The sequence below is a fragment of the Hemicordylus capensis genome, chromosome 4 (genome assembly GCF_027244095.1).
Source record: "Hemicordylus capensis ecotype Gifberg chromosome 4, rHemCap1.1.pri, whole genome shotgun sequence".
In the NCBI taxonomy this organism is placed as follows: domain Eukaryota; kingdom Metazoa; phylum Chordata; class Lepidosauria; order Squamata; family Cordylidae; genus Hemicordylus; species Hemicordylus capensis.
In genome coordinates this window covers 317,029,867-317,101,955 of record NC_069660.1, presented here as the reverse complement: position 1 = coordinate 317,101,955, position 72,089 = coordinate 317,029,867, and the positions used below count along the sequence as shown (strand labels likewise).

Below are 72,089 nucleotides of genomic sequence, written 5' to 3'. Positions count from 1 at the left end.
ACTCTGCTGCCTGTGTGTCCAGACAACACACATGGCAGTGAGCTCCAGAGTCCAGATGGGAGGGATCCTCTAGGATCCACAATGCTCTCAGCACTGCAGCAGCTTCGCTCTGCCTGGACCATCTCTCCCCCCAACTTGGTGATTAAAGTGGCCCCTGGCTGCCTGGGAACAGCTTTGCAAATGGTGAAGATGACCAAAAGGTGAGGTAGAATGGGCTTTGATTTCCTCCTACCTCACTTTTTACCCAGGTAGTGGATCTGGGCTACTGAGGTCTGGAGCAACAGGGTGGGGAGGCCTCCTGGTGGCTCAGATGACATGAGTTACCTGGGTTAACTCTCTCCTATCTTGGTAGCTCATGTTGTGAGAATGGACTTTCTATATCAAGTTGCAATCTAGAATCAAGTAACAGAGTCCCTTTAATACTTCATATTGTAACACAATATGAAAAATAACCATTTTTAAAAATTCCATTAATAGGCAGGATCCTGTTCCTGAGATACAAAATAAATAAAGAAATAGATACAAATTCAGATAATATTTATATAATACTTTAACACATTTTCCAAAGTGGTTTACATAGATATCAATCAATAAATAAAGACAGATCCCGGTCCCCAAAGGTCTCACAATCTAAAAAAGGAAACATAAGATAGACACCAGCAACAGCCACTAGAGGGATGCTGTGCTGGGGTTGGATAAGGCCAGTTGCTCTCCCCTGCTCAATAATGAGAATCACCATTTTTGAAAGGTTCCTCTTTGCTCAGTTAGCAGGGGACCTTTAGTACTGTAAGAGTACTAAACTTGATGACATAATAAAGATAGATTTCAAACCTTCAGGTCTTGAGTATGAGCCCTTTTGGGAGTCTACTGAATTAAGAAAGGGAAGCCATGTATCCTTTGCACATGGGAGAATGAAATCTAACACCCAGTGGGAAGCCAACATCATTTCCTGTAGGTGCTACTCCTATGGTGTTACCAGCATCCTGATATGGAGAAATCCCCCCAAAGTAAACACCCCACAAAGGATGCCTTCCCTCCCATTGCTCTAATTCTCCCTCAAGAGTTGGAAGACTACTCTGTGAATTGCAGACACATCTTGGGGAGGTGAGCAAGCTTTTCTAAGCATCTAGCCCTTCTCCCCTTCAAACCAACTAACACGAGGAGGGGAGATTTTCAGGGGCTGGTTTCTCTTTAAGGGATAAGTCCTAGTCTCTCTCTGTGTGTGTTTGTAATTGCAAGGGTTAGAATTTGCAAGGGTTAGCTAACTCCAGTGTTTGTTTGGCCCTGCAAGGGTTAGAATTTGCGAGGGTTAGCTAACTCCAGTGTTTGTTGATTGTCCCTGCCTGGAGGACGTGGAGCCAGCTAGGGCTGGGGGAAGCCCCTCATTCCTTTGACTCACATCCTGTGTCAGTTGGAAGACTACTCTCTACATAAGAGGTTTAGGGCTGAGAGCAGAGTGAACAGGAATAGCAAACAGGACATAGGAGTTTTGCAGGAGCTTAGCGGGAAGTGTACGGGGGAGCCTGGAACAAGCCCTGATTATCACAAGGAGACTGGTGGAGAAGAGAACATAAGTATAAATCCCTTCCTCATATTCTTGGGAAAGGCTGCTTGGACAGTAAATACCTGACCATTACAGCTGAGACCTATCCTTCTAATAAGCTATCTCTACATACTGTAAACAGCCAACAAAAATAGTATGAAGATAGAAGGCCAGCAGGGGAGGGGGCACTTCCCAGTGTATTGCACAGAGTGCCACATGTATGACTATTTGCCCCATGGGCAGAAGTCATGGGGGTGTGCTCGGTGCAAGGAGTTTCTGGCTCTTAGGAAGCAAGTTCGTTCCCTTGAGACCAAGGTGGCAGATCTGAAGAAGCTCAGAGAGGCATGTGGATGAGACATTCAGGGATGTGCTAGAGACATCCCACTCCAGGGCTGATAGCTCCTCTGCTGTCAGGGAGAATGAGGGTCTCGGGCAAGGAGGACATTGGTCTGAGGAAGAGGGAAAGGCTCCTTTAGAAGGGACCCCTTCCATTGTGATGATCCCATATCCTCTTGCACAGGGGACACTCCTCTGGGGGGTGGGGGCCTCCTTGTAGTGGGTGATTGGATCATTAGAGGTATAGAGAAATAGGTTTGTGACCCGCGTGTTGACCGCACGGTGACTTGCCTGCCTGGTGCGAAGGTTGCGGACATCACACAGTGCCTAGATAGGCTCCTAGGCAGTGTTGGGGAGGAGACAGCTGTCGTGTTGCATCTCGGCAGCAATGATGTGGGGAAATGTAGTTGGGAGGTCCTGGAAGCCAAATTTAGGCTGATAGGTAGCATATTGAAGTTCAGGACCCACAAGGTAGCTTTCTCAGAAATGCTACCTGTTCCACGCACTGGTACAGTGAGACAGGCAGAGCTGAGGGGTTTCAATGCGTGGATGAGATGTTGGTGCTGGTAGAGGAGGGGTTTAGATTTGTTAGGCACTGGTATACATTTTGGGGCAAGCAAGGCCTGTACAAAAGGGATGTGCTGCACTTGAACCAAGATGGAACCAGACTGCTGGCGCTTAAAATCAAAAAGGTTGCAGAGCAGCTTTTAAAATGACGCCTGGGGGACAGCTGACGGGAGCTGGGCAGTATTCCATGTGGCAAAAGCCATGCTTTAAAGTGCGAGGGTGCAAAGGATTCAGATAAAACAGAAGGGAACAGAGCAGTACTGCATAAAGAGCAGACAGGAGACTGTGCCAGCTGGTCCAAGAGTCAAAAGAAAGATAGCACACATCAGGTATGAGATTCAGCATATAGGTGCTTATATGCCAATGCCAGAAGCCTCCAAGCCAAAATGAGTCAGCTGGAGTGCTTGGTGGCTAATGCAGAAATAGATATAATGGGCATAACAGAAACGTGGTGGAACAGTGAGAACCAGTGGGACACTGTTATCCCTGGATATAAACTCTATAGAAAGGACAGGGAGGGGCGCCTTGGAGGTGGAGAAGCACTGTATGTTAAAGAAGATATAGAATCTAACAAGCTAGAAAACCTGGGCGGACTGGAGTCCTCCACAGAAACCCTGTGTGTGACAATACAAGGCCGGAAAGGGAACGTGCTACTGGGGACGTGCTAACGCCCTCCTGATCAAAACTCTGACAGTGACTGGGAGTTGCAGCAGGAAATCAGGGAGGCGTCAAGGAGAGGCAGGGCTGTAATCATGGGTGACTTCAATTACCCACACATAGACTGGGTAAATTCACAGTCAGGTCATGACAAAGAGGTCAAATTTCTAGATACGCTAAATGACTGTGCCTTAGAACAGTTGGACCAGAGAGAAGGCAACCTTGGACTTAATTCTGAGTGGCACCCAGGTCCTGGTGCGGGATGTCAGTGTTATTGACCCTTTAGGGAACAGTGGCCATAGTGCCATCAAATTCAGCATACATGTGGGGAGAGAATCACCAAGGACATCTAACACAGACATTTTGAATTTCAGAAGAGGAATCTTCTCTAAAATGGGAAGTAAGGTGAAAAGGAAGATGAAAGGGAAAATCAGGAGAGTCACTCGCTCCAGAGTGCATGGAGTTTACTCAAAACCACAATACTAGAAGTCCAGTTAGACTGCATACCCAAAAAGAGGAAAGGGACCACTAAGTCCAGGAAGATGCCAGCATGGCTAACAGGTACCTACCGTCAAGGAAGTAATAAAAGGGAAGAAGACTTCCTTCCAAAATTGGAAGGCCTGTCCAAATGTAGAGAACAGAAAGGAACACAAACTCTGGCAAAAGAAATGCAAGGCGACAATAAGGGAGGCGAAAAGAGAGTTTGAGGAACATTTAGCTAAAAGCATCAAGGGGAACAACAAAAACTTCTTTAAATACATCAGAAGCAGGAAACCTGCCAGGGAGGCAGTTGGACCATTAGACAATGAGGGAATGAAAGGGATTATTAAGGAGCATACGGAGGTTGCAGGGAAGCTAAATGAGTTCTTTGCATCTGTCTTCACGGCAGAGGATACTGAGCATATACCTGTTCCTGAACCAGGATTTTCAGGGATGGCGGCTAAAGAACTGAGCCAGATAGAAGTGATGAGATATGATGTTCTAAACTGTCTGGAAAAACTGAAAAATAAGAAACAACCAGGGCCGGATGGCATCCATCCAAGAGTCCTCAAAGAACTCAAATGTGAAATTGCTACCTCCTTGCTAAAATATATAACTTATCCCTGCAATTGGGTTCTGTACCAGAGGACTGGAGAGTAGCAAATGTAACACTGATTTTCAAGACAGGATCCAGGGGTGATCCGGGAAATTACAGGCTGGTTAGCTTAACATCTGTTCCAGGCAAACTGATGGAAAGCATCCTCAAGGATAAAATTGTAAAGCACATAGAACAGGGGTGGGGAACCTTGGCCCTCCAACTGTGTTTGAACTACAACTCCCACCATGTCCAGCCACAATAATTGTGGCTAGGGATGATGGGAGTTGTAATTCAAAAACAGCTGGAGGACCAATGTTCCTCATCCCTGACATAGAAGAACAGGCCCTGCTGGGAGTGAACCAGCATGTGTTCCGCAAAGATAAATCTTGCCTGACCAACCTTTTGGACTTCTTTGAGGGTGTCAATGAGTGTGTGGATCAAGGTGATACAGTTGACATAGTCTACCTGGACTTCCAAAAAGCTTTTGACAAACTTCCTCATCAACGACTCCTGAGGAAACTTAGTGGTCATGGGATAAGGGGACAGGTACATGTGTGGATTGCTAACTGGTTGAAAGACAGGAAACAGAGGGTAGGTATAACTGGAGAGTTTTCACAATGGAGGGAAGTAAGAAGTGGGGTCCCGCAGGGATCTGTACTGGGACCGGTGCTTTTTAATGTATTCATAAATGATCTAGAAGCAGGGGTAAGCAGCGATGTGGCCAAATTTGCAGATGATACCAAACTCTTCCGGGTAGTGAAATCCAAAATGGATTGTGAGCAGCTCCAAAAGGATCTCTCCAAACTGGTTGGGTGGGCGACAAAGTGGCAAATGCTGTTCAGTGTTCGCAAGTGTAAAGTGATGCACATTGGGATGAAGAACCCCAATTTCAAGTATATGCTGATGGGATCTGAGCTGTTGGTGACTGACCAGGAGAGGGATCTTGGGGTCATGGTGGACAGCTCGTTGAAAGTGTCAACTCAATGTGCAGCAGCTGTGAAGAAGGCCATTTCCATGCTAGGGATCATTAGGAAGGGGATTGAAAATAAAACTGCTAATATTAAAATACCCTTATACAAAGCTACGTTGTGGCCACACCTGGAGTGCTGCGTACAATTCTGGTCACCACATCTAAAAAAAGACATGGTAGAACTGGAAAAGGTGCAGAAGAGGGCGACCAAGATGATCAAGGGCCTAGAGCACCTTTCTTATGAGGCTAGGCTACAACACCTGGGGTTCTTTAGTTTAGAAAAAAGACAACTGTGGGGAGACATGATAGATGTCTTCTCCCTCTCCCATAACACTAGAACCAGGGGTCATCCCATGAATTTGATTGTCAGGAAATCTAGGACCAGCAAACGGAAGTACTTTTTCAAGCAACACATAATCAACTTGTGGAATTCTCTGCCACAAGATGGGGTGACAGCCAACAACCTGGATGGCTTTAAGAGGGGTTTGGATAACTTCACAGAGGAGAGATCTATTGACGGCTACTAGTTGGTGGGCTGTAGGCCACCTTCAGCCTCGGGGATGGGGTGCCTCTGGATACCAGTTGCGGGGGAGTAACAGCAGGAGAGGGGGCATGCCCTCAATTCTTGCCTGTGGGCTCCCCAGAGGCATCTGGTGGGCCACTGTGGGAAACAGGATGCTGGACTAGATGGGCCTTGGGCCTGATCCAGCAGGGCTGTTCTTATGTTCTTAAGTGCATCCTTTAGCATTCTAATGCCCCATCTTTCCCCATCCCCTCTCCCTTGCCTCCTTTTCAGTGGAACTGTCTCCTTGACTAGCCCATAACCTGTCCCAATCTCATGATCACAGAAGCATTGAGCCTTAGAGTTGGAAGGGACCTTCAGAGGCACTCTTAGTCTTACCCCTGGATTTCCAGGCTGAAGTCCAGGGCTTATCCCACACCCTGGTGGCAGTGTTCCCTCTAATAGGGATTCCCAGATGTTGTTGACTACAACTCCCATGATCCTCAAACAAAAGCCATTTCAGCTGAGGGTTCTGGGAGTTGTAGTCAACAACATCTGGGAATCCCTGTTAGAGGGAACACTGGCTGGGGGCTCCCAAATCCTCCTTTGTCCTAGGTGGTGCTGGCCAGCCACTGTGCCAGGCAACAGAATGTGACCTCTGCCTTAGAGACGGCGTGGGGAGTGGGGTAAGAAATATGTGGGATAGGAAAATGTTAAGTTGTGTGTCGAAATGTTGCTGCTAATGCAAAAGTGTACCTGTTTTATATACCTACACAGGCTCGGATTGGCCCACAGGGCAATAGGGCCTATTCCCGGTGTACCCCATGCAGCAGAGAATATTCCCACCCTTAATTGCCCATTTTGCTCAAAACCTGGAGCCCTCCCCACATACATTCCACTGCCCTCCCAGTGCCCCCAGTCTGGCCCTGTACCTACATTCTTGTGAGTTAAGTTGCTGTTTGTGCCTGCAAGAACAGAGTTAAAATAAAACTACTGTGTGTGTTATTGGGGTGTGTGTGTGTGTTGGGGAAAGGGACTCCAAAGGCCTTCAGGTCCAGGCTCCAAAATGACCCAGCTGCCCCTTGGGGGACCCTGCAGGTCTTCTAGGTCAGCCCCCTGCTCATTGCAGGAAACTAATGCAGCTGCATCCCCAAGAGATGATGACGTGTCACCAATGATCCCTTTCTCCTAATCCTTGACATCTCAGTCATTCCTCTGCGTTCTCTTCTGCCAGCCCCACTGGAAATGAGGAGAGTGTTTGTTCAATGCAATGGGGCTGGAGGATTGACCTCACTCTTTCTCAGATACAGAGGCTGACCTTTCAGGAATACACTGATTGAAAGATAACTTCCTTGTTTGATATCTCCCGTCTGTCTATTTAATTGTCTCCCTCACAATTGTACCAGGCAGGTATATAAACATGCATCATAATATCATTAATAGGAGTGTCCTAGCAAATGGAAAAACCCGTTTTCCTAGATGTTGTATTTGAGGATCTATTTTATTCTCTCATCCAGTGGCCAGAATGTTCCCAGGAAGAAATAAAAACCCACATAGGCAAGAACACAGGGGAATAGCACCTCTTTGTGTACACTGATTTTCTGCACAGACTGCTTTAAAGCTCTTCAAACACCAAGCAGGTCCTTATTTAAACTCAGGCTGCCATCAAAAATATGATGAAGATCCCAGCCTCCCATCAAACAGACCAGATAGTCGGGATTAAGGCTCAGCAGTGGTGATTGGGCTTTTGTCTTTCCTAAGCCTTTTAATGAAAGGGTATTTAGGTATGAGAAGCAACTCATCTGGGGAGCTTTGAGTGCATTTAGCTTCTTGCACAGCTGCAGTGAGTCAAATGTCTCTTTCACTGAACACAGCAGGCATTTCATGGACGAGAGGAGGATAAAGGTGTGGAAATGGCAGGTGCTGGCATCTTGTGCGTTTTGGCAAAATTCACCAGGGAGTTCCCCAGAGCAAGAAAATAGCTACATGTTCAGCCCAGGCACCTTCCTTCATACTTTTCAGTGAACATACAGCAGGGGGACCAAGGGGCAGACAAAGCTTTTTGCCACCCACAGGCAAAACGGCTTTTGCCTCCCTTTTACCTTAAACAAAAAAGCTTTGCCTTTAAAAAAAAAATAAGGGAAAAGAGAGGGACGTCATCCTCACCCACTCCACCCTTGCTGCAGCTGCCGCTGCCTACGGAGAGGGGTGGCAAAATTTGAGGAGGGGCAAAATTTGCTGCTCCTCAAACTTTGCCACCATAGACAAATGCCTACTCTGCTTCTCCATTAATCCACCACTTGGCGGGGGGAGGGGATCAGGATCACACGCTTGCATTCATGTCTTTAGCGGCAGCTGCCTTATTCTGAGTTAGACCATTGGCCCATCTAGGTCAACATTGCCCACACTGGCTGGCAGCAGTTCTCCAGGGTTTTTGATAGGTTTTCCCCAGCCTTACCTGGAGATGTGCCAGAGACAGAACCTGGGACGTTCTACTTGCAAAGCAGGTGCTTTCTCCACTGAGTTCCAGCCCCTCTCAAAGGTCTTCTGTGTATGTTGAGTCTCTATAGATTATTCAAGCAAGCACGGAGGTTCGAGGTCTAAACAGTTTGGGGCCAGGGTATTGGAATGGCTACCCCTGCTAACTGAGCAAAGAGGCACCTTTTTAAATGTGGTGATTCTCTTGATTGAGTAGGGGGAGGGCAACTGGCCCTATCCATTCCTAGCACAGCATCCCTCCAGTGGCTGTTGCTGGGGTCTATCTTATGTTTCTTCTTTTTTTATTGTGAGCCCTTTGGGGATAGGGAGCCATTTCATTCATTCTGCCACAAGGTGTGGTGACAGCCCACAACCTGGATGGCTTTAAGAGGGGTTTGGATAACTTCATGGAGGAGAGGTCTATCAATGGCTACTAGTCAGAGGGCTATAGGCTAGGGATGTGCAAAAAATTTCGGGCACAGAATGATCTGTGCCCGAAACGAACAATTTCGGGTGATTTGGGGCCGAACCGAATCACCCCCGATGTCCCCCGATATTTTTTGGGTACGAGCCGAATCACCCGAATTTCGGGCATGAAAAATTCGGGTGATTCGGTTCACGGTTGATTTTTGGTGAATTTTTAAAGTTTTAGTGACTTTGGGGCAGTTCGGGAGCATAGCACGGGATCTGGGCAAAAGGAGTGGGGTGGGGTGGTAGTGCCTAATGGGTGCAGGCTACCACCCCAATTTCAGGGGGATTGGGCAAAGGGCTGATTTTTGGTAAATTTCTGAAAATTTCATGTCTTTGGGGCAGATTGGGGCATATTGGGGCAGAAAGTGGGGCCTGGGGCAGAATAGTGGGGTGGGGTGGTAGTGCCTAATGGGTGGAGGCTACCACCCCAATTTCAGGGGGTTTGGACAAAGGGCTGATTTTTTGAGAATTTTTGAAGTTTTAGTGACTTTGGGGCAGTTTGGGGGCAGAAAGTGGAACTGCCCCAAAATAGTGGGGTGGAGTGGTAGTGCCTAATGGGTGGAGGCTACCACCCCCATTTCAGGGGGATTGGGCAGAGGGCTGATTTTTTGAGAATTTTTGAAGTTTGGGTGTCTTTGGGGCAGATTGGGGGCAGAAAGTGGATCTGCCCCAAAGGAGTGGGGTGGGCTGCTAGATAGTGCCTAATGGCTGGAGGCTACCACCCATCCCCAATTTAAGAGTGATTGGGCAGAGGGGTGAATTATGGTGAATTTATTTGTATGAGGTTTGTCTTCATAAGGTGAAGTGTACTAAACTGATTACTTCCTCATATTATTCATAGTAAAGGAAAGTGTGAAAAAGTGAAAGTGGGGTCATGAGAGTTGTTTAATTGAAAAATATCTCATTAGCTATGATAGAATGAGAATTCACACCTCAGAAGTTTTTTCTGAGGTGTGAATTCTCATTCTATCATAGCAAATGAGATATTTTTCAATTAAACAACTCTCATGACCCCACTTTCACTTTTTCACACTTTCCTTTACTATGAATAATATGAGGAAGTAATCAGTTTAGCACACTTCACCTTATGAAGACAAACCTCATACAAATAAATTCACCATAGTTCACCCCTCTGCCCAATCACTCTTAAATTGGGGATGGGTGGTAGCCTCCAGCCATTAGGCACTATCTACCAGCCCACCCCACTCCTTTGGGGCAGATCCACTTTCTGCCCCCAATCTGCCCCAAAGACACCCAAACTTCAAAAATTCTCAAAAAATCAGCCCTCTGCCCAATCCCCCTGAAATGGGGGTGGTAGCCTCCACCCATTAGGCACTACCACTCCACCCCACTATTTTGGGGCAGATCCACTTTCTGCCCCCAAACTGCCCCAAAGTCACTAAAACTTCAAAAATTCTCAAAAAATCAGCCCTTTGTCCAAACCCCCTGAAATTGGGGTGGTAGCCTGCACCCATTAGGCACTACCACCCCACCCCACTATTCTGCCCCAGGCCCCACTTTCTGCCCCAATATGCCCCAATCTGCCCCAAAGACATGAAATTTTCAGAAATTTACCAAAAATCAGCCCTTTGCCCAATCCCCCTGAAATTGGGGTGGTAGCCTGCACCCATTAGGCACTACCACCCCACCCCACTCCTTTTGCTCAGATCCCATTCTATGCCCCCGAACTGCCCCAAAGTCACTAAAACTTTAAAAATTCACCAAAAATCAGGATTTTGCCCAATCCCCCTGAAATTGGGGTGGTAGACTCTACCCATTGGGCACTACCACCCCACCCCAAAATTTTGCCCCTGGGCCCCTTTTTACCCCCCCGAATCGATTCGGATTCGGATTTGGATTAAATCCGAATCCGAACTGAATCAAGGGTGATTCGGGTGACCCAGATTCGGGCACAAAACAGAACAGGGGTGATTCGGTTCGGGTCCGAGCCGAATCACCTGAAATCCCGAATTGCACACCCCTACTATAGGCCACCTCCGGCCTCAAAGGCAGGATGCCTCTGAGTACCAGTTGCGGGGGAGTAACAGCAGGAGAGAAGGCATGCCCTCAACTCCTGTCTGTGGCTTCCAGTGGCATCTGGTGGGCCACTGTGTGAAACAGTATGCTGGACTAGATGGGCCTTGGGCCTGATCCAGCAGGGCTGTTCTTATGTTCTTACTTGTGATATCTTACCTGGACCTCCTTAGATAAGATGCTGGATAAATATGGGGTTTCCCTCCTGAATCTGGCTTTCAGATGGTACAAATACTAGCCAAGAGGTTCCCCTCACAGGGAGCCAGGGAATCATTACTTTGGTCCTTCCCATATGAAGCTCCCCTTCTCCATTTCTCTGTCACAATAGTAGTGCAGGAAGGAACCATGGGAGGGGGACTTGGAACACCCCCATGGCACTCCTGCAATGTAAACCTCATTGAGCCCAAGCAGTGTAGCAGCTGCCCCTGTTACCAAGCTGGAGGCCCCTTTCACTTTTCACGGGTGTTTAGGCTCTCTGGACTGAAACCTTGGATTTCAACTTCGTTTCCTCCTTCTCTGTTATTAGCAGAACTGTCGAATTTCTTCACCTAAATTCAGCTTTGCCCTGCTGCTTCACATAGGTCTTGGTGAAAGGTTATCAAGTGAGCTGGGAAGTCAACTCAGCCCTCAGGAGGCCTGAAAGCACAATTCTCCCACCTCTGTTCTTTTAAAAAATATTTATTTCATCCCATCCTTTCTCTCAACCGGGCTGCAAAAGAACTTGGATAAAAGCCTTGTGATTTTTCTTTTCTTTTTCTTTTAAGCACTGGCATGTCTCTCTAGGTGGGTGGATTCCTGCAGTTCACCACAAAGCTGTGTCTGTTTCTATTTATTTCAGCTCCACCAAGAAGTGGGACCGTCCCATTTTACCTACACAACACATTAGGGACGGGTTGTGCAGGCAGCGGCCACTAGGTGGCACAAGGCTAGGAGTTGGGACCGGGAGAGCCAGGCAGCCGGTCATGGATCATGGTTCAGGGATCAAAACTGATCCCTTCAGGACTCAGGAGACAAACCAGAAGCCAAAGGTCAGGAACAGACGAGAGGTCAAGCCAAGCAGACAGAGCAAGGAAGCACGCAAGCAAAAACAGAAACACCACTAGCGAGGAGACTTTGAAATGGAAGGAAGGTCTGCTTTGGATGGGAAGCCTCTTATTCTCTTCTTTGGTCTGCAGAGAAGCCAATAACAGGCTTTGTGGGATGGGGCCGGTATAGGACCCGGAGACTCAAAAACTGCTACAGTGCAGCAAATCACCACAAGAGGCCGCTGGTAAGCACAGAGCCTTGGGAACTTTGGTGCAACAACCCTCTAAGGGAAGTATGCCGTGTGAGACTAGAGTGGCTCCATGCCACTGAGTATTATTATTATTATTTCAATTTCTATACCGCGCTTCTAAACATGGCTCAGGGCTGTTTACACAGAGAAATAATGAGGAGGAGGCAAACATGGCAGAGTAGGGATCTGAACCGATGTCTCCCCACATCAAGCACAACACATTATCCATTACACAATGGTAGCCAGGACTGTTGCATAGTGTGTGGGGGCCCCAGGGCAAACGAGTGAGCCCTGGGCCCCCTGATGCTGGCCATACACTTCATGTGGACACCAGTATCAGGGGTGGGGCCAGCCCACCTCCTTCACAGTAGAACCTCTGAGCCCCCCCATCCCCACTTCCTTGGGCCCAGGCTCAGAAGACCGGAGCCCTTCTAAAGAGAGCATCATAAGAACATAAGAACAGCCCTGCTGGATCAGGCCCAAGGAGGCCCATCTAGTCCAGCATCCTGTTTTGCACAGTGGCCCACCAGATGCCACTGGAAGCCACAGATAGGAGTTGAGGGTGTGCCCTCTCTCCTGCCATTACTCCCCTGCAACTGGTACTCAGAGGCACCCTGCCCTTGAGGCTGGAGGTGGCACACAGCCCTCCAACTAGTAGCCATTGATAGACCTCTCCTCCATGAAGTCATCCAAACCCCTCTTAAAGCCATCCAGGTTGTTGGCTATCACCACATCCTGTGGCAGAGAGTTCCACAAGTGGATCACGCGTTGTGTGAAAAAGTACTTCCGTTTGTTGGTCCTAGACCTCCTGGCAATCAATTTCATGGAGTGACCCCTGGTTCTAGTGTTGTGTGAGAGGGAAAAGAATCTCTCTCTCTCCACTTTCTCCACACCATGCATGACGTTATAGACCTCTATCATGTCTCCCCACAGTCATCTTTTTTCTAAACTAAAAAGCCCCAGGTGTTGTAGTCTTGCCTCATAAGAAAGGTGCTCTAGGCCCCTGATCGTCTTGGTTGCCCTCTTCTGTACCTTCTCCAGTTCAACAATGTCCTTTTTTAGATGTGGTGACCATAATTGTACGCAGTACTCCAAGTGTGGTTGCACCATAGTTTTGTATAAGGGCATTATAATGTTAGCCGTTTTATTTTCAATCCCCTTTCTAATGATCCCTAGCATGGAATTGGCCTTTTTCACAGCTGCCGCACATTGAGTCGACGCTTTCAACGAGCTGTCCACCACGACCCCAAGTTCCCTCTCCTGGTCCGTCACCGACAGCTCGGATCCCATCAGCATATACTTGAAGTTGGGGTTCTCCGTCCCAATCTGCATCACTTTACACTTGCGAACATTGAACCTCATTTGCCACTTTGTCGCCCACTCCCCCAGTTTGGAGAGATCCTTTTGGAGCTACTCAAAATCCGTTTTGGATTTCACTACCCGGAAGAGTTTGGTATCATCTGCAAATTTCATCTGCATGCTGTCCTTGCTACTGGCAGTAACCCTCCATGTAGAGTAGCCCAAAATGGACCCCTGATGTTGTGGCCCCATTTACAGGCTGCAAAGTGTGGGGCTTGGGGGGATTTTCAGAAGGTGAGGTGAAATTGGGAGGTGGGGAGTGACACTCACCACTATGGCTATAGCTATAGTTCCCCCACTGGCAGCCCCCAACTCTCCAACAGAGCAACACTGCAACATAACCAGCTGGGGGCCGTCGGGAAGAGATCTGGCCAGTAGGGATGTGCGAAACATTTCGGATACAGAACGACCTGTACCTGAATCTGCTTGTTTCGGGTGATTTGTGCTCAAAACAAATCACCCATCTGCAAGTCCCGGAAGATTTGGCTCCATAACAAATCGCCTGAATTTCGAAGCTGAAGGTTTTGTTGTTTCGGACCTCCATTTTGTGGCAATCTCCATGTAGTCTCCATTTTGTGTTTGACGTCTATTTGAATCTCCCGACCTTCCAAGTTTTAGATCAGTGAACGAAAGCATGGGCTGATCTGCTGCCGATTCCCTCCTGGTCCCAGATTGGCTCTTTTGGCTCTTGCCACTCCTGACTGAGCCCACATTGGCCAAGGGAAGGGTCAAAGAAGGGGCAAGGGTGGGGGGGGAGTTCAAGGAGGGATTTTCAATTAGATTTAAAGAGGCAGGAGCCACCATTCTGCCTTTCTGCCTTGTGGGAGAAGAGAGAGCGAGCGAGCTTTGGTTTGCTTTGCCTTGCCTCTTGCCTTGCCAGCTTGAGCCCAGCCTCCCTGCCCTTGCTGCTGCATACCAGCCTGGGATTGGATTATATCTGCTGCATTGCTTGTTTTTTGTTCCTAAGAAGAAGAGAATTCTTTTTCCAGCCCCTTCCTGCTGCTGAGAGGATCACTGCCTGCCTGTGCCAGCCACCAGCCCCAGCCCCTGTGGCCACTGGCCACCTGGCCAGCAACATTTTCAAGGCTTTTGCCCCAGCCCCCTAACCCCAATCTGAAGACTGTAGGAGAAAAAGATTGAAGAAGAAAGAGTGGATTCATTTTCAGTGACAAACAATGAATACACTCACATTTGCTACCAGAGAATCTATACTCAGAACACCTCAGAAACAACAAAACCCAGTATCCCATGGGCTTGTGGGTATGGGCGTGGTTGGCACCCTATGTGCACTACATCACCACTTCCTCGGGGCCACCCCAGTGCCCCCCAAGTGCAGTTATGGGGCTGCTGAAACCCCCATTATTCCCTATGGGGGAAAAGCTTAAAGACATGCAAACTTCAGAAATTCTTTAAAAATCACCCCTTTGCCCAGTTTCTTTGGAATCTGAATGGTAGCAGGAACCCATTGGGGCACTACCGCCTGACCCACATCTTCTGCCCCTGAAACCCCCTTTCTGCCCCAAATATGCTCCAAAGACATGCCAACTTCAAAAATTCTTTAAAAATCAGCCCTTGGCCCAATTTCTTTGTAATCTGGGTGGTAGCTTCCTTGCACCCATTGGGCACTACCACCCACCCCAACCTGCCCTGGGCCACCCTGGTGCCACCCACCCACCCGGGGAGTTATAATTAAGGCTGCTGAAATCCCCATTATTCCCTATGGGGAAAAGCTTAAAAATGTGTAAACTTCAAAAATTATTTAAAAATTAGCCCTTTGGCCAATCTCTTTGAAATATGGGTGGTAGCTTCCTTGCACCCATTGGGCACTACCACCCACTACACCCCACTCTGCTCCACTCTGGTGCCCCCAACGTGGATCTATAAGGTTGCTGGAATCCTCATTATTCCCTATGGGAAAAAGCTTAAAGATGTGTAAACTTCAAAAATTCTTTAAAAATCACCCCTTTGCCCAATTTCTTTGAAATGTGGGTGGTAGCTTTCACCCATTGGGCACTACCCCACCCCCAATCTTTTGGCCTTGGACCTTTTTTAAAATCCAAATTGCTTCAGATTTGGATTGGGAAAATTTGGGTACAAATCAAATCTGGGGTGATTTGGGAGGGGGGGTTGGGGTGTCAGATTTGGACCAAAACAAACTGGGAGTGTTTCAATTCAGGTACAAATTGAAATGAAAAAATCAATTTGTGCATATCCCTAATGGCCAGAGCAATTATTTTCAGCCTGAATTTCAGCAACCTGAGTTGCCAAAAATTGCAGGGGGCCACCCCTTTCTCCTCCTGCACCCCCCCCCCCAATTCAAGCCAGAATTATCCATGGAGAACCTTCATCTCAGTTATAACTCCATGTGCATAAACATGACATTTTCTCAAAGAGTTCTCTTTTTAAAAGCAATAACTTACTCTGTTTCCATTATAGGCTTTTTTTTGTTGTTGGTTCCCAAGGGGGCAGATGTGCCTTTTCCCTTCTGATGTGTTTAGTCCTCCTTTCTATCTCCCCATTTATTTCCCAGTAGTTCTATCATCTGTTTAAAATAAAGAGGAGCAGTGCAGCAGCAGAGACTGCTAGCATACAGATGAGTCGGGAAAGCGACGGAATCTGTCTGCCTCTCTCACACACAGAAACACATCCTACGCTGTTTCTACCCATTTCCTTTCTCACTTCTTCTCCCCAGACTTAATGATACAGCTGCTTCCACCCTTTCCACTCTCCTGCACCCTTGTTTGCTTCAGACACACAAAGAGGAAGCTGAACCAGGGCGTTCTTGTGAAAATCAGAAATGCTGAAGCCAAAATCTGCCTGCAAGTCACACTATCTGGACAATAAGTCTTTTGTTCCCAATCCCAGCTCTACTTAAAAAAAAATCTCTGCATTCCTATTTCTCCCCAGACTTTGGCCTTCGGATCAGAAGTACCTGAAGTGGTAATGCAGAATGGCACCAATATTTCAGGGCTATCTATCATGCTTTCATTTTTGCAGAGATTGCTTCTGAAATTCTCTTTTAACCTCTCTCCACGTTAGAGTTTTGAATGACTTGGTCTTGTTTCAGCAGTGGAACCAACACACTGGGCATTCTCCAGTGTTCCATTTTTTATTTCCATAGCTGCCTTATACCGAGTCCATCCAGCTCAGTGTCCACACTGACTGGCAATTGACTGCCAAGGTTACAGGCAGGAGTCTCTCCCAGCTGGACCTAGAGAAGAAGTTGCCGGGAAGTATAGTGGGATCATCAGCATTCAAAGCAGATGCTCTACATCTAAGCTACAGCTCCATCAAATATTGTACAATAAACTGCATATACTACTTTCCCTCCCTTGAGGTCAACCATGACTCCCAGTCCCCTCCCCAGGTACATCACATCATATAGTGCATATATGCACTGACAAAATACTACCCCCTAAAACAGCATTCTTGATGTGCTTGTATACATAGTTGCATCAAGATACTTTTCTGTGCTGATTTGCTGATGCGCATGTGCACTTGCGTGCATTGATAAAACCCTGCAAAAAAGAGAGCTGATATGATTATACATATGGTTATACTGAGATCCTTTTGCATGGTGTTTTACTAATATGCAGGAATACGTCTGTCAAACACTGTACAGATAGGAGCTGGGTGCAGCATTTGTACAGCCACATCAAGATTTTTGTTTTACCAGCGTTTTAATGAATGTGCATATTTCCTCATGCAAGGGATAAGGGAAGTGCAAAGGGAGAGAAAAAATAAGTGAATTTTTAAAAGGGGGGGGGCAAACTGGTGGATCAGACAACTTTGAAAATGATACTAGAAATGTTCCATGTTAAATTGGAAAGCAGGCAGAGTTCAGTGTGGAGCACAGCAAACCTATAGGACAGGGGAAAGTGCTGCTCATCATCGGTCTGGTCATGGTTATTCATCAGTGAGTGGGTGTGTGGTGGGAAGATTATCTGAACATGCATTAGGACATTTATGGTAGTGAGCTGACATTTGTCATGAAGGGAAAAAATGTTTTCTAAGGATCTTACACACTAAGGCCATGGAATGACAAATACAGGTTCTTCTTTTAAGCATCTGAAAACCCATCTTCTTAGAGAGGTTTTTAAAATGTTTTATCTAGAGTTGGAAAAATAATGCTCTATAATTCAATTTTTAGAACATTTTTGAATTATAGAACATTTATAGAATGTTCTATAATTCAGTTTTTAAAAAAATATTCTGCACCTGCAGCAGGAAAGAACTTCTAAAAGAATAAAACTGCATCAGTAAATTTCAACCACAGGTATTCTGAAAGACAGCAAACATTCGAATTCATAAAATCCTATTGCTTCAGTGCACAAAAAATTGGTATGTGAAAGGTTAAATCTTTCTTCTTTTACATATAAATGGATGCTGATTATTTCCAGCAATTACCAGCTTAGCACCAGGAATTAGTGTCTGCATTCACACATTGTACCAGAGGTTTCATGCTGAAGGTGAGACGAACAAAACTAAGGTGGGGGCACATGGTGAAGTGAGGCAGGAGGCTGGAGGGGAGGCAAGGTGCAAGGCACGACACCCCTGTCCAAGGTGAGGCTGGAGTCTGGAGGAGAGGCTAGGTTGGAGGCTCAAGGAAAAGCAATATCAGAGGCTAGGCTGGAGCCAAAGTCAGGCTGGAGGTGAGGCCAGACAGGAGCCTTGAGGCAATGCAGGAGGCTGGAGGCAAGGCTGGAGGTGAGGCTAGAGGTTAGGTGAGATAGGAGCTGTGAGGCAAAGTGCAGCAGGAGGCTGTAGGCATGGCCAGTTTAGAGGCTTGAGAAAAGACTGGAGTCTAGGCTAGAGACACCTTACCTAGCCTCCAGCCTCACCTCGAGCCTTCTGCCTCAACTCTCGCCTCACCTCCGCTGAGGTGGGTGGAGAGATGAGGTGAGGCAGGAGTCTCTCCAGCTTGGGTCCCCAGCTGTGCCTCCCATCATGAAATGAGGAAAAACGAGAAGCACCCAGTCAAGATGCAAAAAAGGGGAGACCAAAGTCCCACAGTGGTGTGAAATCATTAATTGCAGCCCAACACATATTGGCCAAAGCCTTCTTCGGGAGGGGGGGATATTTTCCAATGAAATCCTGTCATACAAAACTAACTTCTCCACAAACAGGTAAAAGCATTCTTAGACTAGCCAAGATTCCTTAAGCAGATTTGCTGCTATCTTCCTCCCATGATCTTCCGCCCATGAGCTCCCATCATGCCTTGATGTGATGGATGATAGGGTGATGGGTGTTGGAGTCCAGCCACAGCTGGTGACCCACAGGGAAATAATAGAATTTTAAATTTGTACGGTCTGTTTGTATAAATCTGAGCAATGCCACACCACAATCTTCAGAGCAAACCCACGTCTCCTTCTCCTTCTCAACCACTTGTGTCAATCCTGTGATCAGATTAATCAAAAATCAAAATGATCAATTAAAACATTATTCTTACTTCCATACCTTAAAACAAACTGTCTTTCTCAGAGAAGGCATGACTCTACCTCCCCTGCTGAAAGACACTAATTCGTGGTGCTGAACTGGTAATCCTGAGGGAATACCTTACTCTACAAGATCCCCTCATTGAGGATCATCCAAAGGGATCCATCTTTGGGTGCCACCAGTTCATCTCGTGCAACCTGGGACAGAGCGGTATATGAAAAAAATAAAATAATAAAATAATAAATAATTGCTGGCAATTTGATTTGCAAAAAGGTGCAGATTAACTTTTCATTTGCAAATGAAACCACAACATGAAAATTATTTAGAGAACATTCTGAGAATGATTGGAAGTCCAACAGGATATTCTTGGATTTTCCCACTTCACATATTTACCATGAGGTTCGTTCAAGAATACTTTGTGGCATATTTGTCCCAAGTCTATCTACAGCTATATCTGCTGAGTCTTTAACTTTTTAACTTCTAAATTTGATTTTAAGGGGGTCTTGTTTTTAAGTAATTTTGCTTATTTAATTAATGTTATATTGTTAATTGTTTTATCATTTTTTGTGTGCCGCCCAAAACACTATACATTGGAAGGAGGGAATAGAAATATTTTAAACAAACAAATAAAAGTGGCAATATTTATTTTCTTTTATTATTTATTTATTAAATTTGTATACTGCCCCAAACATTCATCTCTGGGCGGTTTACAATAACATAAAGCCAGTTAAAAAACATATACAAAAACTTAAAAACAATTTAAAAAATTTAAAATAACCAGAAATTAAAACCCAAAAACATTAGGAAGCTGAGAAAGCTTGGGCGAAAAGATGGGTTTTCAGGTATTTTTTGAAAATTGCTTAATAATGATGCTTAATTAATTTCTGAGAAGAAAAGGCCAGGACAGAACACAGATGGCAGTGATGACTCAGAGGTAAGGAGCAGATAGCCTGTGCACAGTCAGAGGTGCTTGTTCCAAACATGAATCCTGGCATTGCAGAGAAGTTCTTGTTCCCAATTATACCCTTTATAAAAGTGGCCACTAAGCATGTTAAGTAACAGGAGTATTTTTTAAAAATGGGAATGCGATCTTGCTCTCATTATGAGTTTTTCAAATGCGGCTTCTTGGACATGGTGCTCAGCAAGCAAGAGAGTTGGGGAAACTGAACTGGACTGAGGACCACACAGTAAAGTCAGACTGGATGTGACGCTCTGCTCACCCACCCACCCCCCAGGATGGGGCCGTAGTCAGCACCAACGTTCAGTGTGGCTCCCGCGGTTCAGCCGACTGTTCCTCCACCGCCACCACGGCCAACCCACAATGGGTCCAGGTCTCGGGAGACCAGACTGCCCCACACATGAGGACGACATGACAGGTGCCTGACAATGACATCAGGCAGATGGGGGCAGAGAGGATGGGGAAGTTCAGCAGAGTGGGGAAAGCAGGGAAGGGGATTGGGAAGCATAGGACAAGACACTAAAGGAACAGAGGGAGAGGCCAGAGAAAAGGGAACCGGATGACCGGCTTGTACAGCAGCCTTTACGAATGGGCAGGCCCGTGATGAGGGCAGTGTGTGGTGTGCCTGGGTGGGCTGTGCTTCTCTGGAAGGAGACCAACCCTGTGTGCGCTGTTTGGAGGAGGAGGAAGGGGTGCATCAACCCCGCTCCTCTGTCTCTGAGGCCTGACCCCAGAGGGAGGCAAGCGTAAGGTGGCCCACGTGGAGATCCCCAACTGACACACACACTGTTTCATGGATGAAAGCAAGGCAGAGCATGGATTTTAAAGAATCCTTTCCAGACAGTGTCAGCTACACTTAGGAGAGATAAACAAATAGGCAGAAGAAATGAAAGCAGTGGGCGGTGGGGAGGGGCGGATAATCTCTGCCAAACCAGCGACTGTACATAACTGCTCCTCACAGAGTGTTCTGAAGAGTGGACTAATTTGCCACCTAGTTTATGCAACAGGCATTAGAGACAGCATCAGTCTCAGGGATACAGGGAAGCAGCCTGCAAGAGAACTGTGCTCCGTCCTGCAACAGAGAAAACTGAAGTCCGTTCAGAAGCAGGGGTGGCTTCAGGCTTCTGTGTACCTGAAGGAGGGTCCCAAATGCAGACCCCCTTGTATGTACTCTCTTCCCCTTTCCTCCTTTTTAAAAAAATCAGAAGGGCATCTTGCTACCTCCTGGGTGCTTCAGTAATCTGAAGCAACTGCCTCACCTCGCCCCATGGATAGGCCGCTGCTGTGCAGGAGGCATCCTCAACAGCACCAGCCATATCAGTGGTGTGTTCATTAAGTAGCTTTCATTTATTCTCAGATCCACTCAGGACCATCTCAAGGATGGGGGTACCCCAGGTGAAGCCTGGCTGACTGGCCGGTTGTGTCTGCCTGGCCAGCCAAATGTAAATACAAAAAAAACCCACATTGGAGTTTTTGGTTATATTTTTTCCAAAGACGGTATCTCTGCTGACCCCCCAAAAGTAATGGCAATACACAATGCTGCTATACCCACTGGAGTTCCTAGCCTTTGGGGCCTTGGAAATTATTGTGGAAGATTCATCCCGTGGCTTGCCACAATTTCCCAGCCTCTCAGGGATCTTACCAAAAGAAAAGAAAACTCAAGCATGGGAAAGGTTGGCTGAGGATCAAACTGCTTCCACAGAGCTCAAGAATGCCCTTGCAAGTGATGTTGTCATGTCATACTTTGACCCCAACAAGCAGACTGAGCTTTTGGTGGATGCTAGCCCTGTTGGTCTGAGTGCTGCCCTCACACAAGTAGATCAACGTGGCCATATTTCTACCGTAGCATATGCTAGCAAAGTTCTTTCACCCACAGAATGATGGTATTCTCAAACAGAGCAGGAGACGCTTGCAACTGCCTGGGCATGTTCTCATTTATACATTTATGGCTTTTCCTTCACGGTCATAACTGATCACAAGCCTCTGGAACCTCTGTTCAACCATCATTCCTATCAACATCCAGTGCGTATTCAATGCTGGATGCCTAAATTGCAAGGATACGACTACAGGGTCATCTATTGCTCAGGTAAAAATAATCCAGCTGGTTACTTTTTCAGACATCCTATCTCCAACACAGCTTCTGATCACATCACAACCAAGGCAGAGGCACGTGTCAACTTTCTTCTCTCCCACACAGTTCCAAAGCTCTCTTTCTGCAGGAAACAGAGACCGCTACGCATGATGACTCTTGCCTCCAGATTGCCATTAAGAACATTCGCAGTGGCCAATGGAAGGCACTTATGAATGATTTAGCACATTTGACTTTTGGCACAAACCATTATTTGATCCTTTGCCAATGTGAGCAATGAACGTATTGTCTCAGACAATGTTCTCCTTCTTTGGGGCACTCCACTGGTGTGGAGGACCCTGCTATCCCACCAGACTAACAAGTATGGGGATCAGCCCTCTGGTTTGCCTGACTCCTTCACCACTGCCACCAAGCAGGCTTTGGGCAAGGCTGAGTCCATTGCAACAGCCCTTCCTGGAATTCAAAAAACTCAAACCAAACCTTAGTAGAGTGGAAAGGCCTATAGGCATGGGGTAGAGACAATCAACAAGCTCTACTATATTACTAAGTCTTTACTAAAAACCAAAGTTCCAATTAAAACATTACTTTACAGAAAATCACAAAATAATACTCACAGAGCAAGTCAGGGTAACTAAGAAGCTGTAGGCTTTTTAACACTGCTCAGTTCTATCAAGGTTTCCCTTCAAAGTCTCTCTTTTCATCCTCTGGCTGGCTGGGCAGACTTCTTGGTTCAGAGGATAGCACAGGTCCGGGGCTCAATCCAGCCTGGTTCCTTTCCCACTTTCAGTGATTTCAGCTCTTGGTCCTGCCTTATTGGCTGGGCAACTCCAGCAGTCTCCAGCAACCACCAGTTGTCGGGTCAGTTCTCTCCCAGGTTTCTTTCTCCAGTTTTTCTTCCAGCGTTCCAGCAGACTTTGATCAGCTCTTTTTCCTGCAGAAATCCTATGTACAACCATGCAGACTGAATAATATATACAGTTTATAAATTCATTTATGTAAGCTTATTTACAAAAAACCAGGAGGTCTAGGCCTTGTTCCTTCACAACTGGTTATTCCACCAGCTCTATGGAACTGTGCCATTGATTTGGCTCATGAAGGTCACCAAGATGTGGTGGAAAACCAAAGCATTAAGAGAGGAAGAATGGTTTCCTGGAATTGATGCCCTTGCTGAACAATGTGTGCAAGCTTGCTCTCTGTGCCAGGCTGCGGTTCCTCAAAGTCACTCGGCTCCACTGCAAGTGTCTCCTCTTCCTTCCTCACCATGGGTGGAGGTCAGTGTTGATTTTTGTGCTCTCCCCAATGGTGAGCATCTGTTGGTTGTCACTGATGACTATGACCATTTTCCAGAGGTGGAAATGCTTACCAGCACTTGGGCTAATACGGCAATCCGCAGACTGGATAAGATTTTCTCTTCATATGGCATACCAGCTGTTCTCAAAAGTGAAAATGGACCACCTTTTCAGAGCTCCCAGCTGCCTAAATTCACAGGCTATTTAGGCTTCAAACATTGAAAAGTCACGCCATACTGGCCACAGGCCAATGGGGAAGCTGAGAGTGTTCATGAGGACACTGGAGAAAGTTCTCCAGTTTGCCACAGCAGAGGTTGCCAATATGAAAGAAGAATTATTTTGTTTCCTTTGCAGCTACAGGTCCACTCCCCACTGCTCTACTGGTGTGGCACCAGCTCCCCTTATGTTTGGCAGACAAATTCGGACAAAACTGCCTCAACTTGACACTTTATCCACATATGGACACTGTTTTACGCCAACAAGATGAACATGCAAAGAGTGTGATGAAACAATACACTGATCAATGCAGGCAAGCCACTGTGCTACCATTGAAAGTGGGTGACATGGGTCTAGTGGAAAATCCTTGGCCTTGCAACAAACGTTCACTGCCCTTTTATCCTGCACCGTATCAAATAACACAGATAAAAGGTATCATGATCACAGCCCAGAGGGGTAATAATAAAGTCACAATAAATGTATCTCAGTTCAAGCCAATACAGAACACACATCAGGCTTCATGCTCAGATGACGACTCCAAACCCAGTGACAGTGTCATCCCATCCAGCTCTCCTGATCTATCAGTCTCTGCAGTCCTGTGTGTTTCTGAGCAGTGCCATTCACATTATCAGCAAAGGCTCGATCACTGAGCTCCAAGCTATTTGCAGGACAAACTATACTCCATAGCAGTAGCTGGTCATGAATCTGTGGCCCAGCTCAATAAATCTTTAATCTTTAACAGGCACTCAAGAGATAAAATACAATGTGAATGATTGTGGGCGAACTAAACCCACAAATGTATCTTATCATGAGCACAAAGTATATACATCCCAATGCAGTCTTCTAGTGTCTATTACTTCAGTCCACAGTGACTGATTATTGGTGAGCATTCTTCTAAAATCTCTAACAAGTCCCTGTACAAGAACAACAGAATTATCATTTCAATGTTTATCCACTTGAAACAGATGTGACATCGAAATGAAGGTCCCCGGGACCTCACTGTGGACTGAAGTAACTGATGCTAGAACACTAGTTTTCCTCCAAACTTTTGACCTGGGTAGTGGACCTGGGCTACCCAGGTTCAGAACTGTAGGGTCAGGAGGCCTGGCTCTCCAGATAGCCAGGGATCCCTGTGTTAACTCCATCCGATCCAGGGATCTGTGGTTGTGAGAACAGCCTCATTATAGGGTTGTTGGAAATATTCAACTGACTGGAAGCAAAAGATGAATTTAACAAACAAAATGAAATTCCAGGACCAAAGCTGTGTACTGAGAAACATTCTTTCAGAGCACTGCCACTCTTTGGAGAAGAGATTCTCATTCATGTCAATAGGAATCTCAGCTTTGCTTCTGTCTAGGATGGCTACATGTATTTTACATGATGCTTTCTGGCTATTTTTTTAAAAAAATAAAGCAACAAAGTCCCTTTGAAAGCCATGAATGTCAGGAAGGATGTTTCAGTCAGGATGCTTAGCCACCAGGCTTCCAGACAATTCTAATGACTAAAAACTAGAGTTGGTCCCACCATTTCAAAAAAGCGAAACTTGAAGCAAATTTCAAGTTCTTCCAAACCATCTGAGAATCTTCGATGAAAGCCGAACCACTTTCTGCAAGATAAGTGATATTTCTTGGAGTGGTGGGCTCTCAATATCCATCTAAAAACTGGCGATAAGGCCCCTGAATTTTAGCCACTTTACTCTCTTGGGCTATGCCTTTGGTTAGGGACACAAGGAAATTGAAGAAAGAAAGAAAGAAAGAAAGAAAGAAAGAAAGAAAGAAAGAAAGGAAGGAAGGAAGGAAGGAAGGAAGGAAGGAAGGAAGGAAGGAAGGAAGGAAGGAAGGAAGGCAGGCAGGCAGGCAGGCAGGCAAGCAAGAAGCTGCCTCATACTAAATCAGATCATTGGTCTATCTAGCTCAGGATTGTCTACACTGACTGGCAGCGGTTTCTCCAAGGCTGCAGGCAGGCGCAGAGGTGCACTAACCCCCAGACCTTTGGGACCTGGTCCAGTCCTCCAAAGTTCAGGAGGGGGCCTCCAAATGACCCGGGGGCCTCCGTTGCCACCCCGTGCCCGTCCCGCCAAACCTCCAGTGTTTTTTTTTTTTTACTTTTTAAAATTTTCCTTAATGCGGCCGAGGGGTGCCTGAAGGGAGGAGGGGAGGGGAGCAGTCCTTCTCCCTTTTCTCTGCCAACTGTTACTGCACTCGCACTTTGTTAAAGACACTGGCCTGAACGGACACGGCCAGCGTCCCTCTGGTCTCTCTGCTGCCAGGGGAGGGGGGAGAATGGAGAGGGACTGACCCGCTCCCCTCTCTTGCAGGCACCCCTCGGCCATGGTAAGGAAAAAATGTTTTTTAAAAACCCTGGAGGTTTGGTGGGGCAGGCCCCCTCACGTGTGGGGGGTGGTGGTGCCTCATGGCTGGAGGATCTGGGTGGTCCAGGTGCCCAAATCATCTTGGTATGCCACTGGGCAGGCATCTCTCTCAGCCCTATATTGGAGATTCCAGAGAGAGAAGCTTCTGCATGCAAGCAGGCAGGTGCTCTTCCCAGAGCAGCCCCATCCCCTGAGGGGAATAGCTCACAGTGCTCACACATGGAGTCTCCCATTCAAATGAAAACCAGAGTGGACCCTGCTTAGCAAAGGGGACAATTCATGATTGTTACCATGACCAGCTCTCCTCCCACTTAGGGCATTAGTTGCAACATCCTAAGCCAGGGATTCCCAATCTTGGGCCCCCAAATGTTGCTGGCCTTTGGCCATTATGGCTGGGGATGATGGGGATTGTAATCCAACAATATCTGGGGACTCAAGGCTGGGATCCTGTGCCGTAATCCATCCCAAGCAAGGCTACCAACTTTAGTCTCCCTTTCACTTTCAGAATGGGAGGCATTTCAGCCATACTTAAAATGTAAACGCTACTTTGAGATTAGAGGAAGCAACTTTGTTATATTTGCCTATATATGGTATGAATGAATGAATGAATGAATGAATGGACTATTGTATAGATTTAAATCCCCACAATTTATGGTCTTTATGGTGAGCATTTATGGTCTTACACAGCAGGCACAAATCTTGCTTGCAGATTGTGCTCTGAGGTCATGAAAGAGGCTCCATCTATATATATATATTTCTCCTGGGTGTGCCTTTGAATGTGCGTCCTGGCGCCCCAGCTGATTGGCTGGGCGCCAGCACACCCAGGAGACCAGAGGCGGCGGCGGGCATGACCGGGGAGGCAGCACTGGGGAGGAGAGGTAACTGCCGGCCCCGAAGAGCACACAGATGCTCTGTGCGGGGTCAGCTAGAATACAATAAAAGAAAGTTCTTCAGAAGCTGAACACATGGAGGAGCTACCAAACATACTCCTTGCCCAAAGCTCTCCCAGACAGCAGACTTTACTGAAGGTTTACTGTGAAGCTTTCCTGTGACTTTGGGGCATATCAGATACTCCGATGCAAAGAGTGTGTGTGTGTGTTTACCCTGGACATAAATCAGGCTTGGCTGTAATAGGCAGGGGGAAACCCAAATCATGTATGGAGTGCCCTCTGATATGTCACATAGATTTCAGAGTAAATCTGGCCAATATGTGAATGCACACCTTCCATTCCAGTGGAGATGCAAGCTAAAAGTCCCTACTGGGAATGCTCCTGGGGTTTCAGTTGGTCTGCGGCTGGCCCTGAATCCAGTGAGACCCAGATATTTGGTGCCACCATGGAAAGGGCCCTGTACTGGATAGCTCTCCGTCACTCTTGTAATGCAGACTCCCTGGTGCAAAATGTAATACAAGTGTAGGTGCATATAACACGAAGAACAACTCATCCATGTAATCCTGACTCCTCGCCCTAAGATAAGGCATCAGTGCTGATGTTCTCATAAGGCAACATTCAGGCTGATTTATTCTGTGTGTGATGAGCTGGCAAGATACATTTCTATTATTGAATTAATCCCACCGTTGTAATAACGGCCAGTTGCTGGGTTCAAACCACTCTGTTAAAAAAAGGCATAAAGCCAAGATGCAAAATTGGTTTGTTTCTCCTCCTGATTAAGCCTTCCCCTGCTTGACACGGCAGGGAAACAATTATAAGTGGATCATAATCAATAGCTTGTTAATATCATCCACACCCACTCACCCGCCGACTGAGAAAATTAGAGAGTGGCAGATTTCAGCTGAGCAGTCTGACCTTGAAAGGTTTGTTCCATAAGCGGAGGGGCGGTGGGGGGGGGGGGAGACCTGGGAGTTGCCAATCAGCCGGGCGCAGCACTGATAGCAATCATAGTAATTAATGGAAATCATGGTTGCCCATAAAAGCATCACCATTAAGTTCCACCTCTGAGCTCTGCATCTCTTAGGCAGACCCCTCCTGGCAATGTGTAGGATTTCAACAATGCAGGATGGAAGATGACTGCTTGGGGGCGGAGGGACAAAAACAGTACCGGAGCCGCGTGGGGTTTTGCCGTTTTGAGGGTTGCGAGGTGGAGAGAATGTTCCCGGGCCTCAGGCATTTTGAATAGCGCTTTAGATGGTGCATTGAAAAGCGCCGTTATTGTGAGTGAAAAAATAGACCCATCTATAGACTTGTGTAACCCTAACCCCCGCTTCCCAGCACAGTGCTTAGAGATAAACAACCTGCCTGCCAAGGTGGCATTGTGCACTGTTTTGGATAGACTTTGCTTCTAGTTTAGCTACTGCCAAAGCAACGACGGGAAAGCGCACTTTACAGTCAGTGGCAAGAGATGAAAATGTGTAACTTGGTGGCCAGGATCTATGGCACCCAAGTTCTGTTGGAGATGCAGCTCCTGATGGCATCGACTCTTAGCACCGCCACCAGCATCCCTATTGACCACTACGGGCACTAGGAGTAGAGATCTTGAGCAAAGGAATCCCCTCTCTGACTACACTTGCTCTATTTCTCCTTGGTTAGACTGATAGCCTCAGGTTTCATTGTCTCACCTGAGAGACAGACTTCCTCTCCCTCCTTCCGTTCTTGATGCAGTAAGCAGCTAGGCATGTGGGCCTTTCTTAGCTCCCCGATGTATTTCCTAAATAGACTACTTTACTTCAAACTCGAACTCCATGTCTCCAGCCAATATTAATTAGCAGTGCTCTCGCTACTTGTGCACTTCCACTGTGGGAGGGGTAGATACATGATCTCCCCTGCAAATATCTCCAACAGGTTCAAGGTGTAAACTGCACGTTGCTTTTCATTAGTGATGGGTGCAATTACTTACAATTTGTTTGTCCGCAACATTTGTGTTTAGATGAAAACCCTCCTCTCAGTCAAGCTTTTGAATCTTGCTAGGTTTTCAGCGCATGTGCATTTTGGAAATGCATCTTGAGAACAGCTCTCTCTCTCTCTCTCTCTCTCTCTCTCTCTGTAAGTGTGTGGCACCATAGACAATTGCATGGCATTACATTTCCTCCAAATGCCATCATCATGACACATCAGCCTCTGATTAGCCAATGTCACATCATGTGTTCTTTTCTTCTTCTTTTGCTACTGATGGAAAGAGAAGTACATTTTATGTGCAACACTCATACACTCTCTGTATAGTGTACACAGGTACAGATTTAGGAACATAGGAAGCTGCCATATACTGAGTCAGACCCTTGGTCCATCTCGCTCACTATCGTCTACCCAGATTGGTAGCGGCTTCTCCAAGGTTGCAGGCAGGAATCTCTCTCAGCCTTATCTTGGAGATGCTGCCAGGGAGAGAACTTGGAACCTTCTGCTCTTCCCAGAGCGGCTCCATACCCTGTGTGGAATCTCTTCCAGTGCTCACACTTCTAGTCTCCCATTCATATGCAACCAGAGCAGACCCTGCTTAGCTAAGGGGGTAAGTCATGCTTGCTACCACAAGACCAGCTTTCCTCTCCATTTATATGGAGATAACAACATTTTTCATGTTACATTGAATGCAGGTACCACAGTACAGAGGATGGGGCCATAGCTCAGTGGTAGAGCATCTGCTTTGCATGCACAAGGTCCCAGGTTCAGTTCCTGGCAGCATCTCCAGGCACGGCTGTGAGAGACTCTTGCCTGAAGCCTTGGAGAGCCACTGCCAGTCAGGGTAGGCAGAACTGAGCTAGATGGACCAGTGGTCTGAATTGGTATAAAGCAGCTTCCTATGTTCCCATCTGTATCCTGCATTAGAAGAACCTGTGTCCAGGTTCACTTTTAAAATGAATGAATGCATATACACGGCCCTCTCACATGTTATGTTCAGCACCTGTACAATGAGTGTACAGTGTACACAGGTACAGATCCGCTCACAGGTACAGTCATTCATATGTTATGCTGAGCGCAGGTACAGAAGTACACTTCCTATCTGTAGCCTGCATTTGAAGGGCCTGTGTCCAGTTTTACTCTTAAAAGGAACACAGGTACAGTCATTCTCCCAAACACATGTTTGAGGGTACAGACCTCTGTGCACTTGTACAGCAGAATGTCTGAATCGGGCTACAGTCAACCCATGTACATGTTTGCAAGCATCTGGATGCAGGTGCAACATAATACTGAGTTACATGCAGAGGTGGCTGTGAGGGGAAAGTCAGAAGAAGCAGGAGCACCTGGAAACTGGGCACATCAGCTGATCTGTGCTAAATCAGTTCTCTGTTGAAGTGAACTGCCATGAGCCAACAGAGAAGGTGCAATGAAGAACAAGACTCACTCCGGTACCTTGACTGCAGGAGCCTCAGATTGCAGCCCTGTTGGCCTACAAGTCCCCATCATGGCCATAAGAAACATAAGAACAGCCCTGCTGGATCAGGCCCAAGGCCCATCTAGTCCAGCATCCTGTTTTGCACAGTGGCCCACCAGATGCTGCTGGAAGCCACAGGCAGGAGTTGAGGGCGTGCCCTCTCTCCTGCCATTCCTCCCTAGTCGTTGGTCATTGTGACTGGAGCATGGGACCTCTGCCTTAACCCCTGGGTAGAAGGGAAAAGTCTGCAGGTTGTTGTCCTCCCGGCCTGAGCAAAAGAGCACCAGCCAAAATTACCCAGCGGTTGAAGACAGAAGAGTCCTGTGCTCCTCTGCATTGCAACAGATTACCCTAGCAACCACGCTGAGGACATCACCAGGGATGAGCACAGCTGTAGAAAGGAAGGGATGCCAAGCTTTAAGTCACTGGAATACCCCAGCGCTGCAGGGAAGCACTGGTGGGGAAGGTTGCCAAATAGGCAACCCGTTGCTGTCCATTCATCGGCTGCACACCTGCACAGTGCTGACAGAGTCGCTGCGGTACTGACTGAATGAATCTCCCTATGGGAAGGAGGCGTGGGGCCTCTCCCTAGTGGTGGCCATACAGTGCCCCTGTCCCATGCTTTGTGAGCTCTGTTGGCAGCTTTGAAGGGAAAATGTTTCTGCAGGTTGCTGATCAGCTAACCCTACCTAGAGCCAGCACAGCAAAAGAGAGCAAGCATAGCGTAGTGGTTAGAGTGTTGTACTAGGACCGGGAAAACCTGTGTTCAAATATCTACATTCAACCATAAAACTCACTGGGTGACTCTGGGCCAGTCATGTATCTCTCAGCCTAGCCTACCTCACAGGGTTGTTGTGAGGATAAGCATAACCATGTACACTGCTCTGAGCTCCTCAGAGGAAAAGCGGGATATAAATGTAAAAAATTATATATAGAGAGAGAGGGGTGGGGGGTAGGGGGTAGGGTGGATAGAATTTGTAGCTTTTGTGATGATCAATCACTGCATGTTCCTTTTTGCATTCTTCTGTCCCAAAGATGTTTGCATACTCAAATCTGGGAACTCCCCTTCCACAATGCCCGGGCCTACTGATGAGGATGGGCAATCTTCCCATCTGTAGCAATGAGTTTATTACTGGCTGAAATCCAGACTAGCTTACTGAATGGTACTACTCAAGCGTTACTCTAAAGAACGACTTCATGTCAATAGCACAACTCAGCAGTAATTTAGTCTGGATGTCAGCTATGTGTTGTTGTTGTTGTTGTTGCTGCTGCTGCTGCTGCGTTTCAATGCAATTCACATCGAAAAAGAAAAAGATGGTTTCCTGTTGCCAAAGGGCTCAGTCTAGACACCAGCAACAGCCACTGGAGTGACTCACTCTGTGCTGGGGGCGCATTCAAAATGCAGTCTCCCTGTGTCCTTAATGGCTAAGCAAATTGGGATGGTGCACCAGGCTAGTCCTATTCAGTGCCAAATGAAGCAAGATTCTTCAGCCTGTGTGCATGATTCAAACAGGACAGATCCACATCATTTCTCTTCTTTGGCATAATTCATTCTGCGAACTCTTTTTACACCACTTCTTCAGCTCTTGCTAGGTGCTAGGAAAAGTCAGGAGCTGCTAAGACCACACGTCCTGCTCCTGATCCCTAGGGATCTCCAGCCACCTCTCTGACTTGGAAGGCTGCCCCTCTTCTTTTTAAGCACACTTTCAAAGTGACAAGGGCTAGCAACTTGCTTAAAAAACACAGGCACACAGCAGAGGCATTTAGGAAGCAGTGTGCCCTGCCCAGTTCCACACGGATGTGTCCACTGACCAGGGAGGGGTCAGCCTCCAGGGTACTGCAGTGCCTGAGGCAAAGCATCAAATGGTACCTTGCCCCCACAGTCCTGCAGGGGGTCCCATTCAAAACCAACCTTTGCAAGCTTTGGAATTGGCGGTGGCGGCGGGGGTGGGGGTCACAGCAACAGCCCCCTCTTCTCTCCTTGTGCTTCATGCCAGCTTTGCAAGGAGTCTGTGGCATTCTTTGGACCACATTTCCAGTCCAAAGTCCAGTTCCAGGCCCGGGGGGGGGCTCCAAACGACTCCCAGGAGGGAGCCTCCACATGCAGCCCGCTTGAGGCCCGATCTCCAGTTGTGCAGTGGGGGTGGGTGGGTTTGGGGCCGAGAGCCAAGTGGCCCTGGCTGCCTGCCTGCGGCCAGTGGCGGCAACCAAGGCACTCGGCCTGGCCAGACGGTTCTAGTTGCTCGCAACGCTCACGCCGGCACAGTGCGACCCACGAGCGGTGCAAGCTTGTGACGACACATATTTGCACTGCTTACGTCTGCACAGTGTGACTCGTGAGCGTTGCCAGAGGTGCTCTGACCCATGGACTTTGGGGCTGACGTCTAGGGCCTCCACAGCCCCCCGGGGCCCCCCTTTTAGTCTGTGCAGGATGATGTGGTCACCTGGCGGAGCACGATGATGCTTAATTTGCAGGAGAGGAGAGGAGGCCTCCGAAGGCCTTGAGGTCCAGGCTCCAAAATTACCTAGGGGCCCCTTTGAGCGTTGCAAAGTATATTATGCCATGCACTTGCAAATCATACTTCACAGGCGCAAGCGGAGCAGCCGAGCCCAGCCAGGCCTGGCCGGGAGCAGTGTCTTAGCTGCCACTGCCACTGAGCAGGGGTGTAACTCTAATAGGGCAAGGGGAGAGAGTTGTCTGGGGGCCCACTGCCTTGGGGACCCTCCCGCGAGGCAAGTCACATGACTGACTCCTGATCTATTTTGGCACATAGTTGTGTGTGTGTGTATATATATATATATGCTTTTTGTTACCACTATTCAGCCTCATTTAAGATTTCTTTACTTCACGAGCTGAGCTTCAGTGAGGGGGGATTGCATTTTAAAATCTGGTCTCTGGGCCCCCTCCAACCTTGCTACGCCCCTGCTACTGAGGCCTGCTTGGAGGCCCGCTTGGCTCAGCAGAAAGGGCAGCAGCTCCCCCCCCGTATCCCCACCCGAGGATATTGGGAGCTGGAGGTCTGTGGGAGGTATTTCCGGAATTATTTTGACCCCCTGCCCCAGATTTCTGTAAAGCGGGGAGGAGGTTTGAGGGGTGATGGAAGGGAGCCTTGTGGGGGGAGGGGAGTCTCATGGGGGCCCCCCTCTAAAGCCCTCTAGGTCCCGGTCTCAAAAATGCCCAGGTGCCCCACTGCAAGGAGTCTGGGGAGAGGTGCTCTTTGGAAGGCTTGACACAATCAGGTCGGTCCGGAAGAGCTGCTCCGATGGCAGTGGCGGCGATGGAGAGCTTGAGGCCCATTCACATGTCATGTCCAACCATTGTACCATGAGTGCACAGTGCACACAGCTGCTGATCCTTGCACAGCTACAACCATTCCAATTCCTGCTACGCATCTGAATGGTTTTATATCCAGGTTCAGTTTCTAAATGAACACAGGTACAACCATTCACACAAACATGTGCATGAGTGTACAGACATTTGTACACTCGTATCGCTTAATGTCTGAATCAGGCTCTGGTCACTCATGTAATTTGTCGCCAAAGGCACAACTCCACCTCACCGGATGACCACCCCTGCCATTGATTTTAATAGGGGGATTTAATCTGAGCTGGGGAATCATCTGGGGGCTTCTAATGTCCATATCTCCTATGAAACAAGCAGTACAAAGCCCCCCCCCCGCCCTGCCAGCTCATCCCCCAGGCTCACCCCATTGTATTTCACTGACATCTCTAGGGACCGGGAGCAAATACGGAGTGTGACCTGGACGCAGGGAAGTGGAGTCAGGGATAATGACTGGGGTAGCAGGGCAAAGTAGATGTGAATATTTCCCAAAACACATAATATCTAAGTGGATTTCATTCCTCAGATCAGGGCAGGTTCACAACGACTGAAAACATTTGGGGTCTGGCAAATCTGAAATATGCCAGATTCTCTTTGCCTGATATTTCCTCCACAATCTATCTCCTGTCCCATCTTCCCTTCTTCCTTGTTCCTGTTACTTCGTTCTCGGTTTCTCCGTGCCAGCCACCATCTGCTGCTCCCCTCCCTCTCCTTCGCACCCCTTTCCTCCTTTGGCACTGATGCTCCAGCTCTCCTGACTGCCTCTCTCCTCTTCTCCCCTCCCCTCGCTTCGCTTCCGGCATTCCTCCCCTTTCCATTTCTGTCTGCTCACCTTCCTTTTATTAGAAAGACCACATGAGCAGTTGTCATGGCATCTTCATCAGCCAGACATACTCCAGGAGGTCTAGAAGGAAACCCCTTCTCCTTCTCACCCGCCTGCCCCCCGCTCAGAGAATCCCAACAGGAACTGGGATGCAGGCAAAAGAGACCCCGAAATGAGTTCTCTTAGGAATCACTGCTTGAACTGAAACTCATCGGTTTCTCCTGCTGAAATCAGCTCCATATATGGAGATGTACATTTAAACATGTAGAGTATGTGTGGTTTCTTTGCAGTGGATAAGTTGTTGGGTAGGAAAAGTCCTGAATCTATTTGAAATCCTGGTTGAACTACAGAGTGACTTATTTGGTCTAAGGCAATTCACTCACACTGAGCCTCTGTTTCCCCTAAAAGAAGCCACAGAGTTAGGCTCAGCAGAGGCTCACTCAAGAGACAGTGCCAGCTCCCGAATTTGTGGGGAGGGGCATGCGAGTACCTTCAGCATAACCCCATTGACCCAGAAGCAGCATAGCATGAGAGCAGATGAGTGAAAGGACACAACAGCAAAGCAAAATGTGTCCTGTGCTCTCTGGAGGCCTTTGAGACTCTTAAAGTAACAGGCAGTATCGCCGGGTGAGAGGCTGGCATTGCAACCATGCACAGAGTTTGTATGGAGGTGACTGAATGTGAACCATTTTTGACCAGTGCCCCTAGAATACCCTAGAAACCCTTGCTATGCCCCTAGAAATGCCCCTAGACACCCCTGCTAACTGGGCAAAGAGGCACCTTTTAACGTGGTGATTCTCTTTATTTTGCAGGGGGAGAGTAACTGGTCTTATCCACCCCCAGCACAGCATCCCTCCAGTGGCTGTTGCTGGTGTCTATCTTATGTGTTGTTTTTTTAGACTGAGCCCTTTGGGGACAGGGTTCCATCTTATTTATTTGTTATTTCTCTGTGTAAACCGCCCTGAGCCATTTTTGGAAGGGCAGTATAGAAATAAAATAAAATCATAATCATAATCATAATACAAATTTAGCAGAGGTCATGAAGGTTACTCTGTGGACCACCAAAGGCATGCCTTGGTTACTGGGTTTCAGGGGAGTTGCCACCAGAATTCAGTGTGAAGTGAAATCAAAGCAAACTAAAAAGCTCCTCCTCAGATGGAGAGAGAGAGCAGACATTCAAGTAGAACTCAAGCAAACAAAGCTTTCTCTAGCATGTGGGTTCAGTAATTCAGAAAGTTTTGCTCTTAGAGTGTCATGAGCCCTGCAAGAGGAAATGCTGACCACTCAAGTCTAGTCCACCTGTGGCTCAAGGAGGATGTCCAGAGGCACCGTAAATGAGGCCATTTAGTCCTCAAGGTGTCTTCCCAAACCACGGCCTGTTTTCAGGACTGCCTCTAGCTAACTTGGTGCTTTGGGGGGAAATGGACGCTCCCCCTCTCATGCAGAGACTCCTCAGACATTAGAGAGAGGGGGAAGGGAGATTTTCATTTGGAATAGCTGCTATCACTCTGGCCATCAGGTAGAACCATTGAGGTCTCACATCTCCAAGACTACATTTCCCGAATTCAATGTGACACACCTTCTGCACTCTCTACTGTCCAACAGTATGGTTTGACATGTAAACAGGTTCTTTCTACCTGATCGTTCCTTCCTTGGGTAGGATCTCTGCCTTTTCCCTATACTTAGTGGACATCTATTTCGTCTTGAGCAGCTATATTTCCAGGAATTTTTCTGAGCCAGGGGGATTAGACATCCTAATCTGGGAAGGTCCCATAGTCACACACTCGCTACACCAGGGATTCTCAACTTTGGGTCCCCGGATGTTATTGGACTTCAACTTCCATAATCCCCAGCCCCAGTGGCCTTTGGTTGGGTATTATGGGAGTTGAAGTCCAATAACATCTGGGGACCCAACGCTGAGAATCCCTGCTCTACACAAACACACCCACCCACCGAGGAAATGTATGTGGTTTTTAAGTGTTCAAGGATGGATAGATTTGGCTAAGTGAGCCTATCCATAGCTAATCACATACATAATTGTGCTGTCCCTTAAGAAAGGGTCACCTGGCCAAGTATCAGTGAGCATGCTCAGTCTTGTAAAGGAGCCCAAGGAGAGAAGTTCCTGGTGCTCAAAATGTGGGGTGGATAGCATGGGACATTTTAAAAATAAATAAATAAATAAATAAGTGTGTGTGTGTGTGTACCTGAGTTATTTAGAACCCACACTGCAGAAAAATCAGCTCTGAGTACTCTGTACCTTGGCTGGAAATAACTTCAAAGAAAGGCAGGGTTGTGCAATAGCTAGTGTTTTGCATGCAGGGAAACCCAGGTCCAAAGATTTACTCCTTTGGGAGGTGGATCCTATTTATTGTGTATCTATATCCAGCCTCAGAGCTAGGTTGAAATGTCTTCTATGTCGAAGAAGCTTTTTGTGTTTTGCACAAAAACTGGTCACCTTTAGTGAGGCACGAGCAGAACATCTGAGCTATGAGGAGGCAGCAGTTTCTGCCCCCATACTGCAGCGCAGAGGGTGGGAGCCGAGTCCTAAGGAACAGCAGCCTCAGACCCGAGTGTATGCCCACTGCCCTTCCAGAGGATCCTAGAAAAGAATCCTCCTTCAAAAGGGCCCTTTTAAAAAGGAAGCCACCTCTCCCCCAAAGCGCCAAAGGATCCCGCCTGCCCCAGGCACTTCACCTCCCTCATTAGAACCCCAGGGAACCCACATTTCCATAGACCACTCATCATTCAGTCACTGCGTAGAAGAAGAAGAACCACCTCCTCAGCTCCAACCCCCTCCCCAAAGCAGACACCAAGCCTCACTGAACATTTAGTAGTGAAATGTGTCCACACACACACACCCCCCACACACCTCGTAACTTCACGGGGCAGAGACCTCCAGCGCCCCCTAGGCAGTTGCGCCCCCACAGCAGAGCCCCGCGACGGCCCACCAGACCCCACGGCGGCCTCATCTCAATCCTGAGTTGGCCCCCGCTCCTTCTTGGGTGGGGGGGGGCGTGGGAAGTGGCAACGCACTTGCGCCTGGGGGTGGGGGGGTGGAGTGAGGGGGTCTGGCCTGCAAGCCCGGCCGCGGCATCACCCTCCAGCTGCGCCGAGGAAGCGCCCTAGAGAGCGGCCGCCCCCCACGCGAAGAATGCCTGATCATCCATCCATCCATCCATCCATCCATCTCCTCCCGCCCCGCCCGCTCCTGCCGTCCCTCCATCTGAATGACGGGCTGGAGTTCCGGAGGGGGATCTCTCGTCCTCGAAAGGGAATCTCTTTCGGCTCTGCCGGTTATATAAGCGCCCGCCCGCCTCGTGTCCTTTTATGGACCGGCTTCCTCCTTGGCGCCGGCGGCGAGCGGCAGGAACCAGAAGCGGGGCTTCATCTGCGTCTGTGGGCTGAGCGGGTGTGATTAAGCCGCTGATTCAACCAGCGCCCGAACTGGCAGGTGCTGGGCGGACTTCATGGGCTGGTGGAAAGCCGGGAGGGGACCCCCCCCCCAAAAAAGAGAAAGTTGTGGTTCCTGTATTGTGACTCAAACCCTTGAAACCCGAAACCCCCAGCGAGGTGTCCCTTTTTAACCTCCATTTCATTTCTATTCCGTTCTTCCTCCAAGGAACCCAGAGAGCAGGGTACATGGTGACATATGTTTATCTTCACAACAACCCTGTGAGGTAGGCTAGGCTGAGAGATATGCAACTGGCCCTGAATCACCCACAGTGAGCTTCATGGCTGAATGGGGATTTGAACTCGAGTCTCCCGTCCTAAGTCAACACTCTAACCACTACACCACACTGGCTCTTTATCCTGTTGCTAATACCTACAGGGTGGGCTGTGCCCGGTGCAACACAGGACGCTGCCATATACTGAGTCAGACCATAGGCCCATCTAGCTCAGTATTGCCTACACAGACTGGCAGCGGCTTCTCCAAGGTTGCAGGCAGGAATCTCTCTCCACCCTGTCTTGGAGATGCTGCCAGGGAGGGAACTGGGGACCTTCTTCTGCTCTTCCCAGAGCAGCCCCATCATCATCCCCTAAGGGGAATCTCTTGCACTGCTCACACTTTTAGTCTCCCTTTTCATATGCAACCCGGGCAGACCCTGCTTAGCTCAGGGGACAAGTCAGGCTCGCGACCACCAGACCCGCTCTCCTCTCGGGGTTTTGAGCTGCCTGCCTCTTTTGCGGTGGGGGGGGGCGCCTAAATGAGGAGGGAGGAGGACCTTGCCGAGTAAACGAGGTGAGAGAGAGAGAGATGAATAAGCCCTTTCCCCGTCCTGGCGGGGCGGAGGGAGGGAGGGAGGGCGGGGGAGCATTACTCATCGGAGAAGAACCTTTCGAGCCGCGCTTCTTCATCTTCTTCTCGCCTCGCGCGCGTCTGGGGGTGTGCGCGAGGGGGTGGGCAGAGCAGGAGGGAGGAGGGCGCCTCGCCACGGAACCGCTCTCGTCCAATCGGCGCGCAGATGCCGATGAGCGAAGAGGCTGGGCTGCCCCCACAGCCCGCGCCGCGTGGACTATAAGTAGGGCTCTCCGCCGGAGCGAGTGGCACAGCAGATCCCCGAGAGAGGCGGAGGAGAGCGCGCGCTTTCGCAGCTCCAGCCAGGCAGCCGCACGGGTTAGCCAGCCGGGAACTCTCCAAGCGCTCGCGGCGGCGGGGAAGGAGCCGCCACCTGCCCAGGAGGGATTCCACAGCTCCGCTCGGGACTTGGAGGCTTCGGGGAAGAAGAACTTTGGGCTCCTCGGACTTGGGGGCGGCTTGCTCTGATTGCGTGGTGCTTGTCTGGGCGGGCTAGCCAGCCTCCTCCCGGACCACGTGGTGACGGGCTCGGGGCTGCTGCAAGGGGCGAGCGTGCGGACAGGGGCAGGGCATCCATCCAGTTAGGGGGCCAGCAGCATGCAGTTGGATAACTTCCCCCCCGGGAACCTCCACTCTTTCCAGGGCCACCGCGGCGTGGCCAACAACAAGCCCAATGTCATCCTCCAGATAGGGAAGTGCAGGGCTGAGATGTTCGACCACGTCAGGAGGACCCACCGCCACCTCCTGACCGAGGTGTCCAGGCAGGTGGAGCGGGAGCTGAAAGGCCTGCAGAAGTCCGTGGGGAAACTCGAGAACAACCTGGAGGAGCATGTCCCCTCGGCGGCCGAGAACCAGAGGTGGAAGAAGTCCATCAAGGCCTGCTTGGCCCGATGCCAAGAGACCATTGCCCACCTGGAGAGGTGGGTCAAGAGGGAGATGAATGTCTGGAAGGAAGTCTTTTTCCGCCTGGAGAAGTGGGCTGACCGGCTGGAGTCCGGTGGCGGGAAGTACTACCCAGGGGATAATGCCAGGCAGACCGTCTCTGTGGGGGTCGGAGGCCCAGAGATCAGACCCAGTGATGGGGAGATATACGATTATGCGCTCGACATGAGCCAGATGTATGCGCTGACCCCGCCTCCCTCCGGGGATGTCCCGATTGTGCCCCAGCCCCTTGACCCCTATCAGTGGGTCACTGCCCCAGAGGATACTCCTCCCTCCCCAGTGGAGACCCAGATTTTTGAGGACCCAAGGGAGTTCCTGACTCACTTGGAGGATTATTTGAAGCAGGTGGGTGGAACTGAGGAATACTGGCTCTCTCAGATCCAAAACCACATGAATGGCCCAGCCAAAAAGTGGTGGGAATATAAGCAGGACTCTGTCAAAAACTGGGTGGAGTTCAAGAAAGAGTTCCTGCAGTATAGTGAGGGCACCCTGACCAGGGATGCCATCAAGAGAGAGCTGGATCTCCCCCAGAAGAATGGAGAGCCCATTGATGAGTTCCTCTGGCGCAAAAGGGATCTGTACCAGACCCTCTACATTGATGCAGATGAGGAGGAGATCATCCAATATGTAGTAGGGACCCTCCAGCCCAAACTCAAGCGCTTCCTCAGCCACCCCTATCCCAAAACCTTAGAACAGCTGATCCAGAGAGGCAAGGAAGTGGAGGACAACCTGGACCATTCTGAGGAACCCAGTCCCCAGAGAACTCCAGAGCACCAGCTTGGCGACTCTGTAGAGAGCTTGCCTCCTTCCACCACTGCCAGCCCTGTTGGTAGTGAAGGGACCCAGCCAGAAGTGTATGTACCACCAGCCACCGTGATATGAGCTGGAGACTGAGACAGGCATTATACGGAAGGGAGTCACTGGCTTATTTCGGTAGGTGGTTTCCTTTCGGTGGGAGACTTTGGCCATGACGGGTCCGAGGATGCTCTCAGTCCATTGGCCTTAGAAGGAGAATTGTGGGGATTTTTTTTGTCTTCTTTTGTGGACAGGCCACAAAGGAATTCTGGCTAGCTTGAATCATCTGAGTTAGTCCAAGCTGGAGAATTGACGGCTATTTTGAGTATTTTTGCAAAGCAATTGAGAGGGTTGGACTGTTAAAAGTCAACCAGGCTGTAACTTGTGGTTCAGGCAGCCACACGTCCCTTGGACACTGATTTCCAAGGAATTTAACTGGGCAGAACAGAAGGGAGTTCCTTGCCACTGACACCAGTCCTTCCTTCAACATGCTTTTCCTTCCAGGCATTCACCCCTCCTTCTAGGAACCTGTTGAGCTCATCCTTGCTTTCCTCCGCATTGCTCAATAGACTTTCATTGACTCTCCTGGAGGCAAATGACTTCTGCTTCCAACTTCTAGTCTGATTGAAAAGAAAACCTTTAGAAAGTTTCAGGAAAGCTTACAGAACTAGTTTCAGCCACTTAGCTCAACAGCTGCTCCCGAGTTTCCTCCTTGTGTGGGCCTCTAGATTCCCTCTGGCTCTGGCCTGATTTTTAGGGTTCCGCAGCTCCAGAAAAACCCATCAACACATTTGACAGTAGACCAGAAGCAAATTTTGTCACTTTGATGTTTTACTATTCTACATTCTAGACATGGGAGTAGAAAGGTTAGCAAGGGGTGCATGGTTTGAACTGGCTTCCTCCCTCAACAGGATGCTAAAGTATTTGCCCCAAGTAGTAGGGGGGAAAAATGTTCTAGGGTATCTTTCAGTTTGAGGGCATTCAAGAAGGGAAAGATCAGAATGTGCTTTAAAGTTTTACAGGGGTTAGCTTCCTAGGATTTTCTAAGGGGGGGGGATTCATTCTTTACAAGCACAACTTGAATTCAGAGCTCTGCCTCCCTCAGCAATACCCTGAAGCAGGCCCTCCAGGAAGGCAAAGATGCTACAGTGTCAAATGCAGCTGTTGAATTTCTTCGGGCTTTTGCTGCATGAAAGAGGGACTGGGCATTTTGGTGCTGGCATCAACTTCCAAAAGTGTGATGTCCTTGCAATGGAAGTCTTGGTGTCTGAGCTACCTGGAATGCTGATGGACATCCTCCCCTAAGCCTGCTTGATTTTATCAGGAAGTGCTAGAAGGAAGCTCAAGTTTTACTGCTTCCCCCAGTGCTGAGAAGCAAAAGACCAGCAGCAACTTTGAGAAACTTGGGCGGCTGGAGAAAGAACTGAAGCAACAGTTACTGCTACAGGAAACGCGTGCCCTCTAGAGTTTGGGAACTGCCAAAAGAGAACTGCTGAAGCCCATACTAGTCATTGACTAGTAGCATTGACCAACGATGTGAAAAGGAAGAGAGAACTTGCACAAAGACTGCTCCTGATGTGCTCCTGCAAGAGAAGCAGTGATGAACGGCCATGCAAGGCACCTTGTGAGCCTTTGGGGCATAACTCCTTCTCACAGGCTACAGGTAAGAAAATGTCTCCTTGGCCTGTCTTAGTTTTATAAATGCTGTCCTTAAGTTCCTGCAGGAACAGCATGATCAAAGTCAGATACTCCTATTATTTTTGAGGCTGAGGCAGGGGGAGGCTGGGATATTTAAAGATGCAACTTTTGAACAGGACCTATGAAAAGTGGGACTATGGTAAATTAGCAGGGAAGATGGTTAAGATCAGGACTGAGCCCTCTGGAGAAGCAAAGCACACTGCTTTGGGGTGGGACTGAGATGCCAGAACCCCTCTTTTCTGCTTCTGCCATCGTTTTCCCATGATAAAGAAAGGGCTGGGAGGAACCCTAGAGGTTATCTAAGCTAACCGTAGTGCCCTGCAGCAGGACCTCAATATATCTGCAAATCCTCTGTATTTCCTCTTGGGAAGTTCTCCTTACTCCCTCCTCAAAATGATGTGGTGCTCCGCATTTATTGCACCAGCTGAGAAGTATGCAGAAAAGAAAGAGTGGCTCCAGTTTGCTTCCCCTCTTGCTAAAGAGCGGGCAGAAAAGAGGGGATGAGGTCAGAGGGAACGTGGGCAGCTCTCCAGCTGCCGTGCATTAGCGTCAGCGAGAGCAGGTGGCGAGAGCACACTGGCAGAGTATGCTTGTTCAGAGAAAGGATTTCACTTGGGGAGAAAGCAGACAATGTGCCATGCAAGGTAGTATGTGTTGCTGAAGCAGACCTGTTTCACAGCGCATGTTCTGCTTTTGTTCCAGTGACTCATTCCGAAGCGGCTGTGAGCAACGCACTTCCTGATTTGCCTGTGGAGCAGAGCTGAAGGCGGAGATGGGGCTCAGACAATCCTAGCATGCAGCAGTGCCTGGATGGACGTCAGCATCCGAAAGCTCCTGCAGCTCCTGCAGAGAGATCACCCAGAGCAGGTAATGAACTCTCGACTTGATTCCTGGCCCATGCCAAGTGCTGGTTCTAAATGCCCGTGCCCCTTAGCGAAATGCCGGTGAGAGCCCTTCCCAGTGGGAGGAGGGACTGAGATTCCTGTATGGATCAGATATCACACCAGTGCCCCCGGTTGTTTACTGCAAATGTCCACACTGTGGGGCAGCGTGTTAGTGTTGCCTCTCTGGGCCCCCCTGTACTAGGCAATCCGTTATACTTGGAAAATCCAAACGGTGTGGCTGGGATTGAGGAATTAAGAATTTGTCATGGGAACGGCAAGCTAGCAGAAAAGGCAGCAACTCCCCTCTGTTGCTATCCTTCTGATATCGGCCACATCGGATACAGGATCTAGCCCCACTTTTCCCTGGAGGGGAGAAGCTCTGGAGCTTGCCCTTTGGGGGATCCCCTAAAAAGGTGGATCAGCTTGTGGGGGAAAGTCAGGAGAGGATTCTGATCCAGTTACACCACCTCATCCCAATATCTCCAGATCCTCCCATCATTTAGCATCTTGCCCTAGAGGAACAACCTGTTACATCAGGCCTCAGAGTAGTCATGCCGCTCGCTCTTCTCTTCCCTGTTTATTCCCTAAATCTAAAAATCTTTGCTTTTCTTGATTGCAGGGAGTTGTTTCCCCCTCCTGCGGTTAGAGAGCTGGCTCTTTGATTGTCTGAGCTATTGGTTTCACTGGAGAAGAAGCATCTGCTCTGAAAACGCAGCCCAGAACGAGCAACATCTTGAAGGAAATTGCATCAGTGCCAACAGACTGGGTCACCCTGGCAGAGATCAGAAAGGGCACAAGGAAAGAGTTCTGTGGGATGCAACTGGCCGAGAATGATGCTCAAAGGACCACATCCAGTAGAGAGACTGGAAACTTAAGGAGAAGGTTGAATGACCACAAGAGCAATAGGATATTTGGGGCCTGGGGAGGATGAAAGTTTACAGTGGTTGAGTTTTGCAAGAGAAGGAAAAGTTCCACTGGGGATAACAGTAAGGATGTGATGGAGGGAGGGTTACACTAAACATTCCTTTCCTAATCAGTTTACTCCAAAATGTATTGAGACCCCTCCTGTCTGTGGGGTTTGAGCAGTTGATATTGAAGATCTTTGACAACCTATGTTTGGAGAAACATCTTGGAATCAAAGATGTTTGTCCAAACGACAGAGTCGGGATCAGCAGTCACAGGAAAGTTTACAGTCATGTGTGAAGAATGGGGCATGTCCAGCTTCCCACACTGGCCAGAAGTACCACGGGGAACACATTTCTTTCGATGAGTTGGTGCTCCCATTTCGGTTTCTTGAACTTCATTAGGAAGCATAAGCACATGGAGCATTGTGTGTGCTGCAGTTACAGAAATCCATTTTTGGCATTCAAAGAAGATTCACTTCACATTCCATCTGTGTCAAACAGGTTGAATTGGAGACGGTTTGGGACTTTCTTTCTTTCTTTCTTTCTTTCTTTCTTTCTTTCTTTCTTTCTTTCTTTCTTTCTTTCTTTCTTCCAAAACTACTGGGCCTACTACTGTTGTGTAAGTGTGGCCATAAATAAACCTCAGTCAACAGATGCAAGTTTGGGGCGGTATAGAAATGTAATAAATAAATAAACATGCCAAATCGTACTATGTAACCAAATTGTTGTGGCTTGGTCATTTTCCTGAGCAGAAATGATGCACCTTAAGCCATCAGAAGACTAACTTCTGGGGACAGGACCATTATATTAAAAACAAAGAGACTCCTTCAACTTTACTTGGAGAAAATGGTGGACTCTCAGGTTGGCCTTTTCTGCCATTTCCCTTTCCTAACTTTCCAGATGATGTGACAACTTAGTTCTGGGGTTATTTTAGGAAATGGCCAGATTGATTGCTGGATTTTGATGACACCAATGGCTTCTAACCAACAAGAGCTGTAGCTGTAGCACTTGTATTTCATGGATCATCTGTTCTCATTGAGAGAGATGGTGGTGTTCCTCTCCTGAGGGAGAACTATGTGCAAGGGAATATGTGTGATGTATTTGCAAACTCAAAAATGAATCTCATCCAGTGTGTACTCTGTACAACAAGGCTCCTTTTTACTTCTGAGACTTAAAAAAAAACAACCAATGGGGCTTATCAGCTCACTCAATATTGTATGGCAACTGGGCCTATTGATGCATTACTGATGCAGTCTTGTACTGATACACAGACTTGGAGCCAAAGGTTTCTTGTGTGATCAGTCCACTTGGCCGAGTTCTGATGGCAGAAAGCCTTCTTTCTCATGGGTATCACATTGGTGGTGAATCATAAGAGGCTGTGTCAGCCACTGCTAAGACATTCTCTAGTTGCAAAGCAATTGTAGCAAGGTATATTCACAATGTTTGCTTTTGTAGATTTCTATAATAAAACATGGTAGTCACTGCCTAAAAGAAAGCATGGTCTTGCCTCTCCTTCATCTTCCCACATGTTCTCAGGATGCTGTGGAACCTTGAGGTTATGTGTCATGTGCTTTCACGTGCTTTCCTTCTACGCTGCAGCTTAGCTCACTTGCTGAAGTGGCCGGCATCTATTTGTTCTGCCAGCAGCTCTTTCTGTACTGCGCTTCCTTTCACCATGGGGCACAATATGGTCTGGATAGTAACACTGATCAGCCGGGTGGGGCAAAGGGACATCATTGGCAGAGAATTGGACGAGATGGGTTTTGCCTCCCTTTTAGTTGTACAGTTCCCTAAGTAACTAAATATACAGTAAGTAAACTGAGGAAGCATAAGAACAGCCCTGCTTGATCAGGCCCATCTAGTCCAGCATCCTGTTTCACACAGTGGCCCACCAGATGCCACTGCAAGCCTACGGGCAGGAGTTGAGGGCATACCCTCTCTCCTGCTGTTACTCCCCTGCAACTGGTACTCAGAGGCATCCTGCCTCTGAGGCTGGAGGTGGCCTATAGCCCTCCGACTCATAGCCGTTGACAGACCTCTCCTCCAGGAAGTGATCCCAACCCTTCTTGTTGTGTCCTATTGGGTCTGACAGTTGGCCCACGTAGTCCAGTATTGTCTACACTGACTGGCAAAAACAGATATCCAGAGTTTCAGGCAGGGCTTTTCTGGAGATACTGCCAGGGATTGAACTGGGAACCTTCTGTGTCCAAAGCAGATGCTCCTCCACTGAGATTTGGCCCTATCTTTCCTTTGATAAACGACCACATTTTCAATTCTGACTGACAGTGGCCACCCCAGGTTTTGGACAAAGGACCTTCCCTGATATCTTTACCTGGAGATTCTGGCAATTTAATTGAGGGCCTCCTATGTGAACGTACAAAGCCTAATTATATGTAATTAGACGATTGGTTTATCTAAAACAGTACTCTATCCACTCTGGGTGACATCAGCTGTTCAGATTCTCAGTTGAGGTCTTTCCTAGCCTTGTGAAGTAAGATTCATTCTGTCTACAGACGCCAGGGGTTGAACCAGAGACCTTCCGTGGAAACCATGTGCTTTCTTGTGAAGCTATGTCTCCCTTCAAGCTATGTTTATACACTTGAAAACACCCCCCTCCCCCTCTGCCATCCTTTGGTTCAGTTGTTGATACAAAATCCTTGTATATACAAAATGGCCCCAAATCTCCATAATTTCTGTCATCTGCAGTGAATCCAATTTTGGTGGGCGTGACACACCTGAGCCTGGTTCACTAAAATCAGTCATTTGTGAGAGATATGCCTGGCCTGTTGTATCCAACCTCTCCTTGGCTTCTCTCATTTGGACACTCCATGGTGGCTCTTACATAAACATGGAGGTTTCTCAGTAAGTGGAATAGTTTAGTTCATTGTTCTTCCCATTGGTGGTTTGAGGACAGCCCCATAGACTAGCCCAGGCGTTTCCAACCTTGGGTCCCCAGATGTTGTTGGACAACAGCACCCATCATCCCCAGCCACAAAGACCTTTGGGAGCTGGAGTCAAATAACATCTGCTGTCCAGCATTCCCTCTAACAGAATTCCAGATGTTGTTGACTACAACTCCCAGCATCCCCACCTGTGATGGCCTTTGGCTGGGAATGATGGGAGTTGTAGTCAACAACATCTGGGATTCCCTGTTAGAGGGAACACTGCTGGGGACCTAAGGTTGGGAACTCCTGGCCTAGCTTGGTGCTAGCTTGCAACCAAATAGCACCAGGAGGTGGCTGAACTCAATTATTTGGGAAAAAAGAGTTAAAAACATAAAGCTCAGTGCTCACTAGGCAGACGGGTCAGATTTGATTTTCCCTAGAGCAAAAGGATGGTGAAGCTATAGGCAGAGACCCAGATCAACAATACAGGACCAAGAAATGAACCAGTTTTGCAGACACATCTCTGAATACATGCTTTCCTAAAGTACTTCAGTTATATTGATGTGTGCCAGATACAATCTCAAGATGTATGACTCTCTTGTGGAGGATAGATTGATAGTAGGGATGTGCGAACTAGTTCGAACACGAACCAGTTCGAATTCGAACCAGGGTGGTTCGATGGTTCGAATTTGAACCGAACCAGCCATCAGGTTCGAGCTGCAGGTTCGAATTCAAAACAAACTGGTGGTGGTTCAGTTTGAACCTCCAAAAGTGGGTGGGATGGTAGCTGACACCCATGGGTACCTACCCCAAACCCCAAAGCAATCGGACATTTGTACGATTTTTTATGAATTTTTGAAATTTATTTTTATTTTTTTCTGGACTCGAACAAGACCATTATTCCCTATTGTGGAGCACCAAGGGGTTCCAACAACCACCCAAACCCCGAAGCAATTGGACACCCCTATGATTTTTTATGAATATTTGAAATATTTTTAATTATTTTTCTCATAGGGTAAAATGGGACCTGAAGCAGCCCATATCCTCTATTGTGGAGCACCTAGGGGCACAAAATTAGGGTGGGTGGTAGGCACCCAAGGGTGCCTATCACCCACAAAACCCCAAGGCAATCGGACACTCCTCTGATTATTGGTGAATTTTAAAAGTATTTTTGAATTCCTCCTAGGGAATAATAAGGATTGCAGCAAATATATAGCTTCACGTCGGGGGGAAAGGGGTATCCTAGAGTGGAGTGTGGTGGGTGGTATTTCCCAAGGGGGGCAAGGAAGCTATCAGAATTATTTGAAAGGAATTGGGCAAAGGGCTGATTCTTAAGTGATTTTTTAAGTTTTAAGGTTTTTAAATTTAAGTTTTAAGGCTTTAAGGATTTTCTCCATAAAGAAGCATGGAGGTGTCAGCAAATGTATAGCTTCACATCGGGTACAAAGGGGTGGCCTAGAGCAGAGTGTGGTGGGTGGTAGTGCCGGGGGGGGGGGAGGAAGCTATCAGAATTATTTGAAAGGAATTGGGAAAAGGGCTGATTTTTAAGTGATTTTTGAAGTTTATGTGTCTTTAAGGTTAGCAATGAGGGTGGATATATGGTTTGTCATTAAAATCTTATATGCTACCAAAGAATCTACACTCAGAACACTTCAGAAACAACAAAACCCACTACCCCATGGTTTGCTACCCCATGGGTGGTTGGCACCCTCTCTCTGGGCCACCCCATCACCCCCCAAGTGCAGTTATGGGGCTGCTGAAACCTCCATTCTTCCCTATGGAGAAAAACCTTAAAGCACTTGTGGGGTGCTGGGGTGGCCCAGAGTGAGTGGTGGTCTAGTGCAAAGAGGGTGCCAACCACCCCCATGGGTTGCTAACCCATGGGGTAGTGGGTTTTGTTGTTTCTGAAGTGTTCTGAGTGTAGATTCTTTGGTAGCATATAAGGTTTTTCAATGACAAACCATGAATCCACTCTCATTGCTAACCTTAAAGACACATACATGTGTCTGGGCTGGTTTGGGTCCCATTATACCCTAATGGGCTGGTTTGGGTCCCATTATACCCTATGAGAAAAAAAAAGAATAAATTTTAAAAAATCATTTAAAAAATCGTATGAGTGTCCGATTGCTTTGCGGTTTGGGTGTCAGGTACCCATGGGTGCCAGTTACCACCCCACCCACTTTTGGAGGTATGAACCGGTTTGAACCGAATTCGAACCAGAAGGGGTTTTGAGCAAAACCAAAACCAAACCACCCCCTCCAGGTTCGAACCTGGTTCGAATTCGAACCAAAATGGGCAAACCGGTTTTATGCACATCCCTAATTGATAGGTCTGCTATGGAAGTTGCTGATGCAAGGTGTTGCGGTGCCACTAGCTGATGGCTTTAAAGAGGGATTCAACCTGTGGTTCCCATCCAGGGTTCTGCCAGATGTTGCTGAGCTACAACTCCCAGCATGCCCAGCTACAATTTATTGTCACTGGCAATGCTGGGAGTTGTAGTTCAGGAACATCTGGAGGAACTCTGGTTGGGAACCACTGGGTTAGACAGACTCATTCATGAAAGATAAGAGGTCTGCTGATGACTATTAGTCACGATGGCTATGTGGCACCTCCAGATTCAGAGGCAGTATGCCACCGATACCAGTTGCTGGGGGACAAAATGTCATCAAAGATGGCTACTGCGTTCATGTGGACTTCGCAGAGGCATGGTTGGCTACTTCGGGAGTTGGATAATGGCCAGTACATACCTCCAACTCAATGGCACAACTTTACCTCTACCAAACACTGGGGATGTATAATAGCAGAGTGCTACTGACTTCATGACCTGTTTGGAAACTTCTGCACAAATATCTGTTTGTCCTTTGCTGAAAGCAAACATGAAATACTGGAATAACTTGACTTTGGGGCTGTTCTTTTGGAAGCCATGGCTGAGGAAGACACATAAAGCAGGAGTGATGGAGTCACTCACATTCTGGTCATACTCACCCACATGATGTCCTGGACTGGGGACTGTCCTGACACACAAGGAGTTTGTTGTCGATCTATAGAGAGATCTTCCCAGTCATTGAGAACAGCAGGCTGGGAAATAACCAGAGTCTGAAATGTCTTGCTTCAGACACTGTGTTGACATTTGGTTGGCGGCTAATTCTGTGCAGGCCATATTTTCAGCTGAGCAAAGCAGGAAGTTCTAGCAGTATTGCCTCTGTCCACTGAAGTGCATCCATGTGCGCCAAAATGCTGCTATAAAGCCTTTAGTTGACAGAACATCCCTTTGCTGCACACTCCAGCTGCTCACTGGGATTTGTATTTTATTGGCTTATCATCTGTCTGTCTGTCCATCTATCATATTTTTATACCTCATGTACATCTCTAGTCGGTGTACAAAATTTAAAACATGATTAAAAAGTAAAAACGGATTAGAATTCCACAAAAACACAATACACACCATCTCATAAAACATTTATTAAAACAAATTATTTGTCAGTGTGAGCAGCAGAAGTGTATGGAGGGAGAACTCTGACAAAGCTTCTCATATATTTTCTCAGTGGAGAGTCCTTTTTCTGTGTCTTGCCTCAGAGGAAAACATGTGAGGAACACACGTGAATCACACCCCTTCAGTCTTCTGCCTCCTACCCACCTGATAAATGCTACGCTAAAAGGCGATCGTGAAGGAACATTTGTGCTTTGACAGCTGCCTGATTCCTTTCCTGTCCCATGTGGCTTTAAACACACCACTCAGGAAGTCCATAATCAAAGCAGATGCCCACTGTGGCAGATGTGAAGCCTGACCCTCAGGTCTTGATTGATCAAGAGGAAAATTCTATCCTCAAAGGTGTCCTTTTTGAAAGAGATACAGGCTGTTCACGTGAGCAGCCCTACTCAGATTTGCACAGGTCTAACCAGGTAGAGTTGCTTGTGTGGAGTGCCAGGATCTAGCCTGATCCCAGTGCTGCCCTGCCAGGTCACCTGGGTTTTTGCCCCGGGCTCTTACAGAGGTAGAATGGCACAAGGGCACCCTTCTACCCCAGTACCCAGATGTGTGTCTGCTTGGGCTGTCTGTCTAGAGCACCTGGCTTGTGGGCAAATCCCCCAATGCACCGCGCTCCTCTTGCAGTGCATTGTGGCATTTCCCCAGACATCAGATTGCCACATTTCTCCCAGCAGCACCATTTGTGTGGGTGCACGAGTGGTCCTGCCAAGAAGAGGTTGAGGACTGTCCGCAGGGGAAGGTCGGTGTGATCCTGCTTCCCCCCGACCCTCATCGCCCCATTCACAGGTCGTGTGAATGACCGCAGAGTCTTTTTCCATGTAGGGGTGGGGGTCAGAAATGACCCACTCTTGGTAACTGCCTTCCATCGTGGCTCATAACTAGTTGTGAGTCTATAGAAGCCGGTTTTAGCCCAGAAAATTACTAAACCAAGCATGGTTTAGAAACCCACCATTCTAGACAGGAATGGTCTACAAACCCACAGAAACAGAACAATTGTATTTTTTCTAGGAATGGTTCCATGCAGCCATGAACTATATTCCCCTGTGGTTTTCCTTCTCACATGGCCTGCATTTGTTGAAGCCTTTTCCTCTGTGTGTTTTCCTAAATGTTTCCCAAGAAAACATCGTTTCTGGCTGAAGTGGATATAAAGTGGAGTAAGCCTGAATGTACGTGGGTTCTGTTTTGACATTTGGGTGAACACCTGGAGGCTGGGGCAGGGCCAGCAAAATATCACCCTCTGTCCCACCCACCGTGTGTTGGTTTTGTGAGTTTTTCTTGTGTGAAAGGGCTCCTGTCTAAAAGGGCTGTGACAGGAAGATTTAGCTGGAGACCAAACTAGAAGTCGCTGGGAGCCAGAATCAGATTCTTGGTGCCTGCATGAGAAACAGGGATCCCGAAACGTGGATCTGTGGCTGCCGTTTCTTGGTCACATTCAAATCAGCTGGAAAGGAGTCATCATTCTGACCTGTTCCCATTGGAGGATCCATGAGATTGCACTGACAGATGCTGGGGAATCTGAAAATGCAATCATTTCTGATTCTCCAGGCAGAGACCGGTAGAATAGCTCTGATTAGGAAGCCAGGTGATGCCTCTCTGGCCTTGACTAGCAGCTCACCTAATGCTTCTATTACTATGGTGCCCTTGAGACATCTCCACATAAGCAACTGCTACACTGCTCGGAGGCATGCTTTAATGGCATGAACATGTGGCAATATCCCATGTGATCTGCTCACATTCATGTGGCTGGGTGATGTAAACACAACCCAGCCATGTGGGTGCTCCCATGGAACCGGGATGGACGTGAAACAGCATTGAACTCAATTTTCCTGGAATACCCTTCGATTGCTGGGATTCTTTTTTTTTTTTAATGGCATTGAACCCTTGCAGCATTTAAAATGGGTTTGCCTGCTTTTAAAATGTGTGCTTTGCCAACACCTGAAGGGCATATCCAGTCCTTCAGAACTGATCCCACCAATTTGCTCATTTCACCAATTAACAGTGCAGAGAAATTCTTTAAGCTTGCGCCAAACTGGAGATCTGTGATCAAGATCTCCCCCTGCTTTTAGAAAGTAACTAGACACCACATGCGGTGGGTTTGAAATTTAGGGAAGTGGTGCTAGAGAATTAACCCTTCCCCTTTTTTGCCTTTCCTCCAATCCAAATAATCTCAAAGCAACTATTTGAGCTCATTGGGGTGTGTATATGAAATATACAACTAGCCATATGGGTTTGGACTTCATTGCAGAGACTGTACTGCACTGTGAATCATCAACCTGCCAAGGAACAGAAGAGTTTGTTAATGCCTCAGGAAAGCCAAGCAAATAGGTGTGGATTAGGCACCCTGGCATTATGCCAGTTTAGAAAACCACTCAGGGAAACACAATCCTAATGCAGCAAACTATGAATCTTGCCATTTAAGCAAGTCCACAGTGCTACTCTGCAGCTTGGATCCTCTTGGACCATGGCATTCCCTCCCTCCGTCCCCATGTGCTTTGCTTTTCCCAGGGACCTGCACCCCGCAACCCCCAAGCAGAAGACTTTTCACAACAGAGACTCGGAGTTCCGTAAACTTAATAGATTACAACCCTGTTCAACAGATACATTAAATTTAAAATGCATCTGAGGATTCCCCTTTGAGTGATAGGTCCAAGGAATTGTGTGAGAAGCCAATCAAGTTCCAAAAGGACTCACATTCCTCAGGGAAAGGGCCAGCTGTCTCCTAAGGTAACGCAGAGTGATATCACCACTTGACCTGAAATGCTCCCTTAATGAATTGTGAGTGTTAGAGAATGAAGTTGTCCACACGACCACACCTTCTGGGGAGGGCTGGGGGGAAAGCGGGATGGAGCCTACCTGTCTCCCCCCGCCCCCAGATTATCCTGGGCCCAACCAGGGCTCTGCTAAATGAGCAGTGCAGTGGTGAGCACAGCAACTGAGAGCGAGGGGAAAGGTTCTGTCTGGTGCCTTGAAGGATTTCCCACTGCTGATCCACTCCTTCCCCGGGCTCTATGGAAGCTATGGCTGCCAGAAGCCCAGGAAGAGTTGCCAGCTGTCCAAGCCTCCACATGACCCAGGCACAAGGTAGGAGGTGCACATGTCCCTCTACATTGATCTTGGGCTGGGTTTGAAGCCTGGGCTATCCAGGGGAGGAGCACGGGGATTGGGAGCCACCCTGGCACTTCTCACGACCAGCCCTATCCAGGCTACAGCTCTCCGATGTGTGTAGGGCTGGTCATGAGAACGACCTCATTGTCTGATTTGTACCCATTTATTCCCAAGACTGGCCTTTTTGCTCCCTATTAGGTCTACTTGAGCTGAGAGATGCCAAGCCAAGTCCAGACAGCTAGCTTTGCCTGGCAGCCCAATGGCGTTAGGGCTGTCTGTGTGTTATGCCTGTCTGAGATCGTTCTATGTTGGTCTATGACTGTAATAAAGGAGGAGGAGGAGAGCTGGTCTTTTGGTAGCAAGCATGACTTGTCCCCTTAGCTAAGCAGGGTCTGCCCTGGTTGCATATGAATGGGAGACTTTGATGTGTGAGCAGTGGAAGATAATTCCCCTCAGGGGATGGAGCTGCTCTGGGAAGAGCATCTAGGTTCCAAGTTCCCTCCCTGGTTTCTCCAAGATAGGGCTGAGAGAGATTCCTGCCTGAAACCTGGGAGAAGCTGCTGCCAGTCTGTGAAGACAATACTGAGCTAGATAGACCAATGGTCTGACTCTGTATATGGCAGCTTCCTATGTTCCTATGATGAACCTGGCGCCCTATAATGGATGGCCAGTAGACTGAGCTCAGCTTGGGAGGACCCCAATTGTTCAGGCCTGGCCTTTATATATATAAAAAGTAGAACTTAGAGGAGTGCTTAGGGCTGAGCCTGCCTCCTGCTGCTATGACCCAAAGAACTGACATCTCTGCCCACATACACCCACCACCCCAAGAGCTGGCGAAGCCAGGATCTCTGCCTTCCAAAGTATGACTCATGATGCAATATGAGCTGTCAGCCAAGCGTAAAGGTATAATCACCTCTCACATTCTTCCTCCCCTCCAGAGGAAAATTGGCTTTCAATCAGCCATCAACGAGACGGCCCGGTGCTGCCCGGAAATGTGGCCAAGAAGCCGCGTCTTCTCTTACCTCTGCAGACAGGGCTCTTCCAGCTCCCTGAGTCCCCAGGGTCTTGCATTATCAAGATTGCCCCCTCCTCACATGCTTCTGGAAATGACAAGCAATCAGCCTCTTTTGTCTTCCCTAGCTACCCACGCCAAGCTTGGACATTTGCCTGCCTGGTACCTTTTGGGGGATGAAAACAAAGAATCCTGGCTGCTTCCCTGCTGCGCCGGCTGGCAGAAAAAGTGATTGCAGGGAACACTAACAACACCCCTCACCAAACCTGCCCACCCCTCCCAATCTCGGCTTCTCGGAGCATTCACCGCTTGGTTGTTTCTATGACACCGTGTTAGGGGTGTCGGTCGGGACTGCGCTGCTGGAGCACAAGTCTCTACAGAAAGGGGATGTAGGTCACTATGTTACCCACGAAGATGCCGTCTCTTCCACTTTGCCTCCTCCCCCTGGGGTTTTGGAAGGGTTGCACCATTTGCTAATCAAAGGGAGGAGATTGGGACTGCTATTCTTCCTGCCTCTCCCAAGTTCTTAGTTGAAAAACAATAGCATTGATTTTTCTTTCTTATTCAAAATATCTGGAAGTGATATATAGACTTGAGCGGAAAGTAAACGTTCCTTTGAAATGGGGGGAAAGGGAAAAGGGGGAGGGCATGGGGGAGGGTGGCACAGTGGGAAAATGACTTGAATAGCAAGCCAGGGGTTGCTGGTTCGAATCCCCGCTGTTATGTTTCCCAGACAATGGGAAACACCTCTATTGGGCAGCAGTGATCTAGGAAGATGCTGAAAGGCATCATCTCATACTGTGGGGGAGGAGACAATGGTCAACCCCTCCTCTATTCTACCAAAAGAAAACCACAGGGCTCTGTGGATGCCAGGAGTTGACATTGACTCGATGGCACACTTGACCTTTACCTTGAAACTTAGAAAAATAGGAAACTGCCTTATAATGAGTCAGACCATTGGGCCATCAAGCTCAGAATTGCCTACACTGCCTGGCAGGAGCTCTCCAAAGTTTCAGGCTGGAGTTTCTTTCAGCCCTTTAAGGAGATGCCAAGGAGTGGACACTACAATGAGCTACAGGCCCATCCCTCAAGGCAGGGGTTCTCAAACTTGGGGGAAGATGGGAGTTGTAGTCCAACAATATCTGGGGACCCAAGACTGAGAACCCCTGCCCTAAGGGAATATCTTGCGGCAGACAGTGCTCACATGGAGTTGCTCATCCAAACATAATCCAGGGCAGATCCACTTAGCAACGGGGGCAGTTCATGCTTGCTTGACTAACTAGCAGAAGGTTGTCGGTTCGAATCTCCGCTGGTATGTTTCCCAGAGTATGTTTCCCAGAGTATGGGAAACACCTATATCAGTCAGCAGCGATATAGGAAGATGCTGAAAGGCATCGTCACATACTCAGATGGCAATGGTCAACCCCTCCTGTATTCTACCAAAAGAAAACCACAGGGCTCTGTGGGTGCCAGGAGTCAAAATCAACTTTACCTTTACCTTTAGCTTTACCATAAGACCAGTTCAGTGTTCAAAGACTTGCCATTGGCAGCACAGAGGTGAAAGTTGGAGGGACTTTTAAACCTTTTTTCTCTTTGGACAATTTTTATCATGGGTGGCAGAACTTCTTTTGGTTGGCACCAGATGACAGCCACCATGATTTTTCTTCACCGTGTCCAACATCATGCTGTATCTGCGGTGGGATTTTATTATTTTTTTATTTTATACATTTCTATACTGCCCCAAACCAAAGTCTCGGGGCGGTTCACAATAATAAAACTAGACAAAAACACAAAACATTAAAATCAACTAAAATGCCGAAAAGCAGCCTAAAAACAAAAACAATTTACAATATTTAATTTTTATTTAATTTTTTATTTATTTCTCCTCAAGCATTTTACCGAAGGATTCACGGTGGCTTCTGCTTTGATGAAAACAACATGAAGATGTGCAGAGTAACTTTAAGCAAAGCCTAAGTGCTTAAAATACTGTGACACAGGACCCCTGAGAGGAGGCAAGTCATCTTCAGGAGCCTTGCAGTTCTAGGATACTGGGAGTGAGCTTCTGTTCTGCTGCTGCTAGAAAAGAGGCAGCCGATAAGAGGATCCCTCCCGCTCAGAAAGGCTTTCTCTGTTGGTCTTGTTCCCTAAAACTCCAAAAGTGCTGTGCAATATTCACCTCCATCACCAGTCCAGCTCAGTCCAAAAGAGGCTTTTTAGTGAGTTCTAAATTGGCGTACAAAGTCTAGCTGCAATGTCGTTTGAGAACTGGCAGTATCAGGTTGAGCAGGCAATGTTGGAATGCTGGACTTTGGAGTGCTCTCCCAGTGGCTATTCGCTCCTCAGTCTCCATCATGGCTTTTAGAAAACATGTGAAGACTTGGCTTTTTACTCAGGCGTTTATGTGATTGTCTCCATTGCTGCTTCTTTGTATATTGTATGGTATTTTTATGTATGTATTTTAATTTTTTAAAAATCAGATCTGTTTTTATATTTTAGCGTATTTTTATTGTGTCATTTTTATAGTCTTGTTTTAACTTTTTCTATGTGAACCACCTTGTGATTATTTTAATGAAAGGCAGTACATAAATTTAACAATAAATAAATAAAATACATACATGTTGCCTTGCCTCAGCTCCTGTTCAGCATGCATCAAAAGTCTAGCCCTCCGACCCTAACTGGATGCTAAAACATGGAGGAGGAGTCAGAGTCAGCAGCTCCGACAACATTGAATATAAGAACATAAAAACAGCCTTGCTGGATCAGACCCAAGGAGGCCCATCTAGACCAGCATTCTTCACACAGTGGCCCACCAGATGCTGCTGGAAGCCCACAGGCAGGAGTTGAAAGGGGCCTGCCCTCCCTCCTGCTGTTACTCCCCTAGAACTGGTATTCAGAGGCATCCTGCCTTTGAGGCTGGAGGTGGCCCTCAGCGCCCCCCCCCCGACTAGTAGCCGATGATAGACCTCTCCTCCATGAAGTTATCCTCTTAAAGTCATCCAGGTTGTTGGCTGTCACCACCATCTTGTGGCAGAGAATTCCACAAGTTGATTATGCGTTGTGTGAAAAAGGACTTCCGTTTGTTGGTCCTAGACCTCCTGGCAATCAATTTCATGGAGTGACCCCTGGTTCTAGTGTTCTGTGAGAGGGAGAAGAATTTCTCTCTCCACTTTCTCCACACCATGCATGACTTTATAGACCTCTATCATGTCTCCCCGCAGTCGGCTTTTTTCTAAACTAAAAAGCCCCAGGTGTTGTAGCCTTGCCTCATAAGAAAGGTGCTCTAGGCCCCTGATCATCTTGGTTGCCCTCTTCTGCAGCATTTCCAGTTCAGAATTGGGGTGACTTACTATCTGTGTGTTCAGATGCAACACCAATTTCCATCAACCCTTGCTAAACCTAACAGCTAGTGACTGAGTAGCACTATCTCTTTGGCTATAACACTACAGCCACCACCATCCTGTCTGTACAGGCCCACTCCTGCCTCTCTCATTAACAGGTTTTGGCTTTTTGGGGAAAAGCACATGAGGCTTGATGAAGGGAAGGGGAAATGCATTGAGAAAGTCAGAAACCCCACCCATGCCACATTGAATCAAATTCAGTACAGTGAACATTCAGCAATTCCAAAAAGAGAGGAAGAATTTCAGCCAAAAATTGCCTTCCTATTCCCCACATATGTACACAGCCAGAGATTGCTTGTGCATAAGGATGGGTTTCCGCCAGTTCCAATCCATAGAACATTGTCCCTATAGAAGCAGAATGATGTTATTTGCTTACACCAGAACTCCAGAGTGGGTTGAGGAAGCCCATGGCCACATGAGCCATGGTCATTGCACATGGCCGAGGATCTCAGATTCACAGGTGAGATGATGTTTTTACCCCCTCTTTGTTGGTTCAGAGGGTTCTGGAGTCTGCTCCATATCCCATGATAGGAGGTCTCAGATCTTGCAATGGGTAAGTAAACATCAACCCTTCAGGAGTATTGACATGCCAAGTGGAGGGATGCATTAGACCCCCACTTCACATGTCCCAAGACTTCCTCCCCTGCATCAGAGACTCCCTTTTGTTTCTATGACTCCAGACTGGATTTCCATGGGAGCAGAAATCCAGCCCATCCCTCTGTGAGGGCAATTTTTAATCACAGAAAAAAGTTATCCATCTATGTCCTGCCTTTCTTCCATCATGGAATGCAAGGTGGGATTCCAAAGTGCTCACCCACCCAGGTGATCTGCTAGGCATCAGCCCATGGACAAAATACTGTCCAGAAAGAGAATGAGCTATGTTGGGACATTTTCACATACAGGGATCTGAGGTTCATAAACTAAGGGTCCCTAGGTGCTGTTCAACTATGATAGCATTGTGGCTGTGGATGATGGGGCTTGTAGTCCAACAACATCTGGGGACCCAGGTATAAGAACCCCTGCCCAGATAATCTAGGTCCTCGTTGAGACATAAGATCAGGGAACAGTGACCAACACTTCAATGAGTTGGAAAAGATTATTATACACAAGTGCTTCCATGGTTACTATCACCAGGGAAACTGGCTGCTTTCTTGCTGTCTGTGCTAATCAGGACATCCAGTGGATGACTCTCCATTGGCATTTTGGAGCATTCAAACCCTGCTATTTCAATAAAAGCTTAAGTCCCACTTTAGGAAGCTAATTTCAGAAGAAGATCCAGAGAAGGAAAACATCCAGTGAAAGCCTTACCGAAGAACTGATGCCCAGACAATGTTTCCCCAACTCTGCATTTTACAATATTTCTTCATTTATAGTTGTTATTAATATTATTTGTTCACACAACACATAATCAATGTATAGTATTCATTAACGATGACTACCGGCTTATCTCTTTTTAAAAAAGGATAGAGGAATTCATGGAGGAAATTACGATTATTGACTGCGATTAGTCATGATAACTAAATGAAACTCTCATGCTCAGAACAAGTAACAAGGGAATCCTGTTTCCCAGCTGGAAGCTGAAGGCTGGACTTGATGGACTTTTGGTCTGGCCCCACCAAATTCTTAAGTTCTCGGTTATTTGATTACATTTGCATCCTGCCCTTTCTCCAAGGCACCTTTCTTATGAGGCAAGGCTACAACACCTGGGGCTTTTTAGTTTAGAAAAAAGATGACTGTGGGGAGACATGGTAGAGGTCTATAAAATCATGCATGGTGTGGCAAAAGTGGATAGAGTGAAATTCTTCTCCCTCTCACAGAACACTAGAACCAGGAGTCATCCCATGAAATTGATTGCCAGGAAATCTAGGACCAACAAACTGAAGTCCTTTTTCACACAACGCATAATCAACTTGTGGAATTCTCTGACACAAGATGTGGTGACAGCCAACAACCTGGATGGCTTGAAGAGGGGTTTGGATCACTTCATGGAGGAGAGGTCTATCATCGGCTACTAGTTGGAGGTCTAAAGGCCACCTCCAGCCTCAGAGGCAGGATGCTTCTGAGTACCAGTTGCAGGGAAGTAACAGCAAGAGGGAGGGCATGCCCTCATCTCTTGCCTGTGGGCTTCCCAGTGGCATCTGGTGGGCCACTGTGTGAAACAGTCTGCTGGACTAGATGGGCTTCCTTTGGCCTGATCCAGCAGGGCTGTTCTTATGTTCTTATATTCTTAAAGAGCTCATAGTGATGTGTGTAATGTTCTAACTTCTAAAGAACGAACTTAGACATGAGAGTTGCTTCTTTCAAGTCCTTAACAACTTTATGTTTTCTTTAAACTGTTTTCCTCTGTCCCCTTTCCCCATGCCTAATCCAAATAGAGACTTTGAGGATGCTCATGAGAAGCAGTGGGAGGCAAGAGGCCACCGCCACCATGGCAAACCTACCTGCGGAGCCCTCCTTCAAAGAGCAAGTCCTTTCTTAACCTCATTTTGGGGGGTGGGGGTCATCTGCTAGCCCTGGCTGCTTGCTTGTCTACCAGCCCCGGGAGACTGCAGGATCCCCAGCTGGCACTGGGGGAATCCACACAATGCACCATGCATTTGCGTGGTGCATTATGGGAGTTTCAAATAGCAGGTCAACGCTTCCCACCCCCTGACCTTCCACACTGCCAGCAGCTACTGGCAATCGTGTGGACGGGCGATCTGCCCAGCAGGAAGAAAAGAGGGATTGTCTGTGGGGAGGTAAGTGCTAGCAGCCTTCTCCCCCAAGCCCTTTCTTATCGATCATGAGAAAGGGCTCTTTGTTTTGACAGGGACAGTCTCCCTTACTCCACTGTCTTCTCTTTTCTAATGAATGAACTCATCATGCAGAATATAAGAAATTAATGTTTTATGAATCTCTCATGAGCCCACCAGATATGACTCGGTCTTCTCAGATTCATTTAAGAGACTTCTTCATTTATCTGTTGCAAGTTTTGCTGTGTTGTTTGCTCCGGATGGCTTTTTGGCTGCAATTCTTCTGCCTCCTCCCTCTGTGGGTGTATGCAGGAGCTGATGTCTGTTATGATGTGAGACTTGTCCATCTGATGTCTGTATTCCCTATGACCAGGGTGCGGCTCATTTGTGGACTGCAGCCCTCTACCTCTGTCACAGCCCATAACTTTCACTTTGTTGTGAGACTGAAGAGGATTCAAGGAACAGTAGCCATTATAATAACATCATTCTTGCTTGTGACTCTTTCATGAAGTATGAGCCTGGACACTGAGAGAGATGTTAGTGTCTTGATGTCCCACCCAAAGTAGTCTGGTCCTGAGTTTTCTATTAAACATGAGTTCAGCAGGGTTTTTCCCCACTTGTGGAATGCACTAAGAAATTTGAATGAAAGAAATGATTTGAACAGTAGACTATTCTTTTTGAGGAAGCTGTACAAAAAGAGACTGGACAAGGGAATACAAGACGGCATAAATGCCATGCTGGAAGTGGTGGCACAACAGCATGGAATTGGGGAAGACACAAAAGACAGTCACATAGCAGCCCTATTACTCTGTAGCCTGCCTGATTCCTATGGTGCCCTCATTAATGCCCTTGAGACAAGGCCTGAGAAAGACTTCACACTGGAATTTGTGAGAGGCAGACTTCTGGATGAATTCCAGCGCAGAAAGGAAGTCATGGAGGAGAGCATCGATCAGAATGGAGAAACCACACTGAAAACTGTACGTGACAAGGTGCACAAGAAGGAAACAAGAACATGTTTCCAGTGCAAGAAAGAGTGACATTTAAAGAAAGATTTTTCCATGTGGAAGGCAGAACAATGGCAACTACAAAGAAAGTCTCCACACACATCTAAGCAAAAGGCAAAGGCTACAAGTACTGACACAATCACAGAACAATGGAGTGAATGCATGAAAGCAAGACAGAGTAACTCATCCCAGGGCTGATGTGTTGACTCTCATGCTACTGGTCATATGACCAGTGATATAAACCTTTTCACAGAATTTGACTTAAGGAACAAAGAAAAGATTCATCTTGCAGATGGAAGCAGCAGAACTGCAGAGGGAATTGGACAGGGATTTCTAAACTGCACCAAGCCTCCTCGCTATACCAGTAAAAGATGTGCTATATGTTCCTGACTTGGAAGGTGGTCTCTTATCAGTTAAGCTCATGACAACCAAAGGACTCACTGAGGCAATTCCCACAATGAGTGGGAAGCATCGTAAGGGGGTTTGCGGGGAGAGCGGGTTTAGCCCACTCTCCCCGCAGACGGTCGAAAGGGAGCCCTGGGCAGCTGGATCGGCCGCCCACATGACTGCTGACTCTGTCATGGAACCAGCGGGGGCTGCGGGGATCAGGGACTGCGTGGCCCCTGGAAGTTGCAGGATGCCCCGTGTGAGTGTGCAGGGCATGCTGGAGAGACCCCTGGGCCTGGGAGGCTGCTTGCAGACACCTGGCCGGGGGTATCCTTGTGTGTTGCCACGGTGTGGACTGCACCACGGCAATACACAATTTTTTAAATGGGGTTAGCGGAGTACTTGCTCCGCTAACCTCAATTAAGGGGAGTGGTATTCAAGCGGGTTACCTGCTTTGGGGACACTGGGCTTGCCTGTGAGCCCGGTGGTTCCCATGAGCCATGGAAAGCGGGCTAAGCAGGCTTTTCACTGATCGTGAGAATACCCTCACTATTAAGTTCCAGGGCAAGGAGTGCACAATCCAAGAAGTGACAAAAATCCTGGACCCAGAGTAATTGCAGATGAATGTCTTTATCGCTTAAGCACAGTGAGAGAGCAGGTGAAACTTACCACACATAAGCAACACAACAACTGCATTTACCTGTGGCATCAGCATTTGGGCCATAGGTTCCCTGAAAATGTAAAGGAACTAGCAAAACTACACCTGACAAAAGACCTCGTGATGTAAGTCTGTCCAGTGACTATGAAGTATGATTGTTGTTATCAGAGCTAAGGCTACGAGAGCAACACTTCCCAAAGCAAGCCAAACCAGAGCTTCAAACCCACTTGATCTCTCTCGTGATGTATGTGGCCCAATACAAGTACCAACACCTGGAGGCTACAGATACATAGTGACCTTTATAGATGACTTCTCAAGATATGCAGCCACTTATCTCATGAAGCACAAGGATAAAGTGCTGGGAAAGCTACAAGACTAAGTGTCCATGTCAGGTAAGAGATTTCAGTGCAAGCCACTTATACTTTGAACTGACATTGGAGGTGAGTTCATAGGGAAGAAAACTGAGGACTTCTTAAGAGCTCATGAAATAGACCATCACAAAACAGACCCATATGTGCCTGAACAGAATGGAGTGGAAGAACGCAAAAGTGGACCCTAACAGAAATGATTAGATGCACACTAATGGATTCCAGTCAACCTGAAAAATACTGGGGAGAAGCAGCAATCACAGCTTTGTATTTGCAAAACCGATCCTTCTCCACAACAGTGAGGAAAACCGCATATGAACTGTGGTATGGAGAACAACCAAGTGTGGGACATATTAAATTATTTGGATGCAAAGCATATGTATACATCCCATAAAAACATAAGAACAGTCCTGCTGGATTGGGCTCAAGGCCCATCTAGTCCAGCATCCTGTTTCACACGGTGGCCCACCAGATGCTACAGGGAGCCTACAGGCAGGATTTGAGGACATGCCATCTCTCTTGCTGTGACATCTGGTGGGTCACTGTGTGAAACAGGATGCTGGACTAGATGGGTCTCCTTGGGCCTGATCCAGCAGGTCTGTTCTTATGTTCCCTTCCTTCCTTCCTTCCTTCCTTCCTTCCTTCCTTCCTTCCTTCCTTCCAGTGTTCCTTCAGGAAGGACCTTTCCTTGCTGTGCTTAGGATTCTGGAGGCTTCTATTTGCACTGACTGCATCAAGTGAAACATTTGCAATTTTATTTTCTGGCCCCAGAGACAGCAGCAGTTTGATTGCCCTTTTTAGAATCAGCTCACAATTTCCCAAGAGTCTCTTTTGCAGTTTATCTCTGACTCCCAACATTATCTGATCTCTAATTAATGACTCTGTTAAGTCCCGAAGCTTCATGATTGCATGATTGATTAATCAGTTTCAGGCCAGTAAGGAATTCTTCAGCTAAGCCCCCTTCTTGTTGCACTCTGAGATGAAACTTATAGCTTTAATAGGTTTCATTAATTTAAGGTGTGCAATACTCCTCAAATTTGTTCAGAACCAATGATAAACTAGCCTGTTCCTCCTGTTCAAATTGCATAGCTTGGAATATGTCTGCTTCCTCAAGCCTAGATGTATACAAGAAAATGGCAACCTTTTGAGGATCTTTTTTTTCCATTGGTGCCTGTGGCCTACACACACACACACACACACACACACACACACACACACACGATGAATATTTATATCCTGCTTTTCAACAAATATTCCCAAAGTGGTTTACATAGATATAAATAAAGATGGTTCCCTGTCTCCAAAGGGCTCACATTCTAAAAAGAAACATAAGACAGACACCAGTAACAGCCACTGGGGGGATGTTATGCGGGGCATGGATCGGATCAGTTGTTCTCCCCAACTCAATAAAGCGAATCACCACTTTTAAAAGGTGCCTAATCATTCAGTTAGCAGGAGTTCACATAGATATGTAAGTCCTGCTGCTATCTCTTACAGGAGTTTGCTGCATTGTGGCTTTGATTCAGTTTTCCTCGAGCCTTGAGCAACACCATATTTTGCTTCAGGCTTTGGGTCCACCTCGCACACCTGCCGTACCTTATTCCTGGTACCCTATAATGTTCTGTCTTCTCAAGCACCAAGCCATATATGCAAAGAATTGTGCTTACTTTATTTCAAGACCTTAGCAACTTAGGTGCTTTCCTTCAACTGCTTTTACCCCGGCCTTCTGATCTTGTCCCCTTTCCCCTGGCTGCTTCACTTCTAAACCAGATGGAGGCTTTGTTCTTGAAAGGGTAGGTCTCACTTATCCTTCCAATGTGGGTGGCGGTGATCCCTTTTATATCACCATGAATGGTGATCCCTTTTATATCACCAATCAATTCACACAATGGTTAGGGTTAGAGAAGTGTCAGCAAAAAAGAGAGGTTGAAACTAGATTTGACAGGGCAGCTGTATGCATTTTATGCACCTGTCTGCTCCACTCAGGTATAAAGTAAGTAAGTAAAGTGTGCCGTCAAGTCAATTCCGACTCCTGGCACCCACAGAGCCCTGTGGTTGTCTTTGATAGAATACAGGAGGGGTTTACCATTGCCTCCCCCTGCACAGTATGAGATGATGCCTTTCAACATCTTCCTATATTGCTGCTGCTCAATATAGGTGTTTCCCATAGTCTGGGAAACATACCTGTGGGGATTTGAACCGGCAACCTCTGGCTTGCTAGTCAAGTCATTTCCCCGCTGCACTACTTTAGGTGGTACTCAGGTATTTATTTTATTTATTTTATTTATTTTATTTAGGTATATTTATTTTATTTAGGTATAAAGCTGGGGTTTAATTCCTTATATCCGGGGTTCTCAAACTTGGGTCCCCAGATGTTGTTGGACCAACTCCCATAATCCCCAGCCACAATGGTCAAAGGTCAACCCCCATTGTGGCTTGTGGTTATAGGAGTTGAAGTCCAACAACATCTGAGGACCCAGGTTTGAGAACCCCTGTCTGACATGAAAAGGAGAGTGTAGGGAAGGGATCCACACTCCCACTCTCCCCCTGCCATACTTTGTTGCTTTGAGAAGTTATCACCATGCCTGGCTCACTCCTAGAACTGGATCCAGGCTGGCGGGGTGGGCGGGGGGTGGGGGAGAACTACCAAAAGCCACAGGGAGCTGAGGCAGCGTAGGGATGGGTGGCTTTGGCTTCCCTCGTCCTGTGCTCTTTTCCATGGAAAGCAAAGATTATTTCATTATTATTTATTTATTCAATTTCTATACCGCCCTTCCAAAAATGGCTCAGGGCGGTTTACACAGAGAAATAACGAACAAATAAGATGGAACCCTGTCCCCAAAGGGCTCACATTCTAAAAAAACCCAACAACATAAGATAGACACCAGCAACAGCCACTGGAGGGTTGCTGTGCTGGGGGTGGAGAGGGCCAGTTGCTCTCCCCCTGCTAAATAAAGAGAATCACCATGGTAAAAGGTGCCTCTTTGCCCAGTTAGCAGGGGACTGATTCCACTTCAAAGTGTCAAAGTGGAATCGTCATCCCATAGAGGTGGCTGCTCCCTCTGCACAGAGTGGTCCATGCACAGCACTGGGGAGTGCTGTGTGTACATGGATGAATGGGACGTATGAATGGGACAAGAAGCTGCAGAAAGCCCTAGCGATATCTTGCAGGAAGCCATGCAGGGAGGTGACACTGAGACGTGCAGTTCTAGGGAGAGGAGAGCTGGTCTTGTGTCCTCTGTGGACATAGGAACTTGGGAAGCTGCCATATACTGAGTCAGACCATTGGTCCATCTAGCTCAGTATTGTTTACCCAGACTGGCAGTGGCTTATCCAAGGTTGCAGGCAGGAGTCTCTCTCAGCCCTATTCTTGGAGATGCTGCCAGGGAGGGAACTTGAAACCTTCTGCTCTTCCCAGAGCAGCTCCATCTCCTAAGGGGAATATCTTACAGTGCTCACACTTCTAGTCTCCCATTCAGATGCAACCAAGGTGGACAAGTCAGGCTTGCTACCACAAGACCCGCTCTCCTCTCAATGCCACCTCCTCTCCATTTCCTCCATGGAGGATGCCCACTACACATGCCTCCTGCACCCACCCTGCATATCCTTTGCCATCCTAATGAAGCTGTTCAGAGCCAGGATGAGCCCTCAACACATGCGCCCGCCCGCACCATAAGAAAGGGAAGGGGGATAGAATGGAGGATGTCAAACAGGGAGGGATGTGTGTGAGCAAATCAAGTCCTGTGAGTTGAACATGGATGATGTGTCACAGGAGCAGGGGGGTAGCAAGGGGATAGGGGCCCATGTTCACCCCTCTCCCCATGAACCCTTGGAGTGAGGGAGATAATGAAGAAAATAGGGAGGGGTGGAGCTGGAGGGCCCTCAGGATCTGGGGCCCCCAGGTTCCTTGAACCTATCCGCTCAATTATAGCTACACCCCTGCACAGGAGGCTCTTAAAAGAAAAGAAGAGCCCCATTTCTGCACCCACATCAAGTGTTCTACGTGCAAGATAGCTCAGCGGGTTACAGTAAGGCCATTCATTGGTACAGAAGCTCCTGTGAGAGGTTTGTACTGTGTCTAAGTGCACATGAGGGTTCTTCTCTTTTATCATTTGTTCTCGCTTCCCTTGGAAATAAGTTATTTCTGTCACCGAGTGACCTTCAGATAGGTACACTTTCTGGTCTCATTGACTTAGAACACTGGAAACTGCAACAAAGTAAATGGAATGCAGTTAATGGGCCTCCAGCTGTGTATGACCAGGAAAAGGTTGAGTTAAGTCAAGGCATTGGATGGTTCTGGGCTGCAGGTCACTCGGTAGCTATGCTAATGAGTGCAATGCAAACAAGATCATACAGTCTGCTCCAGGCAGCAGATATGCATCCTGAATTAAAGAGGTTGGGGCAAATAAGGAACTCCGAAGAACCTGCTAACTGAGCAAAGAGGCACCTTCGCTCAAACAATCAATTGCCTCAAAAGAGGCGATTCTATTGACAGTTGACAGGTGACAGTTGGAAGGCTACTCTGGTAAGTTGGAAGACTACTCTGGGAAGAGCAGACACAGCTGAGTAGGTGAGCAAGCTTTTCTAAACATCTAGCCTTTTCCCCTTCAAACAAACTAACAGGAAGAGGGGAGTTTTGCAGGGGCTGTTTCTCTTTAAGGGATAAGTCTCTCTCTCTCTCTCTCTCTCTCTCTCTCTCTGTTACTTGTTAGAGTTACTTATTAGGGTTAAGATATCACAGGGCTAGGAGTTCTTAGGGTTACCTAACTCCAGTGTTTACTTAGTGGCTGCCTAGAGGGGGTGGAGTCATCTAGGGCTGGGAGAGGCCCCACATTCCTTTCCTTTGACTCACATCCTGTGTGACAGTTGGAAGGCTACTCTACATATGAGGTGAAGGCCAGAGAGCATAGCGAACAGAGCATAGTGAACAGGGATAGCAAACAAGACGTAGGAGTTTTGCAGGAGTTTAGTGGGAAGTGTGCAGGGGAGCCTGGAACAAGCCCCTGCGATCACAAGGATCACAAGGAGCCTGGTGGAGAAGAGAACGTAAGTACATATCCCTCCCTCGTATCCCTCATATTCTTGGGAATGGCTGTTTGGACAGTTAAATAGTTGACCATTACAGCTGAGACCTATCCTAATAAACTATCTAATAAATGGACAATAAGCTCCCTAAATACTGTAAACAGCCAACCAAAACAGTATGAAGATAGAAGGTCAGCAGGCAAAGGGGCACTTCCCAGTGTATTGCACAGAGTGCCACATGTATGACTATTTGCCCCATGGGCAGAAGTCATGGGTGTGTGCTTGGTGCAAGGAGCTCCTGGCTCTCAGGTAACAAATCTGTTCCCTCGAGACCAAGGTGGTGGATCTGGAGAAGCTCAGAGAGACAGAGAGGCATGTGGATGAGACCTTCAGGGATGTGATAGAGGCATCCCACTCCAGGGCTGGTAGCTCCTCTGTTGTCAGCGAGAATGAAGGTCTTGGGCGAGGAGGACATTGGTCTGATGAAGAGGGAAATGCTCCTTTAGAAGGGACCCCTTCCGTGGATGATGAGCCCATATCCTCTCGCACGGGGGATACTCCTCTGGGGGGTGGGGGCCTCCTTGTAGTGGGTGATTCGATCATTAGAGGGATAGAGAGATGGGTTTGTGACCCACGTGTTGACCGCACGGTGACTTGCCTGCCTGGTGTGAAGGTTGCAGACATTATGCAGCGTCTAGATAGGCTCCTAGGTAGTGCTGGGGAGGAGACAGCTGTTGTGGTGCACGTTGGCACCAACGATGTGGGGAAATGTAGTCGGGAGGTCCTGGAAGCCAAATTTAGGCTGATAGGCAGCATTTTGAAGTCCAGGACCCCCAAGGTAGCATTCTTGGAAATGCTACCTGTTCCACGCGCAAGTACAGTGAGACAGGCAGAGCTGAGGGGCTTCAATGCGTGGATGAGACATTGGTGCCGGGAGGAGGGGTTTAGATTTGTTAGGCACTGGGACACATTTTGGGGCAAGCAAGGCCTGTACAAAAGGGACGGGCTGCACTTGAACCAAGATGGAACCAGACTGCTGGCGCTTAAAATCAAAAAGGTTGCAAAGCAGCTTTTAAAATGACACCTGGGGAACAGCCGATTGGTGCTGGGCAGTATCCCGTTTGGCAAAAGCCATCCTTTAAAGTGCGAGGGTGCAAAGAATTCAGATAAAACAGAAGGGGACAGAGCAGAACCGCATAAAGAGCAGACGGGAGCCTATGCCAGCAGGTCAAAGAGTCAAAGGAATAGCATACATCAGGGGAGAGATTCAGTGTATAGGTGCTTATATGCCAATGCCAGAAGCCTCCGAGCTAAGATGGGTGGAGTGCTTGGTGGCTAACGCAGAAATAGATATAGTGGGCATAACAGAAACATGGTGGAACAGTGAGAACCAGTGGGACACTGTTATCCCTGGATATAAACTCTATAGAAAGGACAGGGAGGGGTGCCTTTGAAGAGGGATAGCACTGTATGTTAAAGAAGGGATAGAATCTAACAAGCTAGATAACCTAGGTGGACTGGAGTCCTCCACAGAAACCCTGTGGGTGACTATACAAAGCCGGAAAGGGAACGTGCTACTGAGGATGTGCTATCGCATTCGGATCATAATGCTGACAGTGACTGGGAGTTGTAGGAGGAAATCAGGGAGGCATCAAGGAGAGGCAGGGCTGTAATTATGGGTGATTTCAACTACCCACACATAGACTGGGTAAATTCACATTCAAGTCAGGACAAAGAGGTCAAATTTCTAGATACGCTAAATGACTGTGCCCTAGAACAGTTGGTCATGGAACCAACCAGAGAGAAGGCAACCTTGGATCTAATTCTGAGTGACACCCAGGACCTGGTGCATGATGTCAGTGTCATCGACCCTTTAGGAAACAGTGACCACAGTGCCATCAAATTCAGCATACATGCAGGGAGAGAATCACCAAGGACGTCTAACACAGACATTTTGAATTTCAGAAGAGGAAACTTCTCCAAAATGAGGAGTATGGTGAAAAGAAAGCTGAGGGGGGAAATCAGGAGAGTCACTTCGCTCCAGAGTGCATGGAGTTTACTCAAAACCACAATACTAGAAGCCCAGTTAGATTGTATACCCAAAAGGAGGAAAGGTACCTGTAAGTCCAGGAGGATGCCAGCATGGCTAACGGGTACCGTCAAGGAAGCCATAAAAGGGAAGAAAACTTCCTTCCGAAACTGGAAGGCCTGTCCAAATGAAGAGAACAGAAAGGAACACAAACTCTGGCAAAAGAAATGCAAGGTGACAATAAAGGAGGCAAAAAGAGAGTTTGAGGAACATTTAGCCAAAAGTATCAAGGGGAATAACAAAAACTTCTTTAAGTACATCAGAACCAGGAAACCTGCCAGGGAGGCAGTTGGACCATTAGACAATGAGGGAGTGAAAGGGATTATTAAGAAGGATATGGAGGTTGCAGAGTAGCTGAATGAGTTCTTTGCATCTGTCTTCACGGCAGAGGATACTGAGCATATACCTGTTCCTGAACCAGGCTTTTTAGGGATGGAGGCTAGAGAGCTGAGTTGGATAGAAGTGACAAGGGATGATGTTCTAAACTGTCTGGAAAAACTGAAAGTTAACAAATCACCAGGGCCGGATGGCATCCATCCAAGAGTCCTCAAAGAACTCAAATGTGAAATTGCCGACCTCCTTGCCAAAATATTTAACTTATCCCTGAAATCGGGCTCTGTACCAGAGGACTGGAGAGTAGCAAATGTAACACCGATTTTCAAAAAGGGATCCAGGGGCGATCCGGGAAATTACAGGCCGGTTAGCCTAACGTCCGTTCCAGGCAAATTGATGGAAAGCATCCTCAAGGATAAAATTGTAAAGCACCTAGAAGAACAAGCCCTGCTGGGAGTGAGCCAGCATGGCTTCCACAAAGGTAAATCTTGCCTCACCAACCTTTTGGAGTTCTTTGAGAGTGTCAACGAGTGTGTGGATCAAGGTGATCCAGTTGACATAGTCTACCTGGACTTCCAAAAAGCTTTTGACAAAGTTCCTCATCAAAGACTCCTGAGGAAACTTAGTGGTCATGGGATAAGGGGACAAGTCCATGTGTGGATTGCTTACTGGTTGAAAGACAGGAAACAGAGGGTAGGTATAAATGGAGAGGGGATCTGTACTGGGACCGGTGCTTTTTAATGTATTCATAAATGATCTAGAAGCAGGGGTAAACAGCAATGTAGCCAAATTTGCAGATGGTACCAAACTCTTCCAGGTAGTGAAATCCCAAATGGATTGTGAGCAGCTCCAAAAGGATCTCTCCAAACTGGGTGGGTGGGCGACAAATTGCAAATGCGGTTCAATGTTAGCAAGTGTAAAGTGATGCACGTTGGGACGAAAAACCCCAACTTCAAGTATATGCTGATGGGATCCGAGCTGTCGGTGACTGACCAGGAGAGGGATCTTGGGGTCGTGGTGGACAGCTCGTTGAAAGTGTCGACTCAATGTGCAGCAGCTGTGAAAAAGGCAAAATTCCATGCTAGGGATCATTAGAAAGGGGATTGAAAATAAAACGGCTAACATTATAATGCCCTTATACAAAACTATGGTGCAACTACACTTGGAGTACTGCGTACAGTTCTGGTCACCACATATTAAAAAGGACATTGTTGAACTGGAGAAGGTACAGAAGAGGGCAACCAAGATGATCAGGGGCCTAGAGCACCTTTCTTACGAGGCAAGACTACAACACCTGGGGCTTTTTAGTTTAGAAAAAAGACGACTATGGTGAGACATGATAGAGGTCTATAAAATCATGCATGGTGTGGAGAAAGTGGAGAGAGAGAGAAATTCTTTTCCCTCTCACAGAACACTAGAACCAGGGGTCACTCCATGAAATTGGTTGCCAGGAAATCTAGGACAAACGGAAGTACTTTTTCACACAATGCGTGATCCACTTGTGGAACTCTCTGCCACAGGATGTGGTGACAGCCAACAACCTGGATGGCTTTAAGAGGGGTTTGGATGACTTCATGGAGGAGAGGTCTATCAATGGCTACTAGTCGGAGGGCTGTGGGCCACCTCCAGCCTCGAAGGCAGGATGCCTCTGAGTACCAGTTGCAGGCGAGTAATGGCAGGAGGGAGGGCATGCCCTCAACTCCTGCCTGTGGGCTTCCAGCAGCATCTGGTGGGCCACTGTGTGAAACAGGATGCTGGACTAGATGGGCCTTGGGCCTGATCCAGTTGGGCTGTTCTTATGTACTTATTGAGCAGGGGGAGAGTAACTGGCCCTCTCCATCCCCAGCACAGCATCCCTCTAGTGGCTGTTGCTGGTGTCTATCTTATGTTTCTTTTTCAGACTGTGAGCCCTTTGGGGACAGGGAGCCATTTAATTTAATTTAATTTTAATTTATTTATTTGTCTT

The 72,089-nt window shown here is 47.7% G+C and overlaps 1 protein-coding gene across 1 annotated transcript; it reads left to right on the top strand.

The window, feature by feature from the left end:
* The first annotated feature begins 38,672 nt into the window (after nt 1–38,672).
* On the top strand, nt 38,673–45,132 carry ARC (activity regulated cytoskeleton associated protein). Its single transcript, XM_053250580.1, has 3 exons — nt 38,673–41,813; nt 42,551–42,715; nt 43,352–45,132. Exon 1 carries the CDS (start codon nt 39,011–39,013, stop codon nt 40,235–40,237), a length of 1,227 nt encoding a protein of 408 aa, XP_053106555.1. The 5' UTR covers nt 38,673–39,010; the 3' UTR covers nt 40,238–41,813; nt 42,551–42,715; nt 43,352–45,132.
* Nucleotides 45,133–72,089: the final 26,957 nt, after the last annotated feature.

Bases quoted from the DNA above. Each gene is read 5' to 3' on its own strand.
- ARC (XM_053250580.1), top strand. From the start codon at position 39,011: ATGCAGTTGGATAACTTCCCCCCCGGGAACCTCCACTCTTTCCAGGGC.